The sequence below is a fragment of the Plecotus auritus genome, assembly GCF_963455305.1.
Source record: "Plecotus auritus genome assembly, chromosome: 1".
NCBI classification, from domain to species: Eukaryota; Metazoa; Chordata; class Mammalia; order Chiroptera; family Vespertilionidae; genus Plecotus; species Plecotus auritus.
In genome coordinates, this window is record NC_137770.1 from 24,390,607 (window position 1) to 24,451,554 (window position 60,948).

Below are 60,948 nucleotides of genomic sequence, written 5' to 3' on the forward strand. Positions count from 1 at the left end.
GACTCATCGCGGCTCCAGCTGGCAGGAGCCTCTTCTGGGGATGGCTGTTGCTAAGATTCCTCAGAGATGACTGATTGCTTCTCCTTGAGCTTGCTGAAAACATGTTTGTAGACTGCACGCAAACACATACACTCCTGTGGGCTCCCACGCCTAGCCCGATACCTACACATGCGTGCTGGTGTGGGTGCGCACAGAGCAACGCAACAGGCCTCCCGTTCCCATCGCCTTCATGACACTTAGGAACTAACGCCTGCACACGCGTGTGGACCAGCACCCGCCCCCACGAAAGGGGCAGAGACACGCCAGGTTGTCTGCAGACAGGAACTCAGGCAGTAGGAACCACCAGGGTCTCGGCCTGCCTTACTCTGAGGGAGTTTCCAGGTTTCCGGAGACATTCTTGGCCTCTGTCCTGCCTTTTCTCCCTCGATTTCCCCACTTCCTCCCTTCTGCTGTCCTGATCTAACTTTCCCCTCCCCTTGGCCTGCCAGGGTTTTGATGTCTGCTGTTCCAGACACTCAGCTGGGAGCTGGGACCCTCTGGAGCTGGATTCCTGGCCTGGACCTGATGTCCTCTGGGCAGGGGCTCTTGGGGAACCTCACTGCCTCTGTTTTCCCTGGAGAGAGGGGACTTCCGTGAGGACTCGTGGATGGAAGGCCTTTCTCTGGGCTCTGCTGCTGCCGGGATTTGGGAGACTTCTGCTCCTCCGGAGCCTTTGCTGGGGGTGATCCTGAGAGCTCAGTGCACCGCAGGCAGCCCGGACTCCAGCCTCCGGTGCACGTGGCCAATGCTGTGTGTGACCTCGGTCACTTTGCCTTCTTGCTGCCTTGATTTCCCCACCTGCTGGGCTGAAACGGGACTCCTTGCTGAGTCTGCCAGGGTTTTAATGCGACAGGGCTTGGCAGGCGCTGGGGCACTGGGCAAGGTTGTTTGTCACGGGTTCCTGAGCGGGGGAGGGGCAGGCGGCCATGCCAGGGCGCACCACACTCCCCCTCTTACCAGCTCTTCCAGCTCAGGATCAAGTGTGGCTGTTTTAAAGGGACTCACCTCGGGTCTACCCCAGGAGTGATTCAGCGGCGGTTGCTAAGGAAGGCCTGGTACCCGGCCTCGAGGGATGAGCTGCGGCCAGCCTGGATTCAGCAGGCTCAGCAAGGCTCACACCAGACACAAGAAAAATATCCGTCTGTGCTCAGGATCCTCATTCCTAAAATAAAGACAAGGCTGGCTCCACGGTTCCTGCTGGTTTTGACATGCAATGATGCGGGGAGGGGGTGGAAAGTAAGAGAGTAAAGCAAATGAGAAAAATAAAAATGAGCTGCACAAAGAGAAGGCTTTGTGTGGATGTCAACAGCCTAATGTGAGCTCCGGATGGCAGGTGTTCTCTGCAGGATGTGTATTTTGTGTTGTGTCACAAGAATAAACAATCGCAGGGCAGGAGAACACGCAGCATCCAGTTCTGAGGACACCAGCCTCCATGCTCGGGACCCATAAGTCTATTGCCCAGTGCACCCAGCCTACCCGTGCTCCCCACCTCAGCCATAGGACAAAGCTGGCACCCAACAACTGGCCTGCTGTCCTATTTGCATCAGCAGGTGGCCAGAGCTTCTATATGAGTTGCTCGCTGGCCAGGTTTGGGAATTCCAAGGTGAATCAGTAAAAAGGGGAGCTTGTGAACTGGGCGCGCAGAGAGGTGCACTCTGGGCCTCAGCAGCCCTGTCTAGTGGAGGCGGACAGGCTGGGCTCCTGCTGGCCAGGAAGCAAGCAGAGAATAATCACAACAACGCACCTTGATCCAGCCTTTCCTGCATGCCAGGCAGCTTTCTTCCTTTGATGCGCATATCCATCCATCTCACCTTCACAACAGCCCCTGAGCCAGGTAGTGCCATCATCCTTCTTTTCCAGATGTGGAAACTGAGGCCCAGAGATGGTAAGGAGCATCTCGAAAGTAAGTAGGGCCACGACTCCAGCCATAGATTTTTTCCAGAGGCCAGCCTTTACCACTTCCTTTCATTGTCTCCACCTGATTGTCACGCTCCAGGTTTGCACAGCCGACACCAGGCTCACCGCCTCACCTTCCCCACTGTTGGCACCGGCAGGAGAAGGTCAGTGCTGCTATTCCCTTTCCAACGCCCCTTCTGCCTCTGACCTCTGGGAGCTCCCAGACCAGCCCAGACCAGCCTCACGGCCACTTTTATTAACTTGCTCACTGCTGAGTGACCCAAGGCTGAATTCAACCCTTTGGACCTTTTCTTCCCCCCTCTGTACAGCATGAGGCCCTTGGTTCTTTGCTGCTCTGACATACAACATGTCTTAGAAACTCCGTCCTTCCAGGGCTACCAAGCACAAACCTGCAGATGCTGTCGACGTCCCTGGTCACACACACATACATGTGCTCCCACATGCACACACATGCATACGGGCACAAGATCTTGAGCAGAGTTCCAGACACTCAATGGAAATTGGGCAGAGCGTCCGGGAGTCTCCCAGGTGTTTTTTTAAAATGTCAGGAATGACCAGGGAGCGGCTGCCCTGTACAGTTGTCACCGGGCTTTCACAGCCAGCATTGTGTGTAGTGCACACACGTAGGTTGTTGCTCATAAGCCTGTCTTCCCTCCTAATGTAGACTGTCACACCTTTAGAGCAGGTTGTTTTCTGGTGGTCCCCTGAGTGCCAGACACCGTGCAGCCTCCAGCGGGCGATCGGTTTGGATCTGTGCCTTGACGGGTAAAGGAAAGACACCAGGTGATTGATGCTAGGTGCAGCCGCCATCCCGGAGGAGCCTTTCATAGCCATCACCCAGACCAAACACCACGACGTCCTATCTAAGCCGGCTCCTCACTCGCGTCCCACCCTGCCTCCCAACACCCTGATTTCCCAGGGTCCCGCCTCCCCTCTACCTTCCTTTCCGTCTCCACTCAGAGCCTTGATGCACTCCCTGAACTGCTGCCTTTCCCCCTTTGATGTTTCTTCAAGGTGAAAAGCGAGATGGAGGCCTCTGAGTGGCTGAGGAGAGGGAAGGACTTGGACTTGGAGGGGCTGGCCCTAGTCTGAGAGGACACCCCCTCTTCATAGGACCTTCCCTCCCTTGAGGTCCAACTGGGGCACCAGACGTGCCAGAACTGCAGCTGGACCTCTGTGCTCAGGTGGGATGGGTCTGAGGAACGTAAAATGGCCCAAGTCCTTCGACCTCCAGGTCCACGGTCTCCTGCACATGGAGAGTCAGGGTTCAGAGGCTGGAGTATGTGGGCCCAGGGAGGAGGGGAGGGGCCTGCCGAATTCTGGGTGACATGCCTCGGGACTCAGGTTCGGCTGGAAATGACCAGTTGGAGGCTCCCAGCCCTGCCTGACCTTGAACCAGCTTTGCTTGGGGGTGAGGGCTGGGGGCTCTGCTGTCTGATGAAAGCAAGCGGCTTCCCCAGTCACTGTGTGCAGTTTACATAGCCAGCCACGGACCCTTTCTGTGAGGTGCGTGCTCGGGCAGCCCCAGGCAGCGGAGCTGAGCTCCTGGGTGAAGGTGTGCTGAGGATGGAGGGAGCCTCCAGTGCCACCCAGTGGCTTGCTGGGGATGGGAAGGCGTAGGCTGCAGGCAGGTTGGGAATTGTTCTTCCTCCTCACACTCATCTCATTGTAAGCCTTGGATAGAGACCTCTGTCCCCAGCTCACAGACCACGATGAATGCCTTCGCAAGGGTTCTTCGCTGGCCTTGAGGCTGGGGGCACAGGGCACTGCTCTGCTCTGCCTGGGACCGCCTCTGCGTCCCAGTCCCCAGGGTGGCACCTGTGCCAGAGAAAGCCTCTGCCACCGCCCTTCATCCTGCTGGTGACACAATGACACCTGGTGGGTCTTCGGCATCATCACAAGGAGAGCCCAGAGGCCCCTCGTGGGTTGAGCATGCCACAGGACATCTGAGGGGGAGGGGCGCGGTGCTAGTCCATCCCCCCAGGGGCTAAAACCCACCTGGGCACTGGGGACAGGAGGTGAGTCTTGGCAGGATTTGTTACTCCGTCACGCAAGGACTGCTGGGGGCCTGGCCAGGCTGTGATGGCTGGCACTTGGCCACCGGGGTTGGATGAAGAGTCCAGAAAGGTCTGGGAGCGACTGGGCTTGGGGTGAGCCCTCAGTTCCAGTGCCCGGCGATGTTTGGCGCAAAGCGGGTTCAGGGCCAAGTTGGGATCCATGCCAGGCCCTGACCTGGGGTTGCACACCGAGAGGGACCGCCGGGCGGACCGATTCCACACAGTTCTCGCATCACCCACACCGAGCGCCCACACGGTTTTAGAGCCACAGAACGAACTGGAAGGGTTTTGCGCAGCGTTGTCACCCACCCCTTACTGTCACTGCGTGACGTAGGCAGGGTCACACGGAGACTGAGTGGAACCGGAGGGCCACGGTGACAGATGGCTTCCCGCGGACTGTGAGGAGCTGGAGCCCAAGTTCATGCCACAGCACAGCCTTGGCCAGGGACTGAATGCCAGGCTGCGAGGCCATTGCTTTTATTCGTGCTGATCTCACCAGTGATCCTGGGCAGCGTTTCCCTTAACTGCTTTTCTCCGTTTCTCAGAGTCGAGGTGTGCTGGTTTCAGACTGCTGGGGTTGGAATTCAGTTTCACAGTATCTGCATGAGCTTGGTTCCTTACCCTTGCCGTGCCTCAGTTGCCTCATCTGTACAAGGATTATACTGCTGCCTACTTCACAGGGTCCTGTGAGGACTCAGCGAGCTAAGGCAGGGAAGGTGCTTAGAACAGTGGTGCCCGCTAGAAATTAACCGCTGAGAACCCTTGGCTAACAATTATCTCCCCACTCCCACAGCAGGGAGCCTGGGGGGGCCTTCCTGTGAGGGTGGGGGGGGGCGTGTCCTGATCAGCTCCGGCTATCATATCAACATGCCACAGACTGGTGGCTTAAACAACAGACGTTTATTTTCTCACAGTTCTGAAGGCTACAAGTTCAAGATCAGGGTTCCAGCCTGGCCGGGTTCTGGTGAGAACCCTTCCTGTGGTGCAGACAGCCGCCTGCCCGCTGTGTGCTCACATCGCCTTTCCGCGGTGCGCATGCTTAGAGAACTCTCTCTCTTCCCTCTTCTTATAAGGATGAGGGCCCCATCCTTATGATCTCATTTAACCTTAATTACTTCCTGAAGGCCCTGTTGCCAAACACAGTCACACTGGGGGGTTATGGCTTCAACATACGACTTTGGGGATAACACAGTTCAGTGCATAGCAGAGTGGAGCACTGCGCCAAGAACCCCGATACTGTGGGCATGGAACCCATCACAGGAAGACCCTTCTCGGCCCTGTGGCTGGGGCTGGTTTCCCAGTCAGCAGCTTACGTGGGGAAGGACAATTCCAACTTGTCAGGCATCAACCTGGCTGGTGGGCTATTCTTAGCCCCAGGTCTCTGCAATCCCAGTGCCAGACCTCCCCTGATGGGATGAGTATTGAGGGCACAGCCCATGCTGATGTGCACCACACCCTGAGAACCCCTGCGTCCCACCTCTGGGGAGAGCTGGCTGCAGGCTGTGCCTGACAGATTCCACTTGCCTGTTTCTCGGGGTGCCATGTGACTGGGGCAAGGGCATCTTATTTTTTTTTTTAAGGCTGCTATCAAATTTGAGCTTGAAACAGGTACATGGTGGCACTGGGCCATAGGTTAGGCTGAAGCGAAGAGACTGTCAAAGCACATGGCAGGGGAGATGTGCCGGGGTTCTGGGGTTTGTTGGCTCAAGCTGGTAGATTCTACCCTTCTCCTAGTCCTTCTGCTAAGGGTTGTATTTTAGGACTGTTTTGGTTGTAAGTTAAAGAAACCCAAACCAAACAAACTTAAGCAAAAAGGGAATTTATTAATCCACCTAAAGGCATCACCTTCAGGCACAGTTTGATCCAGGGGTTTAAACAATGCCATCAGGGCTTTATCTCCCTATTGTGTTGCTCTGTACCCTGGCTTTATTCTGTAGATGGTCTCTCTTCCTGTGTCAGGAAGCAGACAGCTGGTATCCTTAGATTCACATCTTTCCAGCCTAATAAGCCCCTGGAAACATCATTTCTGTCTTTCCTATCTTAGTATCTTAGGGAAGAGTCCTACCTGGCATGCTCGGGACCAAGTCCATTAATGAACCAATCAGCATAAGGAGGATCCTCTGACTGGGAGACCTGGGCCACTTGCCCACCCCTATGTTCTTGGAAGGATGTAGGGCAACATGATTGACAACTGCATCAATACCAATTGGAAAGGGAGAGAAGCTCTGCAGGGAATCTAGAGGAGCGGGGAGGGGAAGCGACTTGGATATGCAAAGCCATGGCTGCCTCTCTTCTCAGAGGAGCTTGCCCAGGAGGACTTTCGTCTTCAAATCAGAATGTCAGTCCAGGAATGTTAAAATTTATCAGGTCCACCCCAATTCACTTGACAAGCGAGAGAGCTGAGGCCAAGGTAAGCGCTCTGCTCAAAGTCATCCTCTGTTCTCCTGCAAAGGCATGACATCATTCCTGGCTCGTCTCTAATTTTCCCAGTCAAGAGCCAAGTGCAGTGGCTGAAGGGCTGTCTGAGGATCCCCTCCTCCCCCAGAGGAGTTCAGCGGAGAGCCAGGAGGTGAGGAGGGTATTGCAGGAGGCTCCCTACCCGATTCGCCCAAGGCATTGGTCTGCCTGGCTATTCGCCCTTCTCAGGGTTATAGGCCAAGAGCCCCCACCCCTCTCTGCCTGCTGAGGCCAAGGAGACGGCAAATGGCTGTCAGGACCTGAGAAGGTGTGGCTGACAGACTGGCTAAGGATGAGGAGAGATTACATAATAGCGAAGGAGACCTCACGGGTGTCTGTGTGATTCATCGGAGGGTCTGAAAGTCATGCTAACCTCCAGTGGGAGGTGGTGTGTGGAGTGGGCTTGGAACAGCCTCATAAATTCTGGTCAGCAAGGAATCCTCAACCAAAATCATTTCAGGTGTCGTCTTTTTTGTTGTTAATCCTCACCCAAGGATATTTTTTCCATTGATTTTTTTTTTTTTTTTTTTAGAGGGAGTGAAGGGAAGTCGGAGAGGGGAGGGAGGGGAGAGAGAGGAGAGAGAAGGGGGGTGGGAAGAGAGAGAGAGAGAGAGAGAGAGAGAGAGAGAGAGAGAGAGAGAGAGAGAAGAGAGAGAGAGAGACATCAATTCTCACACATGCACCCCGCATGGGCTGGGGATTGAGCCTGCAACCCAGGTATGTCCTTGACTGGAAATCGAACCTGAGACCCTCTGGTCTGTGGGCTGACATCCTAACCACTGAGCAAACGGGCCAGGGCTTATTTTATTTTTTAACAACCCATTTGCACATGCTCTTTTGTAACCTGCTTTTTCCCGCTCTCACCCAATTGTACATCTTGAACATCTTTTCAGGTCATTAACTATTCTTCTACCAAGAAATGTCAATGGCTGCCCAGTGTTCCATAAATAAACCATGATTTATTTAACCAGTCTATTGATTGCTGGACATTTTGTACCTCATTCCTGACCTTGTTTGAGTCCTGGCTCTCTACCTAATAGCTGTGTGATATCAGGAAAGTCGCCTCCTATTTCTGAGCCTCGGTTTGCTCATCTGTTCATTGAGTCATCTGATGCCCCATGCCCTTGGGCACTGCTTTGAAGATCCCACAGTGGTGTGTGATGCAGTGCTTGGCACAGTTCCTTGGCACATCCCCCAACGTGTTTTCTCAACGTGAGTCTTTATCCTTTTCTCTGTGGCTCCTTCTTCTGCTTGTTCAGGAGCTCGGGTTCATCTTGGCCACCCTGGGAGATTGCACCGGCTCTTCCCAGGACTGTGACTCTCAGTGTGTAAGTCTGCCTCCCGTTGGCCAGGCTCTCACCTGCCTCCCTGTTGCAGGTACGAGAGCTTATCTGGGACTGGAAACTAGTATCTGCTGGGGCTGGACCAGGCTAGCTGCTTCCGTGGCCGCGTTTGGATCAGGTCAGAGCTCGTAGGGAAGACCTTTGGGAATGGCTGTGATATGCATTTCCTGGGCCAGCAGGAATGACTGCTCATTCGCTTCTTCCAAAGCGAGTGCAAAGGTTGGCTCGGGTCCCTGGGCCCACGATGGGCTATGTGTTCCCACCTTGATGTCCAGGGATGTGACTATCCTGGACAGCGGCCATGGTCCCGGAGCCTCGCACACCTGCCAAGGGCCATTCTTTCCAGGACCGTCCCTGGGAGAACGTGTGAAGGTCTGAGCCCGCCTGCCCTGGACCAGCTTGAGGAGCCTGGTTTCTCCTGCCAGGCTTCCCATGGCCAGTCGCTGGCCCCGCTGCTCCCAGCACCCATTTCTACCACAGAATGAAATGCCCAGGCCCACGTCCGGGTTCCGAAAGAGGCCGCTCAGCCAAGGCACCCGCTTACAACAACTAGAATGCAGGCCCTCAGGAACCCAAGTTGAAAACTGTGTATAGGCCCTGCATACATTTCCTCCCAGGTCTCCCACACTTACTCTCCCAAGCACACCCACATTCACTCACACACTCAATCCCCCCCCCCCCATACACACACACACGTGCATGCACATACAACCACCCTAAGCAGGTGCCAGACAGCAGTTAATTTAACTCGGCTTAGGTTTTTGGTCATGGTGAGACCCCTGATGCCAGACAACAGTCCATCTTTTCTAATTATGACTCAATTTTCCGTACTCCTTGAGGGGTGAGGGAGAAGGGGCCTGCTGTGCAAATGAGAAATGAAACAGAGGCCCGCCCACCGTGACCCCGTCTGACTGTCTGCACCACACGCAGGGCTCTGATGAGATAAGACTCTCTCACCTCCTTTTGACCTCATGATAAACTCCTGGCTCAAAGTGCTAGAAGAGGCAAGGAAAGGCTGTGGGAGAATTGACCGGGAGGGGAGGCAGGTGTGGCCTTGGGAAGGAGGCAGGATGGCGGATGGGTCTCCAAGTACTGAGAGGATCTCATCAGACAAGGCATAAACATCCATCCTCCAGCAAGTTCAGAAATAATACAGAATCAGCGTAGAAACCCTTACAATTGAATTTAACTCATTAGTGAGGGCCTACTGTGTGCCAGGCACTGTCAGAGGATGCTAAAGAGAGGAAACAAGTCCCCTGTGTTCCATCCTCCCCAGGACAGCGCCATCACCTTTTGGGTGTACATTTCCCCCCACTTTCTTTCTGAGACAAGCCTTCTTAGTGGCATTGTCAGCACCACTTTGCCCCCTTTTGGGGAGTTCCCATCAGTATGGTGAAGGGGTCAGAGTAGGCTGGGGCACTCTGGGTCGGCAGGAAGCACAGTATGGCTGGGTTACTAGGTGTTAACTAGGTGTACCAGTTAGCAATGCAGATTTTTTTCAATAGATGGAGTTACACATATGTTGATATATATGTGATTTGATATGTTATTTTGTTGTATTGACAACAAGCTTCAAAACTTCATATATCAAATTTTCTGAAGGTGTTAACATCATAGATATATTTTTACACTTAAAAATGTCAAATTTCGTGCCAAAAAAAAGCATTTGCGGGAAGTTTTAATTCATTACTTTATTTTGAAGAAAAGTGCTGCTGAAACTTATCGTATACTTCAGGAAGCTTTTGGTGAACATGCTCCATCTCAAGATACTTGTGAATGCTGATTTACTAGTAAATGCTTTAAAAGTGATGACTTCGATGTGAAAGACAAAGAACGTCCAGGTCAACTGAAAAAGTTTGAAGACCAACAATTACAAGCATTACTGAATGAAGGTGCGTGTCAAACTCAAAAACAACTTGCAGAAAGATTAAACGTTGCTCAGCAAACAATTTCCGATCCTTTACAAGCAGTGGGAAAGATTTTAAAGGAAGGAAAATGGGTGCCACATCAACTGAACAAAAGGCAAATGGAAACCGAAAAGTCATCAGTAAAATGTTGCTTCAATGGCACGAAAGAAAGTCTTTTTTGCATCAAAATGTGACTGGCGATGAAAAGTGGATTTATTTTGAGAATCCCAAATGCACAAAATCATGGGTTGATCCAGGTCAACCATCCCATCAACATCAACTGCAAGACCAAATCGTTTCGGAAAGAAGACAATGCTCTGTGTTTGGTGGGATCAGGAAGGTGTGGTGTTTTATGAGCTTCTAAAACCAGGTGAAACTGTTAATACTGATCGCTACCAACAACAAATAATCAATTTGAACCATACTTTGAGCACCATCACACACTTCAAAACCAGTTAAAGACACATTAAAAGATCTTGCTGGGGAAGTATTAACCCACCCACTGTATTCACCAAACCTTGCTCCTTCAGATTACCACTTGTTCCAATCGATAGCACACGCACTTCCTAAGAAGCACTTCAAAATGTATGAAGAAGTTGAATACTGGGACTCTGAATGGTTTGCCTCAAAAGTTTTATTGGGGAGAGAAACCAAGATGGCGGCATAGGTAAGCACCTAAACTGCTGCCTCGCACAACAATTTCAAAACTACAACTAAAAGACAGAACGGACACCATCCAGAACCACAGGAAAGCTGGCTGAGTGAAAATTCTACAACTAGAAGGAAAGAGAAAAGCTCACAGAGAATTGGAGGTACGGCAAAGGGTCTTTGTGCGCGCAGAGAGGAAGGGTGGCTGAGAGCCTGGCTGACTTTCTCTGGCGGAAGGGGGAAGGAAGCCCCCAACCGCACTGAACCCCAGTTCTGACTGCACTGAACCCCAGTCCCGGGTGAAACCCTGTAGACCCAGGCTCATACAGGGGGCGTCTGGATTGTCAGGTAGAGAGAAAGGCACCCGGAGACTCGGAGACCTGGGGGAGACCCGGGGGAGCCCCGGTGGGCAGGGGTCTGGAGACTCGCACGCCAGTGTGCACAAAGGCTGCGGAGGTTGCCACAAGCTTTCCCTAGCAGAAGGGAGTCGGAAGCACCTGACTGCACTGAACCCCAGTTCTGACTGCACTGAACCCCAGTTCCAGGCGAGCTCCTGGGGACCCACTCTCTTACTGGGGGGAATCTGGACTCTCGGGCGGAGACTCGGGAACCGGGGAAGGCAGAGGTCTGAAGGCGCGCGCACGCGCGCAAGGGCAAGGCTGACGGGAAGCCAAGACTGTCTGCTCTGCCCTGAGACTCCACCCCATCCAAACTGAGCATAGAGGCTATTGCAATTTGGCAAGTCTAATCCTATAAGGCTGTCTCTAACACCGAACTTCTCCCAGCGTAGACACAGCTGATCCTTACAGCCAACTGGCCTGGAGGTCAATTCCTCCCAGTGATACCAACAACAATCAAGACTTACTACAACAAGGCTGTACACACAGTCCACAAAGGGGTGCACCAAGAGTGTCCACCTCAGGTTAACTGGGAAGGCCGACCCACTGGGCCATATAGGAAACCTAGCACACAAATCTACCCTACCAACTCAGGGAAGCAGCGAAAATGTGGCGTCAAAGAAACAGATCACAACCAAAAGAAATGGAGGAAAACAAACGACTGGATATAGAATTCAAAACCACGGTTATAAGGCTTTTCAAGAATATCCTAGAAAAGGCCAATAAATATAACGAGACCCTCAAAGATATGAAAAAGGACCAACTAGAAATTAAACATACACTGACTGAAATAAAAAATATTATACAGAGACCCAAAAACAGACTAGAGAAACACAAGAATCAAGTCAAAGAATTTAAATACAAAGAAGCAAAAAACACTCAACCGAAAAAGCAAAAAGAAAAAAAAATCCAAAAAGTTGAAGATAGTGTAAGAAGCCCTGGGACAACTTCAAGCATACCAACATCAGAATTATGGGGGTGCCAGAAGAAGAGAGAGAGCAAGATACTGAAAACCTATTTGAAGAAATAATGACCAAAAACTTCCCCCACCTGGTGAAAGAAATAGACTTACAAGTCCAGGAAGCCCACAGAACCCCAAACAAAAGGAATCCAAAGAGGACCATACCAAGACACATCATAATTAAAATGCCAAGAGCAAAAGACAAAGAGAGAATCTTAAAAGCAGCAAGAGAAAAACAGTTAATTACCTACAAGGGAGCACCCATACGATTGTCAGCTGATTTCTCAACAGAAACCATGCAGGCCAGACGGGAGTGGCAAGAAATTTTCAAAGTGATGAATAACAAGAACCTACAACCAAGATTACTCTACCCAGCAAAGCTATCATTCAGAATTGAAGGGCAGATAAAGAGCTTCACAGATAAGAAAAAGCTAAAGGAGTTCATTACCACCAAACCAGTATTATATGAAATGCTGAAAGGTTTTCTTAAAGAAGAGGAAGAAGAAAAAAGTAAACATAAAAATTATGAACAACAAATACATATCTATCAACAAGTGAACCTAAAAATCAAGTGAATTAAAAACCTGAGGAACAGAATAATCTGGTGAATATAATAGAATCAGGGGCATAGAAAGGGAGTGGACTGATAATTCTCAGGGGGAAAGGGGTATGGGGGGGTTCAGGAAGAGACTGGACAAAAATCATACACCTATGGATGAGGACAGTGCAGGTGAGGTAAGGGCAGAAGGTGGGGTGGGAACCGGGTGGAGGGGAGCTATGGGGGGAAAAAAGAGAAACAATTGTAATAATCTGAATAAAGATTTATTTAAAAAAAAAAGTTTTATTGGGACGGTATCCACAAATTACCTGAAAGATGTGGGAAATGTGTAGCTTGCAATGGACATTACTTTGAATAAAGCACTTTTGATGTTTCTCTTGAAATTATCGTGTTTTCTTTGGATTACAAAATCCACATTATTAACTGGTTAATAATCCGCATTAACTGGTTGGTAAATAATCCACATTATTAACCAGTTGGTAATTAATCCGCATGGTTAAGGATTAATCTGCATTATTAACTGGTTAATAAGTAATCTGCATCAAACAATTAAAAAAAAGATAAAAAAAAATAAAATAAAAGGCTAATATGCAAATCGACTGAAAAAAAAGTAATCTGCATTATTAATCAGTTAATAGTTAATTCACATAATTAATCAGTTAATAATTAATCTGCATTATTAACCGGTTAATGATTAATCTGCATTGTTAACCAGTTAATAATTAATTCACATAATTAATTGGTTAATAGTTAATCCGCATTATTAACCGTAATAACAAAACAGCATGCATATCAAATTGCATATATATCAACATATGTGTAACTCCATCTATGGAAAAAATCTGCATTATTAACCGGTACACCCAGTACTGCTCCTGCCACAGGTGACTCACCTGAGGAGCACTGACAAATGCTGGGCCCTGTCCCTTAACAAGTGGCCTAGGCTCTTGCTCTTTTTTGGTTCTTGTGACTATTTTTTCACTGTTTCTCACTCTTGTTGAAGCACACTGGCTCTCCACAGGGGTGGTTTTTTCTGCCAGGGACATGTGGCCACGTTAGTGACATTTCTGGTGCTGCCAGCATCTGGTGAGTTAGGGGGTGCCGGTAAGCATCCTGCAGTGCACAAGATGGCTCCCTGCAACAAAGACCTAACTGGCCCCCAAGGTCATTGTGCTGAGGTGCAGAGACTCCTGGAGCTATCAGCTCTGGCTGCTGTTGTTGTGGTTCCTCTAGTACCGTAGCATCTCTCCCGCTTTCCAACGTGGGACGTGGGATTTCCAACCCATTGTGGGCCTGGAAACTGGTTAATCAAGCTTGATGACTGATTCCCAAGTAAGAGTAAAGAGGTGCCGAGGCCGCCCCATGGGCTATGTGAGTCAAGTGCATGAGCTCTGTGAGCCTGACTCAGCGGGGGTGGGGCTCCTCGGCTCTAACAAAGGCAGGGAGGTGCCTGTGACAAGGATCCTGGGTGTTCAAGAGGGCGTCCAGATACCAAGAAGAGACTGGTGCCTGAAGGGCAGCTCCCTCCCTCCCTGTTCGACTCTGGCCTGCTTCTCTTCTTTGGTTTCTGCCTATTCTATTTGGCCACTGGATCCCGGCATCTTTGGCTTCTGCTCCCCAGTGTTTCCGATTCCAAACCACCTCCCTGCTTTACTCTGCTCCGAGATTTGGCTCCTCCTGGCCCTCGCCCTGCATCCAGGCAGATGGAACGATAGGCTTCTCTCTTCCTTCTAGGTTTTCCACAATGTGGGAAGGCAAGGGGTTGCACTGGGGACCGCTGGGCCAGCAAGGCTTTGCCACATTTGGGTTGGGGATGCGCTGTATACACAAGGTGCCAACACTCTGTTCTTGGCCTGGGCTCGCTCATTCCAAATCTTTTAGGACTTCTTTGGTTGCGAGTGATGGAAATTATCTCTGGCTGATCTGAGCAAAACAGGAAATCGATTCTATTGAGAGACCCCAGAGGTATCTCAAGAATTCCAGGACGGGCCTGTCACTGGGCCTCAAGAATGCTCTGAAGTCAGGGACGGGGGTCCTGTGGGAGCACAGTCCTTCCTCCCTCTGCCCTCTGCTCTCTGCTTCCTGCCTCTCCCTCCCCATCTATTGCCCTGCTTTCTGGGATGTACAGAATTTGGGGGTAGGAAACGCAGTGGAAACAACAGCAGCTGGGTTCCATGTCCTCCATTCAAAGGAGCAACCAGCCTGGGTGGAACCTCTTGGTTCTGATTCATACTTCCTGGGGGAGGACTTCCTTTGTAGGTATGCAAATAAAACACCAGGGATGCAGGGTGACATTTATCTTGATGGCTGAGATAGGACACTGAAAGAGAGCTTGTCAAAGATGCAGAGGGAGAGCCTGTTTTTAAACTTATTTTTATTTTTTGTTATTATTCACCTGAGGATATTTTCCCCCCAATGATTTTTAGAGAGAGTGGAAGGGAGAGGGGTGGGGAGGGGAGGGAGGGAGAGAGAGAAACATCGATGAGAGAGAGACACACATTGATTGGTTGCTTCCTGCACATGCCCTAACTGGGGCCGGTGATCTAACCTGCAACCCAGGTATGTGCCCTTGATTGGGAATTGAACCCATGACCCTTTGGTGTGCGGGCCTATGCTCTATCCACTGAGCCACGCCAGCTGGGGTAAGAGCCCCAGTTTTGAGTGATGAGCTGTGAATGGCTGGGCTGGGTTGAAATGAAAGCAGAGACCCTCTGTAGGGTAAGTCTGTGATGGAGAGGGAGGGGTGGCTAAATCCTCCTCAATCCAACATACTTTTAGGGGAAATTACTATAGCTCCAATTCCTAGGAAGTTCCCCCTCTGTGGAGGAAGTCAGACAGAAAACGACAGTACTGAGTTGGGCTGCCCAGACAGTGGTTTAGACAGGGCCCTGTGCATGCCAGGGAGAGGGGTGGCTAATGGTCAGGTCAGTTAGCTCAGGAAAAGCTGGAGGAGGGCACAGCTCTCGAACCGAGCCTTGAAGGACGGAGGAAACGTTGGTTGGCCGACCTAGGGAAGAAGGACATGCCTGAGTTCATGGGAAGCCCTGGGAGTCTTGGGTGATTGCAAATCCACATCCGTGGGAGGGTTTCTCCTTCCCCTTTTCTCACAGTCCCCTCCCTTCACAGCTCCTCTAGTAGTTTCCTATCGCTGCTGTAACAAATCACCAACCAATTAGTGGCTTAAAACAACACACATTTATCCTCTTATTACTCTGGAGGCCAGAAGTCCGAAATGAGTCTAATGGGGCTAACCTCCAGAGAGGGAATCCATTTGGCTGAAGGAGAATCCGCTTCCTTGCCTTCCACAGCTTCTAAGGGCCACCTGCATTCCTTGGCTCGTGGCTCCTTCCTCCATCTTCAAAGTGCATCCTTCCAACCTCTGCTTCCGTCACCCCATCTCCTCTTCTGTCCTTGACCTTCTTGTCTCCCTCAAAACAGGACCCCTGTGATTACACAGGGCCCACCTGGATCTTCCAGGATCATCTCATCTCCAGATCTGCCGGGAGCCATAAAAGCAGAATTTGGTCTTACTTCCTGGTCAGCCCTACTTCCTGATTGAGCAAGGACAAAGAGCAAGGACAAAGAAAGCCCGCGCGCGTGCCAAGGGCCAGAAGAACCCCCCACATCAGAATAACCAATCAGCTAGGACAGATACCCAGTCCCCAACCAATCATCCCATGGCAACTCCTTATCCTACCCCTCCCCTCCTGAGTGCTTATATACCGCAACACTCGAATAAAAAAACGAGGCTTGATCAGAACCTTGTCTTGCCTCCGTTCTTCGCGTTCCTTGTTTGTTTCATTCTCTTAGGTGGTTCCTGCGTGCCCTCGTTGCTGCCCCGCGGGCCGGGGCACAGATCCTTAATCACTCCAGCAAAGTCTGCTTTGCCATGGAAGGTAATAAACTCACAGCTTCTGAGGATTAGGATATAGACATCTTTGGGATGGCGGGATGGATTGTTTGGCCTGCCAGAGCCTTCTTCACCACCCTTCTCACTTTCCTTTCTGCTGGAGGCAAAGCCAACCATCTGATTGGATGGCCAGGGGGGACAGCATGATGCTGCTGGGAAGGGCACCTCTCAACTGTGGTGGGGGGCAGCTGGTGCTCCACTTTTGGCTACCCTGGATTAAGCAGACTGAAAAAGGTCTTCTCAGGCTGTCATGTCCAGCCAGGCCCTTGTTCCCTGGGGCCTAGTTTCTCCAGCTCTGATTGGAGGGGTTGTGTGGGGCCTAGATTGGAGGAGGCCCCTCCAATTCTGCATCCAGCTCAGTGTTAATAAAGCTCATCCTGTGTGCAGGTCCCTGCTTAGCTCCTTCTGGTCTTTTACTGATGGGCTAATAGCCCACGAGGAGCATATGTGAGTGCAGAGTTTCCCGTACCTGCCACAATCCGGGCTCATGAGATCCCCAAAGGTGTCTGGGAGGTGTGAGAGGGAAGTACAGTGCCCGGAGCAAGGGAGGTAACCTGCACCATTGTCCTCCGTGCTGTGGAGACACAATGGAGTTTTGTGTTCCATCTGGGACTCCGTTTTAAAAGGAACATTTTAAAGCCGATCCTGGGAGTGTGTCCAGGAGGAGAGGAGAGGAGAAACATGTCACACAATGAGCAATTACAGGAAGTAAGAGAAGAATGAACATTTGTTGAGAGTCTATAAACCTTAAGGTATTTTGCATGGAGGTGCTCTACTCACTCCAAAAACCCTTGAGAGAAACACATTCATCCTCTTTAAATAAATTGAGCTCAAAGAGCTTAAGAATATCTCCTGGAGTCACACAAATAAGGAAGGAGTGGGGCTGGACTCGGAGCCTATGGGACCCCCTTTTCCGGCCTCCCCCAAAGCCAGGACCTCAGTGCTGCCTCTCCAGAGAAGCTAAACTTTGGAGAAAGCTTTTGAAGCAATTGCGCATTTGCCTACCCAAAGCCCATTCTCCCTTTTGTTCTTTAACAATAGCACCATCATTTTATTTGAGGCAGCAATGAGTGCAGATTTAAGCAAATAAACAAAAGATATACTTCTTTGCAACCATCGGAGGCCATAAACACAATGCTGGCCCGTGTGGCACAAACAGAAGTCTGCTGGGTGTTTCTGCGGAACTCTTGTTTCCTTGAACTTTTCCTTTTCTTTCTTCCTGCGTGGAGTGTGGATTGGAGTCTGGAGGTGGAGCAGCCACCTTGCAACTGTGAGGCAACCATAGAGATAAACGCTACCTATTAGGGAGGGTGGAGCAGAAAGACAGAAAGGAACAGGGACATGGAGGACCTCGCAGAGCTGCTATGCCAGCTCCAGGCTGCCAGCCAGGCCTATTGTGATGTCAAGAAATATCTACCAGCGCATTTGGTTAAGCCGCCGAAGTCTGGTTTCTATTTCATGCAGCTGCACTCAACCTCTGTTAGTAAAAAGGGGCACAGCATCTCCTAAAAGGCCTGCAGGACTCTCTTGGGAAGTGGGTCTGGACGTTTCCTGTTTCTAGGGACTGTGGGAGCTACAGGGGAGCAGAAACTGGCTCAGTCCGATGGAGGAAGAACCTTCTAGCTGTGCTCTTGGTTCGGGCTCAATGGAAAAGTTGACGGTGAGCCAGGGACAGTCCTTTCCCATGGGAGCGTGTGAGCAGAAACTGAATGACCCCAATTGGGGCCCGATAGAGATAAGGTTTGGATCAGATACAGGCTGAACTAGACGGCATGCACATATGTGAGCACATGCGAGGCTCAGCTATGACATCATCACGTGACCTTCCTAATTATGAGTCTGCAGGACTGTGCAGTGGGCCTTTTTCCTGATGCACATGTAAGGGAATAAACCTTCCTTGATAAAAAAAACAACAACAAACAAACAAAAAAGAAAATAAATAAAACCACAACAACTCCCAGCTCTGGGCTAGCCCGGGAAAGAGAATCCCAGAGGCTGAGAAGTCATGGCTGGATTAGATAACCTAGCTGTTCTGACTCCAGGGGAAGTGAGTCATTCAAAACACTCTCAGTTATAAATGGCATAAAACCCCCCAAAGGGAACTTATTGACTTAATTAACGAAAGTCTTGGGCGTGTTGTTTTCAGGCATGGCTGCATCCAGGTGCACAGATGACGCATCGGGAACTTCTTTCCTCCCATCTCTCTGCGCTGCTTTTCCGTGGGCAGGTCTCATTCTCAGGCAGCTCTTCACTCAATGGTGGCCAGATGGCTATCAGCAACTTTAGACAATCACAGCAGCTAGCAACCCCAGCACTGAGATGGTACCATTTCTCCAGTCACTCAGCAAAATACCCACTTGTGGTCAATTGTAGTGGTCAAGGACACACAGTGCTCACATGGGTTAGGCCTAGGTCATGTGCTCCCCCATGGAGCCTGGTGGAGGGGTAGCCCTATAGGGCCTCCAGCAAGCTTTCAGCGTGGCTAATGATGGTTCCGTCCCCCAAGCTGCTGCAGAAAGCTGCCCTCACCAAACACTTCTGGAGGCTCTTGGTTGCCCACCCCCCTCCTCCTCTTTGTAGGTGGAGGCAGTTCAGGCCACCCCAGCATGCCAGGATCCTGCCTCCAAGGGGCTGTGCTCCCCATGCTGCTCCCACCAGCTGGCTCTTGACCTATCACAGTTCCCTGCCCGACATAAGCCATCGCTGTCGTAACAACCCTTCAAGATGCCCCCTCCTCTCCATTCCCACCACCCTTGCCTTAGCTCCGACCATGACTCCTGGAGTCTCCTAACGGATCTCTCTGCCTGGAGGCTAACCAACCACCTACGGCAGCTTTAATACCTCTCTGGAATCTTGGACACTCCTCTTTCTAAAAGGTGGACACTACTCGTAATTCCTCTCCCTCTGAGTGTAGGCTGGACTTCCTTCTAACAAAGGCAGCACAGGGGAAGTGCCTATGTGATTATGTCATAAACACACTGTGGCTTCCTTTGTGTTCTGTTGGATTGCAGCTGGGATGTAGCTGCCACACTGCGAGTGGCCCTAAGGGGAGCCTTCCGCCAACAGCACGGAGTGAGCCGTCTTGGAAGCAGATGGTCCAGCCACACTCAAGCCTTCAGAAGCTTGACTGCAACCTCAGGAGAGACCCTGACCCAGGCTGCTCCCAGACTCCTGACCCTCAGAAACCAGGTCGGGTCCTAAATACTCACTGCTTTCAGCTGTTAAGTTTTAGAGTACTATGTTATGCAGCAATAATTGACATGAACTAGTAACAAATACCCTCCAAGCCACCGCCAAAGCTATCTTTCTAAAATGAAAATCCAATCAAGCCATTTTCCTTCTCAAGTCCTTCTGTGGACCCACACTTTCAAGGTGAGGTCCTAACTCTGTCACGCAGCAGACAAGGCCTCCGTGTGACCTCCACGTGGCCTCCCTGCTGGGCTCTTGGGCGTCATTCCCAACAGTCCTCTTCACACCCTCACATAGACTCCAGGCTCTTCCTTCACTAGGCCCTGCTCTCTTTGACTCTTGTCCAAGTTGTTCTCTGCCTGGATTAGCCCCAGAATTCCCTCTTCCTTTAACTAACTTACCAACCAATTAACCAACCATTTAACAAACAAGAATGGCTTAGGCTCTGCTGGATCCTGAGCGCGGCCAACTCTTGGGGCCTATGACAGTCAGACTCTAATTGACCCACGTCTCCTGGTGTTTTAACCAAGAGAATGTGGCCAAGGGTGCGGGGACAGGTATGTGAAGGTACCTGGAAACGAATTCCTGCTCAGAAACCCTTTGTGGCTTGTCCCAGAGATAACCAAGAGATGAGGGTTTGTTTTGAAATGCTGACACATCACACTGTAATTGCTCTCAAGTTGGCTCACGTCTGTGCATCTTTTTCCGTAATACAAACTCCTTGGTGATATCTATTTATTTCATCCTCTCCTCCTCTGCCACACCCACTCCACCCGCTCCTCTTCCATGCCTGGTGCCCGAGGCATGCTCAGCCAATGAAAGCAGGGGGAGGGCTGAGTGAGGAAGAGGGAGGGTGGTTTGCTGACTCAGGAAGGAGAACCACCACCTCTGTTCTCCGACTTGTCACACAGGGTCTCGACTTGTCACACAGGGTCTCGTCCTCCCGCTGTTTGAGGTCAGGTTGCCTAGATGCAGAGGTCTGAGGCGGGGATTCTTGTGCTAGTCAGGTTTTTTTTTCTTAAATATTTTTTTTATTGTTTAAAGTATTACATGTAGTAGTACATATATATCCTTTTTTTCCCCCTTGTCCTTCACCCAGCCTCCCCTACCCCCTGTCGCATGCCCTCATCCCACCCTCCAGTGTCTTGTGTCCATTTGTTGTGCTTATATGCATGCATACAAGTCCTTTGGTTGATCTCTTTTCCCCCCTCCCCAACACTACCCTGCTTTCCCATTGTATTTTGACAGTGTGTTCGGTGCTTTACTGCCTCTGTATCTATCTTTTTGTTTATCAGGTTATAATGTTCTTTATTTTCCATAAATGAGTGAGATCATGTGGTATTTTTCTTTCATTGCCTGACTTATTTCACTTAACATAATGCTCTCCAGGTCCATCCCATCAGCAGATGAGTGGATTAGAAAGCTATGGTACATCTACACAATGGAATACTATGCAAGTCAGTTTTTGAGGGAGGATCTCAGGTGAACTTGTAAGGGAATGAGGGAAGCAGGAGGGGACAGAAAAGATGCTTGGCAAACAGGTGGGTTCCGCTGGGGTCTCTCCCCAGCCTGTCCTCAGAGGGCTCTGGGGTAGGAATGGCACCACCAAGTTTGTCCCTCCAGAGGCAAGAAGACTGGCTTTTTTTTAAAATATATTTTATTGATATTTTACAGAGAGGAAGGAAGAGGGATAGAGAGCTAGAAACATCAATGAGAGAGAAACATCGATCAGCTGCCTCCTGCACACCTCCCACTGGGGATGTGCCCACAACTAAGGTACATGCCCTTGACCGGAATCGAACCCGGGACCCTTCAGTTCGCAGGCCGACGCTCTATCCACTGAGCCAAACCGGTTTTGGCAAGACTGGCTTTTGTGTCCCAGGATCCTTCAGTCATTGCCTCTGTCTACAAATAACCCACATTGCAGGCCAGGCAGCTCCCGTAGGCCGGGGCAATTCTCAGAAGAAGAGGTTACAGCAGCTGGGGGTCACTACGCCCACCCAGCAACTTGGATGTGCAGCTCCTGGCCGGAAGCTGTCCCTCTGGGTCCACCGTACCCAAGGATTGAGGCTGCCAGGAGCCTCTCACGCTGGGGGGTGGGGGCCCAAAACAGGCGTCCATTCTGCCCGTGGAACTGTTTATGAAGAAAGGCTCTGTAGTGAATAATGTCTCTTCCCGCCCACCCCCCCCCCCCCAAGTTATGTCCACCTGGAACCTCAGAATGTGACCATATTTGGAAACAGGGACTTTGCAAATGTAGTAAGTTAAGGGTCTTAAGGTATAATCATCTAGATTTAGTGTGGGCACTAAATCCATTGACTAGTGTCCTTATAAGAAGACGAGAGGACGCACCGAGGCACACAGGGAAGAAGGCCGCCTCATGACGGAGGCAGAGTTTGGAGAGATGTGTCTATAAGGCGAGGAGCGCCTGGAGCACCAGAAACTGGACGGGACAAGGAAAGAACCGCCCCTGGAGTTTTCGGGAGGCGGGCGACACTGGTAGCTCTTTGACTTTGGACGTCCAGCTTCCTGAGCTGTGAGAGGACACATTTCTGTTGTCCTAAGCCACCCAGTGTGTGGTCATTGGTTACGGCAGCCCTAAGACAGGCCCTAAGGCCTGGGCAGTGGAACACACACCACCCCAGGCTGGGCGTCTACCTGCCTCTAACTTCCTGTGTGACCTGGGCAATCATTTCCCCTCCCCGAGCCTTCGTTTCCTCACGTGTGACTAGAGAGGAGGGGATAATCGGCCAGTTTTTAAATCTGGCAGGTTCCTGGGCTGCAAAGTTTTAGAGAAATACAGATCCCAGGTGCCCTCTGCTAACCCCCGGCCAGGGATGTGGCCCCAGATCTGTCTCAGGTGACTCTGACACAGCGGGCAGGTGCCTGCACCCGAGGCCCCGTTTGCATCCCTGGAAGAGCAGGTTTCAGAGGAAGCATCCAGCTCCGATTCCTGAGAAAGAAGGCTCAGAGGACAGCACGTGAGGGCAGGCAGCTGATGGCGCGATCTCATATGGAAAGAGAAAAGGCTCAGTGCAGTGGTGGAGGGGCGTGTGTGTTCTCACTGCTGTGAAAAATATACACATAAAAACCCGGCATTAAAAAAAAAACACAAAACAAAACAAACAACAACAACAAAAAACCCAGCATAGGGCCTGGTTGGTTTGGCTCACTGGCTGGAAGGTCGGCCGATGGACCAAAAGTTCTCGGGTTTGATTCCCAGTCAAGGGCACGTACTTCAGTTGCAGGCTCAATCCCCAGCCCAGGTTGGGGTGCATGCAGGAGGCAACCAATCCATGTGTCTCTCTTGCTTCAATGTTTCTCTCTCTCCCCTACTCCTTCCCTTCCACTCTCTCTGAAAATAATGGGAAAATATCCTCCGATGAGGATTAAAACAACAATAACACAGGCTGCACAACAGTGCCGGTAGATGCAGACAGCATCTTTGAAGGGAGGGTAGGAGTGGCTGCCTCCAAATGGGGTCCTGCAGGGGGTTGCACACTCCCTTTCCATGGCCTGCTCTCTGTTTAGTGAGTATCTTACCTTGTGCATGTTTGACTTAAAAAAACAATATGTTTTAACACAAACAAAAAAAGCTCTGCTGCTTGGACCTGAATGTGAAAGAAAGAAGTTTCTTTGCTCCTCCCTTTCCCCACCTGCTGCCACCCCCCTGGGCAGTTCCTCTGCTGCCTCTGTCTGTTTGTGTATTTGTGTACCTGCCTCCTGTGCTCAGCAGGGGGTGGGCGCTGAGAAGGGTTGGCCTTGGGCTGAAAGCTAGGAGAGGAGGATTTCGCATCCACAAGCCGTCATGTGTCAGCAATCGACGCAAAGTAGCCACAAGAGGCCAGCTCCATTGAGGAGGTGCCTGGGTAATTTCATAGCACAAAGCCTTGCACTCAATTATTATTATTTTTCAATTAGCTAAATTGCCAAATGAGTGGTGGAGACAGAAAGTCCTGAGGGTTTTGGGGGAAGGAAAGGATTGCGAACAGGAGGGGGGAGGGAGCTGACCAGGGTCGGGTGTTGCTGGGGGGAGGGTGGGGATGGGGCTTTTTTGTACCCCCTGTGTGCCGTCTCCCTAAGCGGCATGTTTTAATGTCACATGTGGACATTAAGGTCTCTGAGTCCAAGATGAAGAGACATCTGGAGCTGAGTTTCTCCAGCTCTCTGTGGTCCAGACCCAATTGTTTTCTTTTTAATTTCTCATCGATGACGGGCCATTTCTTTTGTAAAATATAACACAAAAGAATGGCTGGGGGTGGGGGGATGAAAGGAACAAAGAGACATACACAATGCAAGCCAAATTTTTTTATTATTAGATTCAACTGACATAAAATGACTGTCAAATTGCTCTGAAGGGATCTAAATGCTGGCTGACAGTCTCTGTACTTATCTCATCCTGGATCCGAGGGAGGAGTTCGTAGAAGGAGTGGGGCCAAGCTTTGAGTCGCCCTACTCTGGGCGAGCCCCAGACAGCAAGTGAGGAACCGTTCAGAGATGACCAAAGGGCAGGACCTTAAAAACACTGCCTCCCAACCCCCTGCTCCTACCCACTTCCTGGCTTCTCCCCTCTTGGTATCTGGTAAGACTTCTGCTGGGAGAAGTATAAGGAAGAGTGGGAGAGCGGCCCCGGAAAATTGAGTCCAGGCCTCCCCAGGAATTCCTGCTTCTGGGATCCTGGCAGGCTGAGCTTATCTGCCCATCCCAGGATGACCACCCGGGACCCCACGATCTCTTGAAGCAAAGGGCCCTGATGAGGTGATGAGCTAAGATTCACCCCAAGGTTCTTTCCTGAAAAGTGCAGGGGTTCTTTCTCGGGGAAGGGGAGAGTGACAAGCCCACGGGGGATGCTGGGGTACACACCCCTCGTGGCGCCCAGTGGAGAGAAGCCTAACAGGCACCGAACACCTACCAGGTTTCCAACTTCGTTAGACGTGCGTGCACAACTCCACATGCACTAACATGTGTCACGTACATAGAAAAGTTAGGAAGTGTAATTGACAAATGACCACGCATGGCCCCTCCGTCTCCAGCCACACGCAGCATGCACTCCTCACCACAACCTGTGAGGGGAGTATGCTTGCTCCCATTTTATAGATGACGAAGCAGAGACACCGGGAGGTGAAGGTCAAGGAAACCAGTGAGTGGCTGAGTCAGGATTTGGACCCACTTGGTGCCCTCTGTCTTTTCCCAGCTCACTCATGGAGCATCAGGTTCCCTGCCCAGTCCCTCTGTGCTCTCATCCGGTGTAGGGCTGGCGACTCCCTCCCTCCCAGGTGTCTGCCCTCTGCTCAGTCACAGAGCCTGGAGGGACCTCTGGACAAGAGGGTGAGAACACCATTTTATCAGCTGTTTCCGAGCTTAACACACGAAGCCGCTACTGCTGACCACAGGGAAAGGCAGGCCTGGGCTTGGATCGGCCACTGTTTTGGCAACCTGGCCAGGTTTCAGGCTGGTCCGCGGCATTTGGTTTTCACTGCCTTCTCTTACCCCCTCCCTTGGACACAGGCTTCCTCCCACATCTGCAGGCTGCAAAATGAGGGGACCCTGGCCCAAGGCAAATGGGATCTTATGGGGTCTGGAGCCTGTGCTCTGAGCCCCTCTGTGTCCCCATCCCCTCTAACCCCAGGCAATTCACAAGAGCGTGGACCACAACCCTCTCTCTCTCTGCCCAGCCAGCTTCCTCAGAGGTGTAGAGCTCAGGGCTGGAGGTCTAGGCCAAGTGTCAGGCCTCAGGCAGGAATAGAGGTCAAAACAGGAGGGGAGGACAATAAGGTAAAAACTCTGCTTAGGGGGAACTGAGTCAGGTAGGCGGAGAAAAAGCAGGTCGCTGGGGGTGGGTGGGTGGGCAGTGGAGGTCAGAGGGTCAGGCCGGGGCCATGTTATCAGAAGATCCTTTGGTCAGGAGGAGGGTGCAGCTGGCAGAGTTGCCCTCCGGAGTAACCAGAGGGGACCCTCCAAGGCCCTGCAGATGTAGAGGCCTGTCCTGGGACCTTCTTATTCTTAAAGGAGATGATGAGGGAAGATTTGTGTTCTGCAGTGTTTGTGGATTTGGTAGAACTGGAAGTAAGTTAGGATACTTTGGGATTCTTTCAACAATGGAAGGCAACTGAAATTGGGCCTTTAGAGTTCAGTCAGCTCACCTCCCCCCTGCCCACTCCTCCCACCTCCTCCTGAGGCTGTGGCAGATGGACCTGGGCGGAGAAAAGGCACTGGAGGATCACACTGGCTCTGCAGCATTGGGGCTGGAGCTCAGCTGGGGCCTGGGAAGCTGTGCTAGTGATGTGTCCAGGTTTCAGCTGGCTTGATGGCACCCTGAGTCTGAGGACCGGGCTCGGAATTGCCTCTGAGCAGTGGGAATGTGGGGATAGAGCTCGGGTTAGGGGTGGACGGTATCAGTTGAGTGACAACTCTGAGCCAGGCATGAGCCAAGCCCCTCCTCCCCCATAATCCCCAGTGAAGTATGTGCTCACAGTGACCCTGAGAGGGGACTTTACAGTGAAAAGCTACAGCTGGGAGAGGTCAAGTGTTTGGCCCAAGGCCCTGCAGCCAGTGAGTGGCAACTGTGGCCAGTTAGTGGCAAAGACGGGATCTGACTTGAGCTCTGCTGCCCTGTCCAGGTAGGACTTTGGCAAGGCTGGCAGCAGAAGCCGTGCCTTTTGGTTGTGATTATCACTTAGCTGTTGACCTCCCCTAACCTTCTGAGCCTCAGTTTCCCTATCTGCAGCAATGGGAGGGTATAGGCAAGGAAAGCAGCAAAACAGAAGCAAACCTTTGAAGCCATGGGAGGCCTCAGAAGCGTGAGGGGGCCCAAAGGAGCCACTACGCCGCCTGAGCAGGAGGGAGGGAGGCAGAGACTGGCACGTGGTTGTGAGTTGGGGCCACGACCAGGGAGCCTGCCCAGGACATATTGTGAAAGTGGTAAGTTCACTACCCTTTTGCCCGCTTCCGTCCTCCCCTGCAGAAGCAAGTCTTCGCTGCCAATTTCACCGAATCTCTTCCCTCGTCCTTTCCCCTGCATCTTACTCAGGTTGGCCGGCCACAAACTTCCTACAATGTGAAGAATGAAAGCTAAAGGGATGCCCAGGACTCGAGGCACCCAGGACCTTTGCATTCTAGTGGTGATGGGGTCAGCAGGGCGGGATCCTGGGAGATGCCCAGGACGGAGTCTCCTGTAGCCAGTTCTCAGCCTCAGGACAGAAGGTGGGGACGTTGAGACAGGTGCTGCCCCGGGGCTCCTGCCTCCTGCCTGGCCTGGCCAGTTTCTGCCGAGACTGGGACTGGTTCCTGAGAGCTGGCCGGGCTCCAGGCTGGGCCCCAGGCAGACCTCTCAAGGCTAAGTCTCACCTCCTCCTCCCTCCCCCCTCACCCCTTAAGACACACAAGGTTAGGCCCCTCTCCACCCCCTTCTATGAAGCTGGATCGTCCCCAGCCCTGGGCCCCTCCTGCCAGCTCGCTTCCCGGTACTGTCTGACCTGGGACCAGCTGTTGTGAGTGGGGCGGGGCAGCTGGCAGGCCTCTGGGAGACGGGAACCAGGAGTCTGCCCAGCTCTGCTGGCTCAGGCTGGGGGATCGAGGCCAGCAGGCTCCTGCAGCATTCTGGAGAAATTTCTGAATTACCTCCTGGCTGGAGACCAGAGGCCCCTGAGGAGCCCTTCTCCTGGCTCTGAGGCCTCACCACCTCCATTCTCCTCTCCCCATGGGCCTCCCAACCTCCTCCAGTGGCCAGTTCCAGTCGTTGGGGATCATCCGTGCTCCCCACAACCTCATTTGTGGAAGAGGCAGCCCAGGGCCCGAGGAGAAAAGACCCTTGCCTTTCTTTCTTCCTGGCCTTACCTGCCACCTGTTGAGGTCAGGGCTGTTCTTTCTCTCTTCTGGAAACCCCAGTCCCATCTGGCCAAAACCCACAGGAGGCCTCTCCAGTTTCTTCACCTTCATCAGGGTTGTTGCAGGGGAAGATGGGTTGGTGGGTCCAACACCCTCCAGTTCTGCTTCCCAGACAGGAAGGCCTTTATGGATAAATGTCCGTATCCTCAGGCAGCACCAGAAGCATAACTTGTCTAAAATTTATTAGGAACTAGGGGCCCAGTGCACGAATTTGTGCACCTTGAAAGGAACTGTGGGCCGTGAGCCTGCAGTGGGCACAGGGGCAGGTCTCAGCCCACACTCCACGCCCACGCCTGGCCCCTCCTGCCACAGCCCCTAGTCCCCTCTCTGCTTGCAGCCCTGCTCCCGCTGCCACTGCTCCCACGCACTGACAGCACTGGCCCGCTCGCTCCTGCTGACTGCGGAGCTATTGGGGCCTGCACCATCAGTGGGTGTGAATGGTGGCTGCTGCCCCAATCACCCCTCAGGAGCAGGGCGGGACCGTGGCACATGGGAGCAAAGAATATTTAGTAACCACCAGAGCTTGCCCCGATGACAGCGACCAGCCTTGGTCTGGTGCCCTCTCTCACCTGATCCACCATCCTGCTGCGGCCAATGCCTGCCATGCTCTGCACGCGCTCCTGTAGTCAGCACACGTCACAACAACTGGTTGTTCGATTGTTCCGCCGTTTGGTCTATTTGCATATTAGGGTTTTATATATATAGACTCGAGGACCAGTACACGAAATATGTGCATGGGGGATGTGCTCAGCCCGGCCTGCACCCTCTCGTAATCCGGGACCCCTCGGAAGATGTCCCTGCGGGATCGGGCCTACACTGGCAGTTGGACATCCCTCTCGCAATCCGGGACCACTGGCTTCTAACCGCTCACCTGCCTGCCTGCCTGATTGCCCCTAACCACTCTGCCTGCCTGCCTGATTGTCCCTAACCACTTGCCTGTCTACCTGATTGTCCCTAACCACTCACCTGTCTGCCTGATTGCCCCTAACCGCCTCTGCCTGCCTGCCTGATCGCCCCTAACTGCCTCGTCTGGAAGGACATCCAGAATGACATACGGAAGGTCTTTCGGCTGTCTGGTCTAATTAGCATATTATGCTTTTATTATTATAGACTAGTGGCCTGGTGTACAAAATTCATGCACTGGGGCGGGGGAGGGTTGTCCCTCAGCCTGGCCTGCACCCTCTCCAATCTGGGACCCCTCAGGGGATGTCCAATTATGGACATCCCTCTCACAATCCGGGACCACTGGCTCCTAACCGCTCACCTGCCTGTCTGCCTGATCGCCCCTAACTACCCCCCCCTGCTGCCCTGATCACCCCCAACTGCCCCCCCTGCCGGCCTGATCGCCCCTCACTAACCCCCCTGCCAGCCTGGTCACCCCACGCAGCCTGTTCGGTCGTCTGTTTGGTTGTTTTGGTTGTGACGGTGGCTTAGGCTTATATATATAGATTGTAAAACAGTGACAAGAGAACATGAAGCCAAGGCCCAGGTCCTTCTAAGTATGGTGACTTGTGTGACTGCACAGCTTGCACCCATAAAACCAACCCCGCTCCCAATAAACCCTGGCCCTCCTCCATCCCCTCACATCTCTCTCGACCACAGAATGTCTCTGAGACCCTGGCTGGAAGGCAGGATCCACACACTCTGCAGTCTCACGTCTTACACTGTCCTCGTGGCCAGTGTTTGATGTCTCACCCTGACCTTCCTCCCGGAGAAACTGAGGCACGGGGAGGCATGGGGTATCTCCATCCCATACAGTACCACCATCCTAGACAACCAGGGGAGGAGGGCCGGGGTGGTGACTGGGGCCAGGGCTCCCCCAGCTGCCCACAGTGTGCCAACCCCTGTGTTCTGGTGGGAGGGGTGGTGGAAAAGTTCCCGCCCTGGCCTTCTGTTCCCCATTAGTGCCATTCTTCCCGAGGGGAAGTTCAGGGTTGCTCGCCAGCTCCAGGCCAGGCCTCCATGCAGCCAAGTCTGATGGCTTTGTTCTTTGTCTCCACTGCCCAGCAGCTGGCTCAGCTCCCACCTGGCAGGACGGCTGCCCTTGGGGCTGTTCAGTCCCCTCAGCCAAGGGATGGTGGGGGCCTGGGTCCAGGAATGCCTGGGGCATTTTGCCGGACTCTGGCAGTGAGTGGCAGCTGGGCCATCACGGCCTGCCTAGGAACTGGAAGTGACCCCTCCATTCACTGGGCAATGCCAGGCTAGAGGGAAGGTGGCCCTGACAGGGACAGAAAGCAGCCACTGCTCTGCCCCTGAGGACCCCTCAGGCCACAGCTGCTGCTAGACCCCCTTTCTGCAGCCACAGCCTGAGCCCAGGTTCCAGGCCTGCCGCCAGCTTCAAGGTCAGTAATGCTCCCTCCCACACTCCCCCCACCCGCCCCCGCCACAGGAGCACTTAGGCAAGGCTGGGGCCGGTGTGTGTGTGTGTGTGTGTGTGTGTGTGTGTGTGTGTGTGAGGTGGGGGTGCTGGGTGGTCTGTGCGCAGTGTTCCATTGGTTCTCACAAAGCCATAGGCCTTGGAACCTATTATCACATAATGAGAATCAGATTAATGAAGGAACTGCTTCCAGCCCACATGGCTGCCACGCTGTCCCCTTCTTTCCCAGAAGGCATTGCAGTGGCGGTGTTTGCACGGCTATTTGTTGAATGTGCGCCTCAGGGCTTAAGCTCCACGTCAAGGGAGCGGCCGTGTGAATTCACATCTGGCCGACTACAGTGCTCAAGGCTGCAACCTGGTGCCACTCACACACAGCGCCCAGCACATAGTAGGCCCCCCATAAATAACAAGAATGGGAGGAAGGAGGAAGGGAAGGGAGGAGGGAAAGAGGGAGGGAAGAAGGGAGGAGGTGGTTGGGCCAGGATTCCAACACAGGGCAGCCTGACACCAAGCCTGTGGCCCTAACCACTGGCCTGTACTGCCTCCCTTTCACCTAGGGCTCCTTTGACAAACTGCTGCCAGGCTCGTGTGGGTCCCTGTAGCAAACTCCCATGGAGCCCTGCACCAGCCCAAGCTGGAAAGGTGGCAGGACCAGCCGGAGCTTCATGGAAGGAGCTCGGGGAGAGGGGAAGGCGGTCCTGCCTCCCGCCCACCCCCTTTCAGGGGCCTCACCAGGGGCTTCAGGCCCCTCTTTCATGGGAGGCCCTCTGGTCCAGCTGGTTCCTGGCTGACTTATTGCCTCCCCAGCCCTTAAGGCAGGGTCCTGGCAGCTGGAGGGCCCTTGCTCAGCCTGAAAAGCCCTTGCCCTGAGGTATCCACACGGCTCTGCCCCACTGCCTTCAAGTTGATGCTCAAATGCCCCTTCTCACCTGTTTGACATTGCAGCCCCCACCCTCCCAGCAGTGACCCTTCTGGACCTCCTTTCCCAGCTCTGTTCCCCGCACCCCTCCCTCCCCACCGATAGCGCTTCTAACATATTGTGATTCACTTATTGATTATATTTCTTTCTGGTCAGTTGCTTCCTGCTAGAATGTAAACTCTATGTCAGGGATGGGTTCCATCATTTTCACTTACTAATGTATCCAAAACTCACAATACTGGACACATGCTAAGCCCTTAATAAATGTTTCTTGAATTTAAATGAAGTCACTTACACTTTAGTATAAGTAAATGTATACAATCAATCTCTCTCTCTCTCTCTCTCTCTCTCTCTCTCTCTCTCTCTCTCTCTCTCATTTGCATTCTAAAATCCCCCCCCACCTCCCCCCAATTTGAAGAAGGGACTGTTTCCCGCATCTCAATCGCAGAACCCTTGGGAAAGGCATTTTGGGGGCTGTGAGTTTCATAGTCTTGAACTAACACTAAGTGGACTGAGGACCCACCATAGAGCCAGAACTCAAGGAAGCCTCCCAAATGGCAGAGGGGTAGAGGCAGCAGCCTCCCGGGCATGGCAGAGTGGGGAATGGGGGAGGGGGGAAGAGAGGGGAGAGTCATGGTGTGACTACAACTGTCTGCCCAAGATCAGTGGCCAGGAGAGAGGCGAGGAGAACCGGACAGGGGCTCACAGAGCAGAACCCCTGGAGTGGAGCCTTTCAGCCTGTTTTGGGGGCAGGATGGGCTCAGACAGCAAACTGGAGTGTGGTTGCCGCTGGCGGAAGTGCAGGGTGGACTTATGGTGAAGCCAGAGAGGTCCCATGCGGGGAACCCTCACTCAGTGAGGCCCCTTCCCAGGCCCTGGGAGGATCTGAGGTTTATGCCATTGTCAACTTATTTTTAATTTCTCATTTTTCCCCTCATTCTAAATGAACATCCACTTTCCATGCCTAACATTGTATTTGTAAATCTGTGTTTTTAAAAGAGGATCCCCAAATTGTAGAGGCTCAGCCCCCACAGAACATGGGTGGGCCCCTGAGTAGAGAAACCTGCTCCCCAGGCAGGTTGAGAGTTCTGGCCCAGAGAGCCCTGGGGTGTGATCTGTGTCGCAGAAGCCATTATTAGCCTTTTCCAGGCACCTCATAAGAATTCAATTCCCCGAGCCAGCCTGGGGGTCTGTCTTCTTGTTTTGTGCTTCTCCAACCCTGCCTTAGAGAGCTGAGGCAGCTTTGCCGAGTTGGAGGACTTATGGGGTTGGAGCGCCCTCTTCTGGGAAAACAGAGGAACAGCCAGGGAGAGGTACAAGGGGGGTGGGGGTGGGGTGGCTGCCACAAAGCCCAGCTGTTAGGATCCCAGCTAGAGAGCAGGCTGGCCTGGGTGTCAGCGCACAGGCGAGCCCCTCTTGTTGGGCGTGGGCTTACTCGAGCACACACACCGTGTCTCTGTAATTCAAGTGTGAGCATGCCTTTGCATACACACGCGTCCCATGTCCACTGCTCCGAGGTCACAACACCTGCAATTCAGTTCTGACGCTCACCACCCAGATTCAGCGTCAGACGCCCCAGGTTAAGGGCTTAGCCCCCCACGGACTACCCCCACTTTAGACACCAGCTGTAAGTGGGGTCCCCAGGACCCCTGCCCTTCTGACTTGCCAACTCCAAACTGGGGGTTTCCCGTGACCCCCTCAGTTTCTATAATTCTCTGGACTGACTTACAGAACCCACTGAACGTACTATGATTACAGCTTTAGACTATGACTCAGGAGCAGCTGAATGAAGGGACACAGGGTGAGGTCTGGGAGGGAGAGCGGGTTTCCGGCTCTTTCCCCAGGGGCTCAGGCACCACCCTCCCAGCTCCTGGATGCGCTGACTCCCCGGGAAGCGCCGCTGAGTCTCTGAGACCAGAGGTGTCCCTGAGGTGTTCTGACGGAGCAGGCGAGCAGGCGTTGGACTGGGTTTCCGACCCCCTCTTCTTTTGTTGGCTGGAAGTCCAGACCTCTGCTCACGTGGTGGGGGTTTCTGGTGCCCAGCCCCATCCTGAGACTGACTGGGGACCCACCCTGAGTCACCTTATTAGCATAGCAGATACTCCTCTCAGGAAATTCCAAGGGTTTTTGAAGCCCTTGCCAGGAACTGGGAAAGAAACCCATTATGTTCTTGATTCTACCACAACAATGTGCACACGCAGAGTTGTCTCATTCATCCAGTCACCACAGCATCCAGCCAGCCTGTCCTAACGCCAGTGCATCAGGGGCTCCCTGAAGTGGTGGCAAAACAACACCTTAAAAGGCACCCCTGGGCCCAAGGTCCTCACCCCCACCCTACCGCAGCCAGGATGTCTGCTTCCTGAAGGAGAACTGTTTCTTTTCTCCAGGCCATTGGTCAGCAGCCAGTGTTTAAGACGCAGGCTTGCTTGCCTTGCCAGTCATTGTTTAAAGCAAAACAAAAGAAAGCCAATCCCAAGCCCCCTGCTTGACAAGGCAGCCTGGACCCATGTGACACTGCCCACACAGCCGAGGCTGCAGCTTGCTCTGCTGACCCGCTGACCCCGGGCCCTGGACCCGCATCGCCTCCACCACTGCTCCCAGGACCCCATCCAGCTGCAGCAACACAACTGCCTGAGGACATTCCCTGGGGACCTTGGTTCTCGGGGACTCTGGCTCCTGAATCTAGCCCAGAGAGTCGGCGTCTGGTGTAGGCATGGTCTTAGGTCCCAGCTGCCCCTCCGAAGGCTTGTAAAGTGAGGCACCCCCAACCCAAAAAGGAGGTTCAGACCTCAGCAGCCAAGAAAAATGCCAGGTGCCCACTGTGTCCCCTGCATTGCCCACACAGTGCTGCTGGCCCTGACCTCCCTCCCTCCCTCCCATTCTTAGGATTCTGGACAAATTATTTTTATTTTATGTAAGCCTTAAACGGAAACCTGAGATTGGCACGATTCCCATGGCTTTCAAAGACCCAAGCACTGCCCTGGCTGGCGTGGTTCAGTTGGTTGGAGTGTTGTCCCATGCAGTGAAAGGTTGCTGGTTCAGTTGCCGGTCAGGGCGGTCAGGGCGGTCAGGGCACATACCTAGGTTTCGGGTTTGATCCCTGACATTCGGGAGGCAACTGATCAATGTCTCTCTCTCTCTCTCTCTCTCATCAATAAAAACATATCCTAGGGTGAGGATTAAAAAAAAAAAGATACCAAAACCCCCAGGACTTAGGTACTTAAGTGTTCCATAGGTGGCTTCTCAGTTTGGCCCCTAACGCGCCCTGCTGCACCTACAGCTTCATGCATCCCTCCCTCTTAGAGGTGGAACGCCACTGTAATGTGGTCATGATTATATTAGGTACTTATGTGTACCAGGCAGGGTTTCACACGCATGATTTCAGGAAATCTTCACAGCCACTGTAGCGGGGAGGGGTACCATTATTCTCTCTATTTACAGCTGAGAGATTGAGATTCAGAGAGTCTGAGTGACTTAGTCAAGGTCACAAAGTCAGTAACTGGCAGAGCCAGGCAGAATTCAAACCCAGAACTGTCAAACGCCAGACTGTGCATGCTTAACCGCTTCACGATGCTGGTACCCCGAGATATTCCACATGCTTCCTTCTCTTCTCCCATCCTGCCTCCCCTGGTACAATTTCTGAGCAATGCAGGGGCCAGGGAGGGCACATCCACCTGACCTTGAGAAATTGGCTACCACAGAGCATCCCCATCTGCCTTTGCATTGGCCAGTCCAGCTTGGCCTGGAGGTCATGCCTGCTCCTCAATTGAGTAATTCTTCATTTTGTTTTAGAAAGGATGTAAACAGAGCAAGTGCGTCTGCATGTCCCCGTGTTGATATGAAGCTGTGTGGAAACCACCGAGGGGCAGGGAAGTGCACACAGTGGTTAAGCCGCCAGGAGCCAGAGCCGTATTTCCAGGGTCTGAATCTCAGCCTTGCCACTTGCTAGCAGGAGACCTTGGGCAAGAAGCCCAACTTCTCCCTGCCTCCGTTTCCCCAGCTGTAAAAGGGGGATAATAGGCTTCATTGCACAGGGTCACTGTGAGGATGCAAAGAGTCAGTGCCTGGAGCCGCATTGAGCTGGGCGTGGAAGGAGGGGCATGCCCAGGGTGTCCTCTCCCGGGCTGCAGCCTGACCCCTTTCAGTGCTGGGGTGTGAGCCAGTGCCTCGGGGCCATCTTTGACCTGCTGTCCTCTCCTACTCCTGCGAGGCCCCTCTACCAACGCCTTATACTTGAGCTCCTGCCAGGGGTCCTTCTGCTGAAAGTCCTCCTGACTTGGCAAGCTGATAAAGTGCCCGTCAGGCCATTGTCAGAGGGCGTGTGCCTTGTGCAGTCCCCCCAAATGGAGCATGTTTTCTCTGTGGTCTTGCCTAGCTCCAGGGTGGGCTGACTGGGGGAGGGGAATGTTTAGGGAGCTTTCACTGGGTGCCTGGTTTTCTTCCTTACAACAAAGTTGCAAGGTAGCTGTTAGTTACCTTGGTCCACAATGAGGACACTGAGACTTGGAGAGGTCTGCCCAGGTATCAGATTTCATGCCAGTCTCCTCAGAAATTTGGGCGACCAGAGAAAGTGCATGGCAAGGAATGCAAAGCTGGCTGAGCACAGCCCTGAAGGACTTTTGGAGCTGACCTGACACCTAGTGGCCACAAGTAGGAATTACTCCACCACTGGGAAGGCTCCAGAGCTGTCTGGACAGGCAGGGTTGGGGCTTGGCGGTCCTTCACTTACTAGGTGATGTCAGTGTCCATGGGTGACCTGGGGGAGGGGGAGGGGTCAGGGTTGATGGTGGGGTAGATTTCCGCTTTCCTGTATCTCCATCATTCTCCAATAGCTACCCAAGCAGAAAATAACATTTGGTCAAAAAAATTGCTGCCTTTTCATTTTTATGCAAAAGATAAATAAAAGCATTTTGAGAAAACTGTGCTTTTTACTGATCTATAACCCACAGTTGATAACACATTTTGATACTTTGTGGCCTCGTTGTCCTCAGGGTTCTACCCAGACACCAGCAGTGACTGGATGCTCACTTACAGGCAGGGGACTTGATGGAGAATTTTGTGGATTATAACAGACTTAAGAGACATGGTCCCTGGCTTCAAGCAGATTTGATTTATCTGGGGAGTTGGAGCAAAGACATCTACATATCCTGATGGGTATGGTGGATGTCAGTTTCAGCCCACAACCTCCTTATTGTACTTCTTGCTTTTCTTTTCATCCTCTCAGTTTTAACTCGGAGCCCCTGTACCATCCAACTGGTGGAAATTCAACTTCAGGCGAAGACTTTGAATAAGGATGGGAACGGGGAAAACATGCCGTGGGAAGGGGGACAGCCATCATTTCACGTAATGATTCTGCCACAGATGTGGGGAGCCTGGACATCACCCCCACCTTGCAGCAGAGTGACACCCATGGCTGGGGCTCGATTCCTGGGTGCCGTGTGGCACTCCTCTGCTGCTCTGAAGTGTCAGCCCCTGGACACCCCCAGATGTTCCCAGTTTTCCACCACTCGCCCAAAACAATTGCCAGATGAATGTGTCTGTTCACTCCTCAGGTATTTATTGAGCATCTACTATCTGCCAGGCACCACGCAGTGCTACAGGAATGTTAGAGGCAGTCCCTGCCATTCTTCATCCATGAAGATAACTGATGAGGTTAACCAAGACCCTTTAAGTTACACCTCCCCCCCTGCCCCCCCCCCCCCGCCTCCCCTGCTAGGTGTATGCTGTACTTGGCTATTCCTGCTCTTCTTCTGCTCAACTCCTCATGTCTCACAAGTTTCCCAAAAAATGTGGAGTGGGAGGTCCCTACAACCGATTGCAGCTGTCTCACTTCTCAGGTGGAACCATGAGGCTCCAAGGCCAGGTGGCCAGGTCGTGCCAGGCCTCACTTAGAAGCCAGGTCTCTCTGCCTCCCATCCTGGGTTCTCTTCACGTGACCCCTCGGCATTTGCTCCTAAAGGCCCCTGTCTGCATCCCCTGAGTGTCTGTTCCCTCTGCCATTGCTTCCCGCATCTCGAAACCTCTCCCCTTGACACAGTTCACAATTACTATGACAACACGACGTCTCTATGCACTGGCCTCCTCCCCACTGCTCTTTCCCTGCCGCCTAGCAACCCACTGCATCCCCAATGTGTCTTCCTGGTTCTTAAAGAGGCCATCAAGGACACGCTCCCTGGTGGTCCCTAAAACCAGAGGGTGCTCCCCTGAGAAGGGCACACCACCAGCAGCCCGGAGACGCCGAGACCAAGCCAGACTTTATTGGCTTTCTCCCAGTCCTGGCCTCGGTGTTTGTCCACCGGAGTCTCAGCCAGCTCTCCTCCTCCTCCTTGCCGCTGGCCGACATGCCAGGACTTCTCTGTCACAGAAACTTCTTTCCCGGCCAGACTTGTTGCTATGGCGTCGCCACTTACAAGTCACTGGTTTGAAAGGTAAGGGGATAATGTTGCGCCCCAATGCAGCCTCCCGGCTGATGGAGAGAACGTTTAGGCTCAGCTCCAAGTGAGACTACCGGGAACACCACCTCTCGGCTTGGCAGAGCATTGAACAAGGGTAAGGTTTGGTGTGGGCATGGGGGAGGAGTAGAGAGCTGGGTTACGTTGTTGGCCAGGGTTTGGCAGTAGATTGAAGTATAGAATGTGCACACCCCGCCCTGGCTGATGTGGTTAAATGGTTAGAGCACTGGCCTGCATACCAAAGGGTCACAGGTTCGATTCCCAGTCAAGGGCATGTACATGGGTTGCAAGTTCAATGCCTGGCCCCAGTAGAGGTGGTGCAGGAGGCAGGCAACCAATTGAGGTATCTCTCTTACATTGATGTTTCTCTCTCTTTCTCTCACTCTCTTTCTCTGTCTCTCTCTCTCTCTCCTCCCCCCTCCCTCCCTTCCAATCTCTCTAAAAATCAATGGAAAAATTATCTTCTGGTAAGGATGAACAAAAACAACAATAAAGAATGTGTACACCCTTTGGCCAGCAATCACACCAGGTCTGCACCACCGAGCCTGTGTCAGAGAACACACGTGTGCAAACACTGCATACGAAAGGACATTGGCGACAGTGTTACTCGTAGTCACAAAACAGAAAACAAATGCCATCGTCACTGGCACGGGAGTGCGTGAGAACTCAGGCACCTGTGCCTGTTGGGGATTGGCAGAGGCTGGCACGAGGGCGGACTTACGGGTGTCGGTTATCGTTATTACTATTGTCACAGCCCTTTCCTATCTCTTCAGGGACTCCAGCCTGGGTCACAACCTGCGTCACTCCCTGAGCCACAGCAGCATGGAGGGCCCCCAGTTCCCCAGGCCCTGCTCACGCTCCAGTGCGTGGAACCTGATGCCCCTCTGCCCTCTCCTCTATGTCCGTGTGACACCCCCTCACCATGCCAGGGCCTAATCACTGCTCCTGTGTGCCACCTCCTATCTGCTGTGAGCACTGTGTCCCCAGAATCAAGCTCGCAGCCTGCAGTGTGCAGTTGAGCCCGAAGCTTGGCCAAGTGAGCCAGCGGAAGATGAGAAGGAGGGGACCCAGGGGGGCAGCTGTGGGAGGGGGCAAAGGCAGCCTGCTATGCAGGGGAGACCAGGCCTAATGCCATGCAGACGGGGTGGCCCCTGGAGCTCAGGGGTGCCTTCTAGAGCATCGGTCGCCAACCTTTCGGACCTCACGGACCACCAGTGGTCTGTGGACCACGGAGGCTGGATGGGGCCCGGCCGCGGGGCCTGTGCTGACCTGAAGTTCACCATGCCACTCTTGTCATCCAGCCGCTTGGTCAGCTCCCTGAGTTGGTACCGGTTTAGGGGGATCTTGTTTTGCTGAGGATGTGGGTGGAACATGTGAGGTTAATGGAGCTCTCAGCTTACCTGCTCTCCAGCCCCCCACATACATGCATGTGCACACACACACAGAGTGCCCAGGGGCACAGGGATAAGCGCACCTGTATCATGGCTTTCCAAAACTCGCCCACAGGCATCTTCACCTTCCCAGTAGGGGTCAAGCTCTTGAAGAAGTCCAGGACCTTGATCTTGTTCTGGTCAGCATAGCTCTGAGGGAGGGAGACACCAGGAGCAGATGCTTGCCCATGTAACACCTCTAACAACTCCCCTCCCCACCCAGACCCAGCAGGCCAAGGGGGAGTGTGACGAGGCAGTCCCAGGAGCTCGAGTCTCCCGCATGTGCGTCACTTAAGATCAAGAGTCCTGTCTGCACAGGGCACCGAGGGAATGGGGCAGTGATTGTATTCATGTGCATTATTTAGTTTTGAAGTTGCCTCTGCTAAGACTCGTGGAGATGGTGCACTGTGGACAGTGGGTGAGCTGGTGTTGGCTTAGAGTCCAGAAGCCAACCAACTACAGCCATGCTGTGTGATGGGCAGGTCTGGTTCTCAGAATTCACTTAATCCTCGTCATTTCACACAGATGCTTATACTGTGTTAGAGTATTAAAAATAATATTTAATTTAAAAAGTATTACCCACTCACATTGTGAGGTAATTTTAGATTTGTAGAAAGAAGAAAATGAAAAATAAGCCATAAATCCAATCCTATTATCCAGAGGTAACATCTTGATGTGTATCCTTTCATCTGTCTGTCTCTCTATCTATCTATCATCCACCCAGCCACCCATCATTTGTCTACTGAACATACTGGTTTATGAAATGCACTGTGCCAATACACTGTGAACACCCTTTCAATATCATTAAAATATTCTTTGGGGTCCTTGTTTAGTATCTTTGCTCACCTGAATCCTTGATCATCCCTATTCTGTCAGGAAACATCTTTTTCTGTTTGCCAACCCTACGTGCCCTCTCCTTTGGGATCTGATTATCTTTGCTGCTTTGCCACTTACTTATTTTCTATAATAATCTATGATAACAAAAGCATAATATGCTAATTAGACCGGACGTCCTTCCAGACGACCTTCCAGACAAAGCAGGGGCTGCGAGGGAAGCCTGGGTCCCAGGTGCCAGAAGGAAGCTGGTGCCGGCAGCCGGGGGAAGGAAGGCCTACTCTTGCACGAATTTCATGCATCGGGCCTCTAGTTTACCATATGACCCTTTCTACTAGCAGTTCCTGTATCTGTCCCATTTTCCAAACCCGATAGTTGGCCCCTGAGAGGAAGGACTGCATTTCACGCTGCGTGTGGGGCTTGGTCTTGACTAGATTCCTTCTCTGTGCTGTTTGAAACAAGGGGCAGGCCCCCACTTTGCATCAGATAATGCCATTCCTGCTCACTGGACATCCTGCTTTCCTTGCAAAACAGGTTTCCCCTTGGTTCCACCTGAGGTCATCTGACCTAGAAAGATACTTGATACCCCTTAGCCTTTTAGAACTTTGGGGTGACAGCCAGCGGTGGACACACCAGGCCTGGGGCTGGGTGCTGCTCTGAGGGGGTCAGACCTGAGGAGCTCTAATACCCCCAATAGCTCTAATAGTCTAATACCCCCTAGTAGCTCTAATAGGCTCTGATTTTTTATTTTCACTGTTACATCTGCCTCTTGTGATTGCCAGAGACGATCTAAGACCCAAGCCAGGTTACCACTAGATGTAAAGGACTTGAGGGTCCCTCTTTCGAGGAAGCCACCACATAGCTGTCCTGACCACAGGGGTCTTGGCTTTCTTACCAGCTGTTGGAAAGAGCCCACATTTATTGGGTGCTCATTATATGCCAGGCACTGTTCTAAACACTTCGTGCACATTACAGAATTTAATCTTCACAGCATCCCTGCGAGGGTGTGGACTTTGGTTGTGCCAATTTTACAGGTGAAGTGATTGAGGCACAGAAAGCTTCTGTGACCTGCCTTTGGCCCTACAACAGCAAGGGGAGGAGCCTGGCTGGTAGAAACCACCTGGTTCCAAGCCCCTCCCACTTCAGCCAGTTCTCAGCTGTTCCCTCCTGCTGAGGGCTCCGGAAATCAGAGGGACCATTCCTAGTCGAGGGTCCTTGTCAGAGAGGATTGTGCAGACGCTTTGGGGGAGGGGAGACTCTGGGTCGCTGACTGGGGCCAGCGGACAGCTTTCTGCAGGGGTCCCTGTGGGGCTGAGAGGAACGCAGGGGCTCACCTGGATCAGTTTCATGGGGTTTGAACACTGGACGATGGATTTCTTTGCAGAGAGGCCTTGGATTGCCTTGTAGACCACGTCCAGGTGGGGGTGGATGGCATACACCCCATCTAAGAGTTTCACGAATTGCTCGGACACCATCACATGCTGGGGCAGGGAGAGAGGGGACCCATCGTGGGGAGGGGGCCGCCATTGCGCCATCCCCCTGCCCAGACCAGTGTCCCACCCAAGCCAGCCAGAGGGCCGCGTCTCTTCCAGTTTGTCCTGCAATGCAGCTCCTAGACGGGGGTGGTTCACGTTGTTTAGAGCTTGTGGTTTAACTCGTACGCTTCCCGCGTGATGGGTCGGGTGTTCTGTCTGCGTGCTGGGGGCTCCTCACACAGTGTCATCTCAACGCTCTCAGACAGCAAACCTAACCGTCTGGGTGCGGCAGATGAGATCCAGCGATGGGGCTGCAGACGGGTCCATCCCTATGCCAGTGCTGGTCTGCAGAGCAGGTGCCCTGGAACAGGACCCCTCATGCCCTCCACCTGGGCACGGCTCAGCCCACATTGGGAACTCCCCTAAGGAAGTGCCCTGAGACCCGGGGGTTACAGGCCGCAGGAGGAGGTGTGTTCCGTGAAATAGCGTTGAAGCAACCCTGCCTTCCTGGGGAAGATTAACCTGCTTCATTCCTCAGGTTTGGTTCTGAGTATCTCCTGCCTTTCAAAGACTTAAATCCATGCTTAAGGGCTGAAGACTTACTCTTTTTGTAGGTATTCTAGAGAAAGTTCTAGAAGCATCTACAGTGAAGGAATTCCAACACCACAGCGTTATGGCAACATAGGTGAGGACAGGGAAGGAGAAGGCTAATTCAGACCTATTGGTTCTGGTAGGCTTGTGGTTTTTTTTTTTTTTTTTTTTTTTTTTTTTTTTTTTTTTTTTTTTTTTTTTAGTAAAGCAAGCTAGAATTTATTGACCGAAGCAACAACAACAACAAAAACTCCCCCCAAACCCCACTTAGGACAGTGAAACAAAGAAGGGCCTGGAGGAAGCTACAGGAGAGTCTAGGCGGGTCTGCTTTGGCTCACTGGGAAGTCAGAGAAAAGGGGGCCTTGGAGACAAGTTCAGGGGGTGAGCCTGGATGAGCTGCCGCTGCCCATTGCTGCCCTGGTTGCAAGTCTCATGGAGTTCCTTGTGGTCCCTTGGGGTTTAAGAGATGCATGTCTGCGGGGGAAGGAGAGAGGGAAGGGAATGGCACAGGTGTGCTCCCTCCTGGTAGGCCTGTTTAGTGGCAAAGTGATCCTAGTTCATGGAGCTATATGTCGTCTGGAGCCTAAACAGCACCATTTCTGACATTCCCTCAGACACACCAAGGCAGGGCCTGGCTCCATCCCCTCCAACCAGCTTCGTGGGAGGGAAAACCAAATATCCACAAAATCTGGACCCGTGGCTGGGACTCAGAGGCAGGGCGGAGTGGGGGCTGAGGCAGCCCTGGGGCGCAAGGTCAGAGCTGTGGGGTGAGGGTGGAGAGCGGGCCTCCGAGGAGAAAATGCCTGAGCACAGGAGCCTGGGGCAGGAGGCAGGGGTGAGGGAACAGAGAAAGAAAGTAGGTATGTGTTTATGGTGTTTCACAGTCTGTGGCAAACATAAACTTATTGTTCAGTTCCAAGGAACTTGGGTTTAAATATTCAAAATATCACCACGGCTATAATTGCAAGGCGTTAATGGCTTAGCAGAACACATTTGTGTGGCATTAAAAAATGTCCCTCAGTGCCTTTTAGAACTCTAGAGTAGGAGGCAGAAGCCCTGGCTTTCCTCCTTGCTGTGATTCTCACTTGCTGTGTGTTCCTAGGCAAGTGACCCACCCTCTCTGTTTTAGTTGAATTATATGTAAAATGGGAAAATGAGGAAAAGTTCTTGTTATGGGTTGAATTATATTCCCACACACACAAAAAAATATGTTGAAGTGCTAACCCTCGGTACCTGCGCATGTGACCCTATTTGGAAATAGGGTCTTTGAGTTAAGATGCGGTCAGTAGGGTGGACCTACTCTGATATTGCCAACAACCATTGGATGTTAGGAGAGGGGCACAGAACAGATTCTCCCTCTAACCCTCAGATGGTGCCAACCCTGCCAACACCTTGATCTTGGACTTCTAGCTCCCAGAATTGTGAGACAATAGATTTCTATTGGTTAACCCACCCAGCTCGCAGTCCTTTGCTACAGCAGCTCTGGGACCTGCCTCCCGGAGTAGGATCCAATGAGCTGGCAGGTATAAAACCACTTTGGGGGCAGGGGGGAAGAGTATAAAGTGATAGACAAGTGTAGGACACAGTTATTCTCAGCTACCACCTCTAGGATGATTCAGGCAGGAGTACCTGGCAGAGTGAAGTCACTTCCTCAGGCTTTCCCCGTCCATCAAGGGATTTTTTATTTTATTTTATTATTTTTTTGCCTCAAATACTGCTCTGAGTAGGCTAAGTTATGAAATGAAAATGCAAGTCTGTCCATGTTTTATTACTCAGATTTTAAAAGCCCTGTGATTCTGGAACCTTTCTGGGATCCGGGGCCATCCATCAGCACAGCTGACAGATGCCTCTGCCCTGGGTCCTCCTGCCCTTCCCTGCCGTTTCTGCACCTGAGCTCGGCCTGCTCGCAGGTGCGCAGGGCCTGGGTCCAGGACCGGGTAGATGATTTCTCCCTCCCGGCCACTGACTGACACTGCTCCTATTGAAAGGACCCCTGGAGCGGGCAGAGTTGCGCTCCAAAAGGAGTGACCTTTTCACGGAGCTTTTGGGTGAAGGCCTCTGAGGGGCATGGCTATTGGCACCTGCTGACACGGGTGCAAGCAACGACCATCTGATTACTTACGGAAATGTCAAGGTTTTCCATCTTGGATCTGGGGTTCCTCCTGATGGACGTGATGAGTGACATAGCTCCATCCATGTTCATAGGGTTCAGGAAAAGCTGTGGGAAGAGGGGCGACAGGAAGAGGCCGAGGTGGGGACAGGAGAGGCTGGCTCAGGGCATGGCTTCCGTTTCTTTCCCTCAAATCGCAATCTCGGTTCCATCCAGACTTGTCTGTGAGCACTGTCTCCCTGCCTGTCTTTTTACCCCATCTTCCATCCACCCACCCACCTGGGAATTGCTACTCAAGCTACGCTTTGAGGCAGGAAGCAGTTAAGGCTTGGGAGAGAGTCCTGCAGGCCCAGCACGGGCGTGAGCAAGGCCCTGGCAGGACCACGGAGATGAAAGGAGACCCAGAGGCCTGTGGGGAGCAAGGGAAAGCATGGGGTAAACTGAGGTTGGAGAAGCACACAGGGCTGAGCGACCTGGATTTGAGCAGCAGGTGGCTACAGAAGGGGTCTAAGCCACATGAGAGTAGGTGGGGTGGGGTGGGGAGGTGATGGAATCATTTATGCTCAAAAGCCTGCAGGAGACCCACATGGGAGGAAGAAAGACCAGTTAGGGGATGACTACTGTACCCGCACCAGCTGAGAGCAGCAGGTGATACTGGGTTTATAGCAGAGAGGCAGCCGGGAATATACGCACATGTGAAGCACCAGGCACATTTCACAGTGATTCTCCTCAGCAATATCCAGCCCCATCACCCTGCTGCACCCATCCCACACACATGACACACACATACCTACACACGATGCACTGGTACATACCTGGATGCGCACCCATGGATGCACACACACACACAGATGCACACACAAAACGGCCCATTCCCAGCCAGGTAAAGGCTCTACCTTCAGAGATCGGAGGCTTTCGTTGAACTCCAGTCCTTTGCTGATTTTGGAGATCCCTTCGTTGCTGATGTCATTGTTGCTGATATTTAGGTAGGCCAGGGAGCTGTTGGATTTGAGGACCTCTGCTAGGGCCGCGGCCCCCTCGTTCCCACAGCCATTCATGGAGAGATCGAGTGTCTTCAGGGTCACGTTGGACTCCAGGGAGGGGGAGAAGAGCACCGGCATCAAGGTGCATCTATCCCCGCCGGCATCCAGGCTGGGGACTCGGGTCCCTGGAGAGAGGTCTCTGCCAGATCTCCGCAGACCTCCCAGCTGCACTCAGTCTCAAGAACACATTCCTTTTGGTTCTGGTCATTCCCTACTGTATCATTAAACTGCTCTCCTGAAGTACTCCCAAAGATGCCACCTGGGCCCTAGCAGGGTGAATTCTCCTGGACAGAATGTATGCTAAAGAATAATGTGCATCCCGCAATTGTGGGAGGGAGACCAACAATGTGAAGAGCTCTGTATATCCGCATCAGTGGTGACCATGAGGAAGAGGTTCAAGATGGCGGGGCGGGACCTCCCTCGCACCCCCACCCTCACCCCCTCACCTCTTACCCCTCACCCCCGGCTCAGCACACCACTCCCAGGGAGACCTTACCCGGAGACCGTTGCTCAGGGACACAGCTGCCCGTGAGCATAAGTGATTCCAGCTCAGGTCCAGCGTCAGGAGCCCTACGTTGAGGGCTGGAGAGGAGGTGGGGGATCCACTTAGCATCCCCTGCCTCCCAGAGAACCCACTCTCAGGGTTGGCAGATAGCGATGCCATTGGGAATGAGGAGAGCTCAGTGCTCATAAAAAGGAAAACACAGAGGTAACATTTGTTCAGTGATTCATTTAAACACAAAATCGTAAGATGATTTCCAATGCTGACAACAAAGAAGTAAAATAATCCTACTCATGTATTGCAGGTGGCAAGCAACTTAATATCATCTATTTGGCAAATATCATCTGGTCACAAGTACTTTCCTATAAACATGTGTGTACCCTGTCACACAGCAGTATCATCTCTGAGACAGGCTATGCGAAGGGCTACATGCTTGTAGCTGTTTGCCATGGCATCACTTATCCAAGTAAGGCTCGTGACTCACAGGGGATGGGTCAAGTACAGCATAAATATCCACCTGGTGGGATGTTACGCATTAAAGTAGAGGGAGACAGCCTGGAAAACAGGAGTTGTATTGACACAGGGAGGTTGTGACCGCATGAAGCGTTACATCCTGCGATGTCGTTCACATGGTGACCTGCAGGGGGCAGTGGTGGGTCCAGACTTTCTAGTTGGTTCAGCTTTAGGGACACAACCCATTGGAAGTAGGGAGGCATCAAGCTTGTCTAGATGCCAGGTTTGCATGGAACGTGCACTATTTTTTAAAACTTAAAGATTGTTTTGTTTAAATGCTACACGGGGCTGGGAAAACATCCTATTTAAACACCTGATCGTTGTTACTTTTGTTTGGGACAAGGTGAGATGGAGTTGAGTGTAGATAGAGTTGAGTGTAGATAGAGTTGAGTACATGGGCATCACTCTGATTGCTGGGCCACTCCCTTGTCCCATGGTTTTAAATACATGTATATGCCTTTGGATCCCAAATGTATTTGTCCAGCTCCGACCAAGCTCTAAACTCACATAGTAAACTGCCTACCTAATGTCTCCGTTACAAACATTCTGTGGCCGGAATGGGAATCTTGCCTCCTAACTCCTGCTCCTCTATCCCTGTGACTCCCTGAGTTTTCCCCACTTAAGTAAATGACACCCATTCAACTAGTATCTGAAACAAAATAACCACAAGTCTATCTTTTTCTTCCCCTTGTTCTCAGGTCAACAAGTCCTTTTGGCTTTGCTGCCAAAATATACTCTGACTCCATCTGCTCTCCATCACTGCCTGCTCCCTTAGCCCACGCATCGTCCTCGGGCCTCCTCATTGGCCTCCCTCCTTCCATTCTTGTTCTCCTCAGTTGCATTCTTCAACAGAAGTTCTAAAACTGCAAATCAAACCTCATCATTCCCCACGTTCACATCCTTCACCGACTTCTCATCACAGTAGAATAAAATCCAGGCTTCGTGCACATCCAGGTCCCACAAAACTGACGCAAGTGGCTGCAAGCCACCTCGATGACCTCTTGTCCTTCCATTCTCCTCCACTGTCCACTCTGCTCCAGCCTCACTGCTCACTGCCCCCCCCGCCCCCCGCCCATGTTCCTCGGACGTGCCACGCTCTATTCTTTCTGCCTTGAATGCTGAGCTTCCAATCTAGAACCTAGCACGGCTATTTCTTTAATCATATTCAGGTTTCAACAGAAAGCCACCTTCCCTGTGGGCCTTTCTCTCATCACCCCACCTAGATTAGCACCCCCCCCCCACTCCCCCACACACTAAGTGCCCTCTCCTTGTCTACTCCTTTCCCCAGGGATGAACATTTAGGAGCTATTGTTTTCTTTTATAACAAGTTTGCATTGGAACTCCTTAGAGTTCCACACATCTGTGTGTTTGTGTGTGTGTGTGTGTGTGTGTGTGTGTGTGTGTGTGTGTGAGAGAGAGAGAGAGAGAGAGAGAGAGAGAGAGAGAGAGAGAGAGAGAAGAAGGAGGAGGAGGAGGAGGAGGAGGAGAGAGAGAGCTCTGAGACATGGAGAAGGGAATTGCTGCATCTTAGAATATACACATTTTCAATTTTACTAAAAACTGTCAAATTGCTCTCCAAAGTGCCTTTACCTAGCAGCTTCTGAGGGTTCTTATTTATCCCCGTGTTCACTATACTGTGAATTCTCTGATTGGAAAATTTTGCAGCTTTGATAGATGACAAGGGGGAATCCTTTTGTTGTTTTATTAATGGCATTTCTCTAATTACCAAAGCGGTTGGGCATTTGGCTTTGTTTTTCATTGTCCATATGCCTTGGCCACTGCTTTTATTTTTTTTAAATTTTTATTGATTTCAGAGAGGAAGGGAGAGGGAGAGAGAAACATCAATGATGAGAGAGAATCATTGATCAGCTGCCTCCTGCACGCCCCCTATTGGCGATTGAGCCTGCAACCTGGGCATGTGCCCTGACCGGAAATGGGACCGTGACCTCCTGGTTCATAGGTTGACACTCAACCACTGGGTCACACTGGCCGGGCCTGACCACTGTTTTTTTGGAGTGTTTATCATCATCCAATTGACCTGTAGGATCTTTTATCAACGTTTTGAACACTAATCTTTTATATTCTACAAATGCTGCAAATATCTACTTCTGACTATTACTTGTCTTTTAACATTGCCCACAATGTCTTTGATCATCCCCAGTTTTAAACCTATTGTCAAATATACAGATAATTTTTGTTATGGCTTATAGTATAAGCACTATTACACTGTGCCTATGTAATAGGCGTTAACCTCTCTGAGATCAGCAAATTCTTTCTCTAGATGTTCTCCTAATTGTTTTAAAGTTTTACTTCCCACATTTACAATGTATTTCGGGTGTGGTCTCTTCTGTAATGAGAACACTCAATAGCAACAACAACAGGAGATGCAGCTCTGACAAGAGATCGTTTGCCAGATCCGTCTCCTTTGCCAGCCCCTCCCTCCGTGGGGACTCACCCAGCATGTTTCCCAGGATCTCCCCGCCCTTATCGGAGAATTCGTTGTGGCTGAGATCTATCTCCTTAATTCTGTAATTGGCCTGGAGAAAAAGCAGTGGAGAGAGAGGTAACTGTGGGTCTCCTATGGGACTGCAAATGCCTCGAGTATCCCAGGTCAGTGGGATGGGGGCTCCCACATACCCAGAACAAGGGGGACTAGGGTTCTTACACTGAAGACAATTTGGTTTTCATTTTCTGTTTGACCATTGATGACACCTGGGCGAGTTTATTGTCATCCAAACAGGCCTACCCACTGCTGTGGCTTTGGCCAGAATGGGTAGAGTCCAAACATTCACCAGCGCCCTAAACCATGCATTCCCTAGACCCAGAGGCTCCCCAGAACCCCCAGGTCTCCAGGGACATCTCCCACCTGGCTCAGTGGTACCCACCCCCTGCTTCTTACCGACAGGGCATGGCAGAGCAGCTCTGCAGATTGGTCCTTGAACTTATTTCCTGTGAGGAAGGAGGGCGTTATCAGGGCTCTCCAGGCAGGGCTCCCTTGCCCTCCCACAGCCTCGCTCTGCCGGTCTCTTCCCCTCGGAACAATCAGATATAGAAAAAGTGGCAAGTACTTAAAGCAAAAATATGGACACAGAAGAAAACAGGAGGAAAAGGGCAACCTTTTACCATCCCCTTTGACATTCTCTTCTTGCTCTGCCGTGACTGTCAGGGGAGTTCCAGGAGCAGCAACACTACACCCTGTGCATTGCTGGCAGCATCAACCCCTAGCCTAGTGCCTAACGTGTGTAACAGTATAACACATGCTACTATAGCCCAGCCGGCGTGGCTCAGTGGTTGAGCATTGACCTATGAACCAGGAGGTCACGGTTCGATTCTCAGTCAGGGCACATGCCCAGGTTGCAGGCTCGATCCCCAGTGTGGGGCCTGCAGGAGGCAGCCGATCAATGATTCTCTCTCATCACTGATGTTTCTATCTCTCTCTCTCTCTCCCTTCCTCTCTGAAATCCATAAAAAAATGTTAATATAGTCTAAGCAGCAGAGACATGCCGGAAGGGGACAAGTGGGGCACTCGCCTTTGCGTGCAAAATCTAAGGGGCGCTGAATGGCTCAGTAATCTCAATGAATAATATTTTAACATTTAAAAAAGTCCAAAACCAATGCAGAAGCATCCTGTATAATAAAGGGGTAATATGCAAATGGACCGAACAGCGGAACAACCCGCGTGACCACCAGGGGGCAGATACTCAATGCAAGAGCTGCCCCCAGCCTGCAGGCCTCGATTGCCTGATCAGACCTGCCAGCCAATCTCTGGGTTCCTTCCCCCTGACCAGCAGGCTCCCGATTGCCCGATGGCGAATGGGGAACTGGGGGTGGGTGATAGTGGGGGGCGGGACCGACTGCCAGCAGCCAGGGAAGACGGCCTTGATCTCAGGCCAGGCCTAGGAACCGTACCTGGGCACGAATTTTGTGCTCCGGGCCTCTAGTCTATGATAAACAAAATTTTTAAATGTTAAATAAGGCAGGACCTGACCCTGCACTTGCATAGCCAAGCCTCACTCATCTCACCCCACTCTGTCCCTTTTTTAAATTTTATTTTATAAAAGTCCACTGACTTTATTTTTGTAATACAATTCTTTATAGTTGAAAGTATTACCTATGTCTCCCTTTTCCCCCTTCCTCCCCCCCCACCCCCAATTCACCTCCCCCCAGCCTGCCTCCACCACAGGACCTCACTGCCCCATTGCTGTGTCCATGGGTCATGCATTTATGCATAAAAGGTCCTTGGTTGATTACCTCCCCTCCCCCCCCCCCAGATTGTTCCTTTTGTACCATGTTTTTTTATTTAAAGGGTTGATATTTTATTTCAGCCCAGATTATTTTTGTATTGACTTTGACTTTAAAAAATATTGCATCAAGATATTATTGACTTAGTTACTGAGTTTTTTGATGCCCCTTAAATTGTGTGACTGAGGCGAATGCCTCCCTTATCTTACTCTAGCCCCTGCCCTGCTAAGCAGTCTAAAAGATTTCTGGGGAATAAATGACACAGAGGCTTATCCCTAAATTTCTTCTTTCAACTTTTGTATCTCTGGCACTTAAACTGTGCCTGGCACGTGACTGGTGCTCAATAAATGCTTCCTGACCGACTGACTGAATGAATGCATGAATGAATACACCCACTGAAATACAAGTATTTCTTTGGCTGTGCCACAAAATGACATAACAAGCTTGTAATGTATAAAATCAGGTAATTTTAGAACTCAGCAATTCAAGGAACACGTCAGCTATAATTTGTTCAAATATTGTTGCTCACCTGTTCTCCTTCTGGAACTCTGATTAGCTATTACAGTGAGTCTATTCTTTCTTTTATATTCTTTTATCTTTTATATTCTCTATCTCTTTATCTTCTGTACTGCAATGATAGATAAAATATCCTTTTATCTGTCTTCCAGGTCACTAATTTTATTCACCTATAGCTACTTTGCTGTTGAATTTATCCATTGAGCCTTTAATTTCAATAACTTATTTTTAGAAGTTCTATTTTGGGGGAGATCTTTTAAAAAAATAGTGATTTGTTCTTTCATTTTTTGAGTTTTCTTAATCATAATAAACATAGTTTATATTTGGGTGCGAGATATTTGCTTGCAGTTTCACTCAATTAATAATGCTGCTATCATTTTAGAGGGTAAACCATATGGTAACTCACTGTATAGTGTATATCTGATAATTACATTTCTCAAGTTCTTGAGAGTCCGATGCTGCCACTTGATAACTCTATGGTGTTTTGTTTCCTTGTTTTGTAATTTTGGACTGTGAACCCATCTTTGGGAAAGCTTTATCTGTGGGAACACCAGGCAGCAAGGAGTGTGAGTCAAGAGGTTGCTCTTCCAAAGAGGTGTTATGTTTGCTTCTGTTGCCTGCTTCAGGGTGTTACCAGCAGAGGATCACTTTGTATGTTAATTTCTTGCCTTAGGGATTCCAGGGACCTGCAAGTGGTATAAATTCAAACCACAAACCTGAGGGCAGTTCTGCAGGTCCTAGAATTCTCAATTGGCTTTTGTTTTCTGTGAGACAGATGCTAAACTAATTTAAAACAGGGGGTCAGGTAGTAACAAATGCCATTAAGAAAAACCAAGCAGGGAAATGGATAGGAAGTAATGGGAAGGGAGGGGGGCTGCTTTGAGGCAAGGCGTCAGAGTCATCCCCCTAAGGAGATGACATCCGAGCAGATGTGAATGAAGCGAGAGTCATGGAGAGATGTCTGGGGGAAGAGACTTTAAAGCAGAGGAAGGAATGTTGCAAAGTGAATCAGAAGTAGATGGTCCAGGAAAGTCAGGAAGCCAGTGTGGCCATGGATAGGGGGCAAGGGTGGCTGGAGGGGCTTGGCAGGCTGTTAATACAGGGTTCTGGTCTCTGGAATCAGAAGCGCCAGGTCCAGTTCAGCTCAACTCTGATTCTCTCTGCCTTTCACCTTCTTCCTTTCTCCTTTCCATCCCCAGTGTCCTCTCCCTCCTCTTCCCTGGGCTCACCTGATAGCTGAAGGCTCACGAGCGAAGAGGAATTTTTCTGGAGAAACTCTGAGATGATTTTGGCCCCCTCAAAACCAAGAGCATTGTCAGAAATATTCTAAAATGCAAGAAAACAGTTGTGTATGTACAAACCCTAATAAAGGGCCCTCATTAACAAATGATGTCCGAGTGGGGCTGACCGGAGACCTGCGCTAAGGTAGTAGGTTCTAGGTGGGGAGAGGGGCCTGGGGTGAAAGGATGGGAAGGATCAGTGTGGTCCAGAGGATAGAAGAACAACAGGAGCCTGGCTTTTCTGTTGCCTCACTGTGAGGCCCTCGAGCTGGTCTTAGTTTGCTCTGAACTTAGCTTCAATCATGCCCCACTTCCCCAACTGAGCTCTAGTACTTTAGAGAGCACATGGCAACTTTTTTGGAACCCAAGTCAGCTATACTTGAAGAGTTTGGCATAAGATAATTGAAAAAATGAGTTTAGAGTAAATCATCACTTGCCAGTTCCATTCACTGATTCATGAAGCATGAATCACTGTACTGGGAAGAGGTAGGGAGATAAATGGATATAGTCCTTGCCCTAGCTGGTTTGGCTAAGTGGCTAGAGCATTCCCCTGCAGACCAGAAGGTCCAGGGTTCGATTCTGGTCAAGGGCACATGCATGGGTTGCAGGCTCGATACTCAGCAGGGGGTGTGCAGGAGGCAGCTGATCAATGATTCTCTCTCACCATTGATGTTTCTATCTAACTCTCCCTTCCTCTCTGAAGTCAATAAAATATTGACTGAACAGCAGAACAACCAGTCAACCAGTCGCTATGATGCACACTGACCACCAGGGGCATACGCTCAATGCAGGATCTGCCCTCTGGTGGTCAGTGTGCTCCCACAGTGGGAGTGCTGCTCAGCTGACTGGGATGAGCGGTGCTCCCACAGTAGATCGATCCCTGCAGGCCACACTCCCCACCTGTGCACCGGGCCTCTAGTGTATATAGACTATATATATATATGTAGACATTGTCCTTTCAGGCTAGTGGGAGGGATTTTATATACATTAGCCATTATTATCTTAATTTTTGCATCTTTTTACTGTGGTAAAATAGATATAACACAATGTTCGGCATCATAACCATTTCTCAGTGTAGAGTTCAGTGGTCTTAGTATATTCATACTGTTGTGTGACCATCACCATCATCTATCTCCAGGCACATTGTATTTTATGAAATTACTTCATGTCTTTTTAAAAAAAATTTACTTTAAGGCAACTACACAGAAGTTAGTTCATCTATTTAGGGGTTTAAGAGGTCCAAACAGAAATGGTTTCTTAGGGTTTCCTACAGCCACCAGGAGCACAGTCCCCCCTGGCCAGCCTCTGAGGTGTGATCCTCCTCTGAGAAGTCACTTCTACAGGCGAGGGGCCCCCAGACGCATTGCAGAAAGCCTGAGGCTGGCCTGGGTTCGGGCAGGGCCTCGGCTTGTCTCCAGTGGGCTCTGGGACCCCGGGTGTGGTGGTGGGAACCAGCAGAGCAGGCACAGTACCAACTCCTGGAGGTAGTAGTTCTCTTGCAGCATCTCCACCAGGCTCAGGATGCCCTCCTCCATGATGCTGTTGTCTGCCAGCTCCAGGGTGATCAGAGTCGTGTTGGACTTCAGCCACGAGGGATGGGGAGGAAAGACAGAGGTGGTTGGTGACCTAGGCAGTTCCCTGACCTTGCCCAGAACCTCCCAGCCATGCCAAAGGGTACGGAGATGCAGGCTAGCCGTTTTGAGGAGTAGACAGGAACCGGAGAATGGTGCAGGAGATGAGCCATCCCACCGAGACGAGGACAGTACAGGTGGGCAAAGAAGGTTGACAGTTGTGAGCACTCGAAACAGTTTGTTCTTGTATTGTTATTTATTAACGATTAGATCATTTCTTTCTATTACAACTGTCAACCTACTTTTGCCCACCTCTGCATGCTGATATTTTGTATTTACATTTTAGAGGCATATTTTCTAGGGCAATATGCTTATCCCGGGCCCTTGACCCAAAGGGGCTCTACGGGGGAATTTGCAAGAGGAACATGAAAACGAAGCCCTGAAAAGTGAGGGGTCTGAGGATGAGCGGAACCGATTTTAGTTGTTTATTTCGCCTCGAGGAGAGAGGCCCGTGGCCTGCTCCGAGATTAAGGAGAACTTGATACATATAACGCGAATATTTAAGCACACAAGGCCTGACGCATAAAGCACCTGCAGTGCCTGCTGCCTTGGGGAGCCGGTCTCCCGGTGCAGGCTCCAGGCACAGCTGGCACCCTCTTTTGGTTAGGACCTTGCCTCAGGCTATTTGGAAGGAGTTGGACTTAAATAAATATCCAGATCCAGACTAGTCGGCATTCCCACAGGGAGGAAAGGACTGGCATTGAAGCCTGAGGGATGGGGTTAGCGCTAACTGGCACTGTATTCCCCGCTTCCCCACGTGTGCCCGGTGCAGAAAGGCACAGAGAGCAGACACATCTCTGGATGGAGCATTTTCAAAACAGGCAAGGCAGTGAGAGAAGCAGCAGGCGGTAAGAGGCTCTAGCTTCAGCAAAAGGGAGAATGTGCTAGTGTGAGGGACAGTCTAGCACATCGTTACAACGAGGGACAATCCACCCAGGGCCTTCCTGCAATGTCTCTGGTCCCAGCTCTCCGGGAGGGGAATAATTCCATCGTGCGCAAAGTCAGGGGAGATGGCTCAGGTGGCCACCCAGTCCAGGTGTCACTTAGCAGTGTCCAGAAACAGGTTAAAGGACTGCTTCCGGAGCCACCCTGGGACTGGCACAGCGTGTGGTACAGCAGGCAGCCCGATCTCCAATTCCATCCACATTCATCTCACCCTCTGTGCTGAGTGCTGGGGAAATAAGATGAGCAGAGAACATCGCTGCTCTCGAGGGCACCGAGTGCAGGGGCCTGGGGCCAGGCAGTTGGGGAACAGAAGTGAAGAAGCGTGAAAGGGGACCCTTCCTAGCGGGATGCCTTTGCTCTACACCAGGCAAATGCAACATGTGGAAAGTTAAACAGCCCAAAAGAAACATAAAACGTGAGTCCACCAGAATGTCACAGTAATTGTCAAGTGAGTGATACAGAGAATCAAGGAAGACAAAACGCCCCCCAAACAGGAACTACTGTCACTAAGAAGCACATGGCCTGAGTCCTGAGAGGATTTCATTATTATCCTTCGCTGCCCCCCCCCGCACTCCCCCCCCCCCCCCCATTGAAGCTCAGGAGGTAATGGTGCATTCCTAACACGACATGAACCAGTCTTTTGATGCTCAATAAATTTCAAGATGGCTTTGTTCTTTCTCTGTTCTCCCCTTCTTTTCCTCCCCCTCTTACATTTCCAAAAACGAGTGAGTGGCTTTTCTTTTACTAATTGAACTTGCCCTTTACTGTCCTAAGTGCTCACGTACAGCTGTTACATTCTGTTTTCCTGGGACGGGAATCAGTTCCGGACATAATCAGTTAGGATTATACAAAGCTATGATGCATTCAAGGGCAAGTCCCTGTTCGCCCCTGCCAAGCCCAGAGAGAACATTATTCCTATGGGAAAACCTGACCCACTCTCCCGGGTGATCCTTAAGGATCATAAGGTTGCAAAAGGCAGGCACTGAATGGAATGGCTCTGGAATTGAGACCCAGGCTGACCTTGGGAGACTGTGCTAGAGGGAGGGAATCAGCACCCAGCCCACTTTCCCGACCCCACGGGCTGGTGCCGTTGTTTCCCGAAGAGGAAAGAGCACAAATTCCAAGGCCCAGGTCTCCAGCAGCCTCCTTCCCAGGACCTATTGGGGAGTCCCTGACGGTGGGGAAAATGGGCAGTCAAGCTGAGCCTATGGCAGGGTGGGCATCCCGGATACAACTTAGGGTCCCATCACCCTGTCAACCCCCCCACCTCTGCCAGGCTTCATGTGCCTCCACGGGCATGCTCACCACCAGGGCAATCGCAATGGCCTTAGTACCGTGGGGGCCCAGCCCGTGGTGGTTGAGGTTCACGTAGGACTCCTCCATGTTCCGGATGAAGTAGGAGACAGGCACCACGCCCACCAGTTTGCAGGCCTCCATGTACAGCTCCTTTTGCCCGGTGGTGAAATATTTCTCAGTATCTGCAGAAAAAGATGTGAATGGATGAAGCAGGGGTTTCTCTTCTGCCTTTGCCTTCTCTCTTCTGACCCCAGGCCATGTTTCCTTCTGATCTGTCCCTTGGGTGTGAGTTTACAGGGCAGCTCCAATTGGGAAGTCAGGCAGCAGCGGGAGGGAGACTCACGTCCAGAAAGCCTCAAATGGACGTCTCCCTTTGGGCCAACACAAGGCCCCTGGGGTTAGGCCCCAGGCTCCCCTAGAAGGAGCCCCACGCCGGCTTCCTGGGTTGGCCGCATCCAGGGACTGATCACCAAGGGTGCGTGAAGGCCTAGTCTCCTGCCCCTCTTGGGGCAGCTCTGAAAAGCCAGACAAGAAGCTAGTGATCTGTGATGGTTGAGGGAGTCTCCATTTCCCTTTTAGTTTTGCTGCCACTGTTAAGATGTGAGCCATAAAAGCATTATTGAAGACTTAGAGAAGTGCCAACTTAAAAAGCCCATGTAGGGCTGAGTAGGCTTCCCACGGGGGCAAATCAGGGCAAGATGGAGAGACCCCCAAACCAGCCAGAAACAAGGAAACTTGCACGTGAGTTGGCTTTCCTCTTTTGCAGACTTGCATGTCATTTTTTTCTCTAAAAAGATCTGTGATCCCTACTTTCCCAATGCCAAAGCTAGCCCAGATTACACACAGTGCTAAAGCCAGCTGACAGATGAGGCCTTCACATTTCCATTCCAACCTCCTGGAGCCTTTGTCTGTAGACTTTAGACAGCCTGGCCTGTGGGCAGTGGGCCTGCCTGGATGCCCATGTCCCACTGGCAAGACTTCCCAGGCCAGCTGGGGTCTAAGCCTGTGTCTGTTTTTCCTTCAGATCCCAGGGAACTTTGGCCAAGCCACTCCAAACATTTCTAAAGCTGACAGCGAGAGCTTTGTTGGTGATCGGACAACAGCTTGACAAAGAAGTTGCTTTTGCAGGCACAGCTTCACCCTGGCCTTCTCTCTGCGATGGTTATAGGGCAGAGAGAAGGCCAACCTGGGCATACTGACCGACCAACAGTCAGTGTTGGGCATTCTCTGCTGTGACAGGCTGCCGTGTGAAGTGTAGGAGATGTAGCAGAATTCCTGGCCAGCAGCATCCCCCAGCTCAGTTTGCCAAGTATTCCCTGGGGTGCAAAATCATCTCCGAGGGAGAACCATGCACGGCTGCAGAGGAGAAACAGCACGAGGTGGCTGAGCAACTTCCGCTCCCTTCCCTCCCCCTTTTGTCGCCTCACACCAGCTTGTATTCCCACGGGCTCCTGTCTCAGGCCGTCCCGGAAAGCCCTCCCTGGCCCCAGTGCCAGCCTCTCAGCCCCAGCTGCAGGGGCACCAGGAGTGGAGCTGCGGGGCCTCGAGCTTCTGTCTCAGCACAGAGCTGGCACCAAATGTAATCATTAGAGGTTCTCCTTGGCCAAAGCAGCATAGGGAGCCCCCAGCTTTGTTCCTGGCTCTGATTCTGCTCTGTCTGATTCTGCTGACCCCTTCTAGCTGTATTCACAGCTAGAGGCAGCTTGCAACGCTATTACCACTTGCAGGGAGTGGGGGTGAGGAGAGGAATGAGTAGAAGCAGGGGTTCCGCATCTTCCAACCATGAAACATTCAGTGTTGAAAGCAACATTCACAACAGACTTGAAGTGGAAAAGTAGAAAAAAAGAGCAACAACCCATAAATTAAAAAAAATAAATAAAAAAGAAAGAAAGAAAACAGAGCAACAAGATGCCGGGGGTGGCGGGGCGGAGGTGCGTGTACAGGGTGAATTGTACGTTGATCACGGCGGGGGTTAGGAACTGACTGTATAGAGGAGTTTGAGGGTTGAATTTGGCTGAACAGCTTTGCCTGCGTGTCTACCGCCTCCGATCACTGCCCACCACCCAGCTCTCAGGATACAAGAGAGGAAGGGCCACTGGGCCAGCCTCAGCTGGGAGGTGTGAGGCTGGCCCAGCAGGAGGGGCCGGCATTGCTCTCGCCTGGCTTCACATGTGTTCCTTGTGGCACTTCCCTTGTTGGGGAAACCGGGAGGATGAGGAAGAGGAAGAGGAAGGAGGAGGTGCTGTTTGCAGTAAGAGAGTCTTTGCTGCAGCTGAGACAGTCCCCCACCCTCACCCCCCACAGCCGTGCTCTTGGATTTGTCAGGGGCTCTCAAGCAGGGGAACACAAACTCCAGTGTGAGGAGAGGACCGTCACTAGGATGCAGGTCGAGCCACAAACATGCCAGGGGCCCCTGGAATATGGAATGCTGGAGGCAGATTGGCAGGGCGGGGTGAACTTGGAATCAGCAAGCATTGGTAAGCTCTCGGTGGCCTTGGGCAACTCATACAATCTCTTTAAGCCTCAGTTTCCTCCTCTGTCAAAGCAGGTAATAATGCCTCCCTCCTGGGGCTGTGGCGAAGGTGACACAAGATGCCACGTGTGGAAACATTTGGGAGACCAGAAATCCCCGTTCATTGACTGGTTCAGCTTTCAACAAGCTGATGTGCCCATGCCGCTCACCCGCCAGGCCCCACGCATGGGGCAGAGCCATGGCCAATTGGGGAAGCCAGGTCTGTCCCCCCACCCCTCCGAATGCCCACTTTCACCTTCAATCTCGAGGTCTGTTTCTGAACTCTCCCGGGTGGGTTTCCCTTTATCCGCAGCCGGGGCGGCTTCGGCCTCACAGTAGAGCATTTCATCACTGCTGTGTGGTGTTGACTGGGTTTCAGTCTCCTCTAGAAGAAAAACACATCTCCATGATGTTGGAAATGAAATCTGCCAGCCTTTCAGGTGGAGCCACTTCTGCTTCCCTCCACCTCGGTTTCCTCTTCTGCCTCCCAGGTTCTGGCTGCAGCCTTTGTCCCCCAGCTGCACGTGGCTCCAGACACCCGGGACTCCATTCTGCAAGCCCTCCCTCCCCGGCACTGCTGCCCCCGCCCCCAGCATCCGTGGGGTCGCATGCTATCCGTCCTCGTGTTCTCGGGAGACTTGCTGCCCTATTCCCCGCTTTGGGCCTGACTTGGACATTGGCTTCTTTTTTTTTTTTTTAAATATATTTTATTGATATTTTTACAGAGAGGAAGGGAGAGGGATAGAAAGCTAGAAACATCGATGAGAGAGAAACATCGATCAGCCGCCTCCTGCACACCCCCCACTGGGGATGTGCCCGCAGCCAAGGTACATGCCCTTGACCGGAATCGAACCCGGGACCCTTCAGTCCACAGGACGACGCTCTATCCACTGAGCCAAACCGGTTTCGGCGACATTGGCTTCTTGCTCCCTCTTCTCTTTCTTACTGGTTTGGGTGGGGTTCAGAGTTGCTTTACTCTGAATGATGGTGAAGCCACGGGCAGGGCAGGCGACTCGGTCAAATGTAAAATAAACCAGAATAGGAGTGGTCTCAGGAATCAAGAGGGATAACTGGATTCCTAAGAATTTGAGCTAGCTTCTCCTCCTTCCAACCCAACATCTATTTTATGACCACGAAGAAGGCAGGGCTTACAAAATCCCCCTGGGGTTAAATTCATTGCTATAATTAAATACACGTGTCCTGAGCTTCCCTCACTTGCTAGACATGTTCTTTCTGCCACTGGGCCACTGATCTGGGGCCAGCTGTGGGTTCCTGACAGCTACACACAGATGTCCAGAGCTCGTCCTATATCAGCAGGAAGCAGTGGTTTGGGGAAGCCAGGCTGCACTGCCAGGTGGCCTGTCAGAACTTACCCAGCCTATTCTTTGGGTGGACTGAGCATTGGTGGCAGGGGCCCCAAGTTTTGACCACCCAGGTTCTAAGATGGGAGTTCCTAATGAGTCCACACAGTTCTGTGTCCTTCTTAGTCCTTGTCTATAGACCCAAGCCCCAACAGTTATTTCCCAGCCTCTAAGATAAGGTCTGTGTAATAAGGGGTGGGAGTAGCTAGTGACCTGGTAGTTAGAAGACATACAGCAGATTAACCAGTAAATTAGGTATCAAGAAGTGACGATTTTCTGAGTCTTAATTTCCTCAGTAGTTAAACAATTTCAGAATTCCATCCAATCTGTGGAATGCTGGTAAATGTCTAACTGGCTCTCCCGAAAAAAAAAAAAAAATTCTGATGTGTAGTAATGGCCATTTCCAGTGGTGTAAATGTTCCCAATATGGGTGATTTCAAACTGCCAACATGATGTAGACCAGCTCAAAAAAATGAAATTCCAAGTCGGCTAGAACTGGTAGGAGCCAATTCTAGCACAAACATGCATTCAACGCTCTCACTCCCTGTTTGGCAAGTCCCGAAGCCAAGTCAATGTAATACATTGTCCCAAATCTAGAGGGTCCCAAGTAAGAAGGACACTAGGTTTCTGGGTCCATGTGATCACTGGGTATTACACTGAGGCGGCCTGGAAGGGCTGGAATGGTGAGAGATGGGATGCCTTTTCACCTGTTGTCTCAGACTCAAGAGGTTCATCATTGTCCATGGTGCCAGGGGCCTCTTGGGGGCTGCTGCCAGCTTCTTGCCACCTTTCTGCTGCTTCCCTAAGCAGCACACCTGTCCATTCACCTCTGTCTCAAACTTTGTGCTCTCTGCTCTCACATAGACAAATCTGGGGGTGTGTGGTTATCTTTCTTTCCCTGCAAGCCCTGGGGAGAGTGGGCTTTGGTGGGAATTGGACATGTATGGATTTGACCCCAACTCTGGAAGAGATAACTACTTCCCAGAATCATCAGGGAGAGTGGTACAGCTAAATTCCTAGGAGCCCTGTCAAAAGGATGTCCATCTGCCTGCAACTTTATGACTTAGGAGCCACTTTCATTTCATCGGCAACATTCCATGACCTCATGCAGACATTGTGATCCATGTGAGTGGACCTGGTAACAGCAAGTCTGCCACCCTCTTGGTGGCTCTGACAGTCATCTTTTTTCATATGTCTGCTGGGACCAAGCTAAGGCTTGGCTGTGATTACGAAGGTGCAGTGGGGGTGCCTCTCAGTGGTGTTGTATTTCCTTCTGAGTCAGGACTGAACCCAAGCCCCTCAATCAGGTGACTGAAGAGCTGCCACCATGTTCTTCTCTCAGGGTGGTTGTGCTTCAGGTACGAAATATTTCAGTGATGGGTGAAGTCTGTTTTCTTCTACCCAGTTCTCCTTCCTTTGTTCTTTCCCCCCTTGGGAGAGTATCCTCAATCTTGAAGCAGAAGATCTAAAGCAAAGCACAACAAACGTATGTTCTATCACTACAATTTGCTGCAGCCAAACCTTTGTTCAATCCAAACTACTGGGCTGCCTAACTTGAAACCACTCAACCATCATTCCCACGCTTGGCTGTTTTCACGTTCGTTGAAGTTCACTTGCAGTTTACTGTCAAGAGACTCTGGAGGCATG

At 51.5% G+C, this 60,948-nt stretch overlaps 1 protein-coding gene and 1 long non-coding RNA gene across 2 annotated transcripts; one reads left to right on the forward strand and one right to left on the reverse strand.

Moving 5' to 3' along the window:
• Positions 1–1,477: 1,477 nt before the first annotated feature.
• LOC308246124 lies at positions 1,478–16,044 on the forward strand. Its single transcript, XR_013960370.1, has 3 exons — positions 1,478–1,942; positions 2,036–2,099; positions 15,725–16,044. It is a non-coding gene; the product is annotated as an uncharacterized lncRNA (long non-coding RNA).
• Positions 16,045–35,296: 19,252 nt separating this feature from the next.
• Positions 35,297–60,116, reverse strand: LRRC74A (leucine rich repeat containing 74A; the record flags this gene model as incomplete). The annotated part of the gene is made up of 14 exons (XM_080683802.1): positions 60,009–60,116; positions 58,197–58,325; positions 55,438–55,610; positions 53,029–53,136; positions 51,506–51,602; positions 48,418–48,467; positions 47,974–48,055; positions 45,000–45,085; positions 44,357–44,551; positions 43,473–43,568; positions 40,619–40,765; positions 38,495–38,602; positions 38,290–38,372; positions 35,297–35,324 (listed from the first exon to the last, which is right to left on the reverse strand). Exons 1-14 carry the CDS (start codon positions 60,043–60,045, stop codon positions 35,297–35,299), a joined length of 1,419 nt encoding a protein of 472 aa, XP_080539928.1. The 5' UTR covers positions 60,046–60,116.
• Positions 60,117–60,948: the final 832 nt, after the last annotated feature.